Consider the following 65,282-nt stretch of genomic DNA (forward strand, 5'->3'; position numbering starts at 1 on the left):
TTATCAAAAAAGAATGAGGCCCTTTAATATTCCTCCGCTTTTACTGAGTGACACAGAGGGTTTTCATTACCTCGCTCACTGCTTGCAAATCTTAGACATCAACTTTGATTATGTTACATAGAACTTGGCAAGGCAACAATCAGAAGGTGCTGTGGGCGGGTGTGATAGTCTGTGTGCCAGTCAAAATTACTGGTCTGATTCAAATGGCAGAATGCACTTTGTTCTTCCTGCCATTGACAAAACAAGCGGGGATAACTTCTAACCAATCCCTCCAGTGAGCAGTAAAACAAAAAAAAAGGCTGAGCAAACCCCTGCTATTACTGACATGTGGCACTCAAAACGGGAGATCCTTGTTACAGCTCCTCAGCTGTGTGGAAGGAGGAACTTGTCACTGAGCGTAAACAGCTCTCTCGGCTTAGTTCTGCGAGCTAAAATCCCCCCATCCCACCCCATCTACCCCCCGACACCCCATCTCCTTGTGCTGTGTGGCGTCAACTGCAATGAGCTCCAGATGTGGCCTGGCATCCCTCCAGTCACGGCACTGGATGTGGTTTGAAGGTAGTTTGGAAACACCACCCACCAGCGGACCCAATGAAAGTTCCTCAGACTGCAGCGTGAGGTTTCCGTCGCGGGGTTGTATATGTGCGGACTGCAGGAGCGCAGAAGAAGTGCAGTACGACCTGAGCATATCTGTGGAGGGCTGAGGGGGGAAAAGGTATCTGCCTCTTGTATGTGCATGTGTTACTTATTGAACATGCTTTGAATAAGTAAGTATATGAGACAATAGTTGAAAGTATTTCCATCTGTTTCAGTAGTTATGGAAATATCAACATCCTTTATTCACCCCCAGGCTTCCATCCTTTGTTCCCTTTGCATATAAATACTGGTGTTAAAAAAAGCTCTCGGTAATGTGTTCTGCCTGTAAAGAAAGGGCGAGTTACCTCAGTGAGAGTGGCAAAACAAAAGCTAATACCCACTAATCCTTTAAAAAAAAATCCAAACCAGCAGTTCTCTAAACAAAGACATACTATAAACAATGTGTAATAGTAAAGCTATTATGTAATTGTGCTTAATCTTCCATTACAGGTCACAGCGATACACAAGGAGGTATCAATAACCGTGGAAATAACAAATCGGGTGCCAGAGTTTTCATGCTGGTGGACAGTTGTGTGGTTATAGGTCATTACTATCAACCACCAACATCTGCTCTCAGTGGAGAAAACCTTGAATGATTTACACCAGAAGCAGTACGTCCCAAATATTTTCTAAAATACTCAGAGACATGAAAATAGTACAGTAGTACAGCAAGAAGTTGCTATATATGTAGGCTGACCATGAGTGTTCCCAAAGACTATATCAAACTTTATAGCATGTCATGTTTAATGATACCAATGGGTCAACACTATCTGGAATTATCAGCATTTTGGAAACACTACTCTGTTGTTGTGTATACTTGGCAACATAATTAATACACAGCAAATAACCAAGCATGGTGGCACTAATATAACTCAGCTGAACAGTGGTGTGTCCTCCTATCAGCTGCAACCGTTACACTCTGATGCGTCTCTCTCTTTCTAACAGTTACCCCGTTTAGTTTTCCAACTGTGTGCTGGGAGGATCGAATGAGGTCACTGTGTGTGAGCTGCCAGCTACTTCACATGGTGTACTGGGAAAAACACCTCCAGCTTATACGGCAATAGCTCCCCCTGCTGCTAGATGTGTTCAAAAACCCAGAAAGGATCACATGGTGGATTTGCTAGACAAAGTTTAACAAATAACCCAACATGGGCGAAGATGTTGGCCTCCAGTTTTAATACAAACTGCTTTGTCAAACATGACACATGTTCAATATAAACAGTGACAAGTGCTGCAGTGATAGCAAATGCTGGTGTTTGCAGATCACTGCACAAATTCATTTCAAGTTCTACATACAGTGGGTTTAAGTGCAGTCATTTCAAAGAGAAACTATGTCTGTTGGTAGCTAGCATGTAAGCCTGCTCTGCTCTTGTACTTCATGTCAGGCTAATTCAACAATGAAACCTTCAATGCCAAGGTTTCAGCCACATCAGATGGTGAGGTAGGGTTTTCACGTAATTCTTCCCACTGAACAATAACATCTGTTTCCCTTATCACTACTCAGCCGTAAAACCCAAACTAAATACCTCAGCTGTAACTAGCTGTAACACAACACAAAGACAAATGTCTGTTTTGTTTTTTCTCTAAATGGTCAATGAGAAGAAGAAACAGGTCATTGCTGCCATCATTGACTAATTAAAGCTGGGGTAGACAATCTAATTTTGGCATCATTTGGCAAAAATATCATAATGAACTGAGCATATTTTAATTCAAGTGGTCTGAGAGAAAACTACACTTCTGCACCTCCCCTTGGCTCTGTTTTCCAGCTTTTGAAAATTTTGCTCATGATGGGAGACTTTGGCGAATCGTGGTGTTCCTATTGGCTGTTCTACAAATGCAGATGCGTGTGAACGTCCCTTCAGCTGATGAAAGTTTGATTCAGTGGCGGAGAATCTTGCAGATAAAGTTGCCAATCCTGCATATCCAACAACCTACACTGGAAAAGCAACTCAAAAAAGGGACTCATGTCATTTGTCTGTTCTTAGCAACTCCAGATTTCCCAGATGCAGTGTGTCTGTTTTCACCGGGGTGGTTTTAGGAGCTCCTGCAGATCTCCCTGTGGTGCCAGCTGGAAGGGTAGCTGGAGCCTCTTATTCACCTGGCTGCACAGTGCAGGACAGTGCTCCAGAAGCAGCCGACACACCTCTTCATGACCCCGTTCTGAAGCCTGCTCAAACATTTAACAGAGCAATAAATACAGGCACCGGATAAATTATTACCAAACTGTCTCTGTGGAATGCTTTTATTATGTTGTTACTGGCAGTGCTGCACCTTATGTAAAGGGGATGCGCCATCGTCATCACAGAGCGTTGGATCTGCTCTGTGGTGCAGCAGGAGTCGGGCCACATCCAGATGACCGCAGTAGGCTGATCGATGGAGTGGTGTAGCACCGCCTGGTGTCTGGGGAGATGCACAGGCACCGTTCTCAAGAAGAAACTTGCATACAGTGTGATGACCACTGCGGCTCGCATAGTGCTGAGACAAAACATACAATGACGCAGGAATTTAGATACATGAGAACAGTGGATGATAGTGCACTTACAGCCAAATATCTTTAACATCTATAAACTCACCAGAGCTGTGTATCCAGCTGAGTCTCTCAGGTTGGGGTCTGTGTCCTTCTGGACAAAAGACTTGACCCTTTCCAAGTCCCCATCCATTGCAGCAGACCAGATACCTGCATAGAAGAATGACACACAATACAGCACTGTACTTCACTGTCAGATCAGCCAAGGTAAAAACAGCCTATATGATATATTTTGTACACTGTGTAAACTCTATTAGAGCCATGGTTAAACTCAGCCACCACAGGCCTGACACATGTATGCAAACCTCGTTCAAAATCCATTTCACTCAGCGTCTGGTAAACACTGGGAGAGGAGATTGGATGGGAGCAACACGAACAGTGATGTCTGTCAGACGCCATCGTGTTAACTGGCACAAACGGGATAAAAAATAATTCCAACTTGGTTCAAACCTGAAGCTGAACAGTAGTTTTTGAGTTACAGGCATGTATTGTCATTATGCTGTTTGACAGTTCCGCGTTTCTTCTTCTATCTTTGGTGGTCGACAACTTTGTGGTGCTTTACCACCACCAACAGGACTGGCTTCAAAACACACGAGCCCAGAAATACAGTCAATGAATGTTTAACCGAATGACGAAAAAAATGTATATGTTATAGGCATGTTAGGATTCAGATACGGATTGAAACAACGCGAAAAGATGTAATTATTATACTACAAAAGGAAGAACTTCAGAGTAGTTTGTACCAGACCACCCCGATGTTTAAAACAAACGTGCTTACGTGTAAACGTTCCGACCAATCGCAGAGCTGCAGTCAGAAGGACCCCTTCATGTGCTCTCTGATTCGGTCGGTTTTTAGTCTTGAAAGAACAACCAGCGCAGCTGCAACTCTTTGGGGGGAATTCTCAAACGTAAATCATTTTATGATGAACATCACAATTGGCGAATAATTTAGCAAACACACATAACTACTCAAAATATTTAAAAATTGATAATTTCTCCAAAGGTCAGAGAAGTACAGTTTAAAATTATTATAAAATACCATCATTAAATGTGTTTATATTGTTGAGAGAATGCAAGATTGTATTTTCCTATGAAAAACTGTACTGTTGAGAAGTTCAAAATAAAGATTCAACAAAAACCTACTCATTACTTTTGTTATTTATTGTTTTTATTTTTATTTTTGCCTTTAATGTCCTACACTGGCATTAGTAAAATTATGTATGTAATAGGCTGATAGTAAATATAGTAACTGACACTGTAATTGTAAATGTGGCCAAGAGGGTGAGATAATTAAACTTCTTTTCTTTAAAGTTTTATACTAGACCTGAGATTTGGAGTATTGTCTGTATGTGGAACGTCACACTCTCTGTTTTCCCGATAGCTCCTGAAGGTATCTTTTTGTCTCGTGTTGTTGTCTGATGCAGCTAGCTAGCTTGAACCACAGAGTGTTAGCTGGCACACGCCACATTATTGTTGTATTTGTAACGAAGCACTTATAACCAAAGCGCCTAAAGAATGAGAAGAGTCACCTTATTTGTTAACGGGACATCTAAAAATGGCAAGGTTGGTACTAACCCTGTGGGAGTGTTTAGTTCAGGACCTGGGCCGCAGAATGACTGGCTTTTTCCACTGAACATATTTGTTGTTTTATTAAAGCTATTGTAACCGACGCTAATGTTACACTGTATCCACTAACTGCGTATTATCAATTATATTCATATAAAGTCAAAGTAAATGTTAGTCTTTGTGACATTTTTACCACATTTAAGATAAATGTTACTGTTAGCTTAACCTAACTGTGACTCATTAATCTTGTATTAGGCAGCAGTGACCCATTTCTCTCCAGACTTTAATCCCTACACTGTTTTTTTTTTTTTTTTTTACATATTTCTCTTTAGGTTGTAGCAGTTTACGGGACCTTGTCCGACTTACTATCCGTAGCAAGCAATAAGTTAGGAATCAAAGCTGCCTCTTTGTACAATGGAAAGGGTGGTCTCATAGATGACATTGCCCTTATAAGGTAAGCTCACACCATAACAATAAATATGTAGCTGAGCGTTTTAGCATGCCAGCTTAATCTGTGACTTGTATGTGTTTGTCAACAGAGATGACGACGTGTTGTACGTGTCAGAAGGCGATCCGTTTATTGGTGAGTGCTTTGATGTCTGCTGCAGGGGTGTCATCCGCTGTCACTGAAAGTGTGAACATGCTCTCAGAGACTTCCTGTTTTTACTTCACAGATCCCCAACATGAAGCCAAGGTTGCATCTGATAAGCTTGGAGCACACACTGATTGGCTGACCCTTAATATCGGTGGTCGCCCCTTTACCACCACCAGGTATCTGAGATCTTAAAGGGTAACTTAGGCATTTCTCAACCAGAACTATTTTCCGTGTTTTCATGTCTTAGTTACTGATCTGAACAACAGTTATTTAAATTGGCCCAGTATTGAGAGAGTGAGGGCTGCAACTGCATAACGCCTGCAAAGTAACCAGATGGGGCAATTGTACAGTGTCACTGTGCTTCCATTAAAAGTAGTTATTTTTGACTTAGACCAGCTCAGATCGTTATTATAAATGTCTGAAGTGTTTCTTTACCTTTTGCTTGATCCCGTCTGTTTGTTATTGTAACTTGTTGAAGGAGATGTCTCATTTTGAAATCTCACAAGACAAGAATTGTTGCATGACGACAACACTGAAAACTGGACATTGGAAGTCTTTTGAATAAAACTAGCTACGTTTTCTGTTCTCCACACAACACATTGTTCCCTCTTGCTTGCATTTTCAGCATTGTGCTCCTGAAACAAGTCATGATAGTCACAAGAGAGTCACAGAGATAACGAGTTTTAATGGATATACAGCGACAACTGTGCAGCTCCCGGCTGTAGCCAGAAACTGGACCAGTTTCAAAAATGGTTGGTCACATAAGTTACTTAGAAATGAAAACATGGGAACAAGGTTCAGGTTGAAAAATGCCAGAGTTACCCACGTTTTCATCAATAATAAACACATTACAAATCAGTTAAGATGCTACATCACAGTGTATGTTTGTTTTACTCTGTTACAGTTAGACTTGCACCGATTACAATTTTTCGGGCTGATACCAATTTCCAATTTGCAGAGTTTTTGGATGGCCGATTCCGATTTAATTTTTTTCCAACCAGTTTACAGCACACAAGATATTGCAATATTTTCTATCTTTTTTTATATCAGAAAATTTTAACCAAGATACAACCAGCTTTTCAATAATCATCTCAAATAACCAAACAAAAACAGTGACACAGGTTAAGAAACATTTTCCTTTTTGCTCAAATATAACTTCAGGTACAGTATTAAAATAAATAAGTAAAAAAGGCATACATAAATAAAAACATAGATAAATGAAATAATTCTTGGTGTATAGCATTTGTGGGTTATTTCTTGAACAGACAAAAAAGTAAAAATATCTTCTGTGGAAAATTCACACAGGTCTTCACCAGTGGTGTAGTGGTAATTGATGAGGTGGGTGTAGGCTACTACTAGGTAGATAGGTAGGTTACTGATGAGGAAGTGGGCATACTCTCCTATATATTACTATGGCTTTTTAGGTGATAGGTGAGTATACTGTAACTGGATAGAAAAAGAAGTGGATATACCCTGTATACCTGAGTATACCCTCCACTACACCACTGTTCTTCAGGATGTGCTTGCCAGTAAGCACGCGGACACGCGCCTCGTCAGTCGGCCGATCACGTGAAAACCGGCCTGATTCCGAGTACTGCTGATAAATCGGTGCAAGTCTAGTTACAGTTTCATTGTCATTCATTGTCTTGTTTACTGAATGTGTTTTGTGTTCAGGAGCACCTTGGTCAGCAAGGAGCCAGAGAGTATGCTTGCTCACATGTTTCGAGGGAATGGTAAGTTGTCGCTACTCGCTACAGATTGTCAGTAAGAATTTTGTTTTTGTTACTTATTTATTTTGTAACTTATTTAATGTGTTTTGTCAACCTCTGTGTTTGCTCCAGATGTGTGGGGGAACAAGCGGGACGAGCATGGGGCTTACCTAATTGACCGTAGCCCTGAATACTTTGAGCCTATTCTAAACTACCTGAGACATGGTCAACTCATAATCAATGAAGGCATAAATATACGAGGTAAACTTTCTGACAACCCCCTAAATGATGGAGTCTACCTGGATCACCCTGAAGAGGGTCGTTAAATCAAATTTTCTGATATAATTTGCGCTAAATGTCTTCCAGGTGTCCTCGAGGAGGCCCGGTTCTTTGGAATTGAGCAGCTTGCTGAACAGCTGGAAGCAGCAATCAAGGTAATATGAAGTGTGGCAGGTAAATAATTTTAATTTACAATAGCGATTACTCCCTTGAATGCAGCGTGACTCACCACATGCTTACTTTCAAAACAGAACTCACAGCCACCTGAGGACCACTCTCCCATCTCTCGCAAGGAGTTTGTTCGTTTTCTTTTGGCGACACCCACCAAGTCAGAGCTCCGTTGTCAGGTATAGCTAAATAAAAACGTTGTCATCCACCTCATAATTTCACCATATTAAGTTAGTATGTGACACCATTACTCTCACTGTCTCTAGGGTCTTAATTTCAGTGGTGCGGATCTGTCTCGACTTGATTTGCGCTACATCAATTTTAAGATGGCTAATCTAAGCCGCTGCAATCTGACACATGCCAACCTGTGCTGTTCCAATCTGGAGCGGGCTGATCTTTCTGGAGCCAACCTGGATGTAAGTTCTTAAAAACTCTTATCTTGTGGGCACTAAATGATCCATGCGTACAGACAGTATCAGCTGACTCACAGTAAGTGCAGAATGTTCTAAATAAATCTCACTGTGGGGAAGCAAAGATTTCCTACTTCTGTCTAAGCTGTGTGTCATTGCTGTGTTTTCTGAATTGTCGTCCCTCCTGCCAGTCCAACAGTGGACTTGGCTTTAAGTTTTTGTCCACTTCACACTTGCTGCCCCCTCAGCTGTGTGGAGGAAGGTCCCTTCTGTTCTTAAACATGTTTGCCAGTGTCACACACTTTCTCCCACATTCACCTCATTAAGAGAACAATTAGCAGACTGTTTTTCCGCAGCCTGGTCACTTCTTACATACATTTATTGTACAGTGTAACTCAGTATGAACTTACAAGATCATTGTGAATGCTTTTGATCTTTGTGTTGTCTTTTGAAGGGTGCTAACTTACAAGGGGTGAAGATGCTTTGTTCCAATGCTGAGGGAGCTTCTCTCAAAGGATGCGATTTTGAAGATCCATCTGGACTGAAGGCCAACCTGGAAGGTAATCCATCACAACTTTTAGTCAAAGCAGAGACAGTTTCACATTCAGAGTCACGTTTTAATCTAGACTGTATAAAATAATGGACGCAGCCACCGTGCGTCACCTATTGTTGTGTGGACTTCAGTTTGGACTCTGGAGTTTGGCATTTTGGATGGCACATCTTGAATTTTTTGAACCAGAAGTGACCGTATTTGAACGAGAGGGCTGAGATAACGTCAATGCTAGCTGCTATCTTGGTTAGCACAGTGCATTTATATCTGTGGTTAACTGTGATAATGCTAATACTTATCCCACTAGCAAAATGAAACATACTTACAACCATTTAAAAAAAATGAACTAACTGGAAAAACGTCTTAGAGGGTCTTTTTGTACAACCAGACACTGAACAGGAGTTTTTAGACGACCAAAAAGTTACAAGAGCTTCTTTGTTCATGACATACATTGGTGTGCTGATGAAGAGCAGGCAACTGGAGGCAAAGACTACCAACACTGCACAAAAGCCTATAATTCGGAGTTAACGTCTTTTATAAGCAATCAAATTGAGGAAAAATAAAGGTCAACTCAAGTCCGGAAAATAGTAGGACATAAAGGGGAGAAGTAGAAACAAAGTCACTGAGGAACAGGTGCAGATTTGGGCAAATCAATCAAGTTGTTGGGAAAAAAAAATCACTTTTCTTCATCTACAATGTATCAAATCCAACATGTGTTTCAGTTTTTTTGGTAATTCCTGCTGCCTGCAGGTTCATCCAACCAAGTCACACACGAACTGATTTTATCACTTCCTGCCCTCCATCTGAATTTTGCGTGTCATATTAGTCATGTGATTGCAAACAAGCTATTAACTTATATGAAGCCATGCTACATTAGCTAACCAATATTGTTGCTGTGGTAGCGGCTTGTCAGCGGACAGCACCCACTTCAGGTGTCCCTTAATTATGCAGAACTTTAAGCCTTGATGACATTTAAACAGGTTAGTTATTTAAACGTATTTCTGTTGGATAGTTGTCACAAATGGGGAAATCAGCTGTAGAGACCAAAACTGTTTTTGCACAAGGCTTTAAAGATGTTAATCTCTGCTGTAAAGTCTGGCATGTTAACATGGGTGTCTATTGGGAATAACTGGCTATTGAAGCCAGCCTCAGGTGGCCATCAGAGAAACTGCAGGGTTTTTTTATGCACTTCTGCTTCGGCTTCATTTTTCAAGCCCCGGAGGTTGCTGCTTGGTTTTAACCAAATGTTTTTATAATCAGGTGCTAACCTCAAAGGAGTTGACATGGAAGGAAGCCAAATGACCGGCATCAACCTGCGTGTGGCCACTCTGAAAAACGCTAAGCTGAAGAACTGTAACCTGCGGGGAGCCACTTTAGCAGGGACTGATCTTGAGGTGAGCGAGGGCCATCAGGAGGGATTATCTCTAAAAACACTCATGCTGACTCAGCCTCTCTGCGGGCCGAAAAGGATGAAACATAACCTTTCTGTAAATAAAAAAGCAGTTAATACAACAGGCACAATGATTTCAATCTTTTATCTTTCTTGAAATTGAATGTTTTTTCTGCCTCAGGTTGTCTGAGTCTGATTTTGCAAGTAAATAAAAGTGTTCCAAACTGGGATTTATTTGTCAGAATTTAAGATAAGAAAGTTTTTGGGTGGATTTGCCTTGTGCTCAAAGGAGAGGACTAGCTTTTTGAACCTATAAAGTGCATGTGATAATTAATTTAAGTATCAAATGAGGATTTATTTACCTAAACAAACCTTTAGAATCTTACAAAAAGTAACAGGATTGAGCCAGAGCACTAGAGCTGAAATGATTAGTGATAAACAAGTAATCAGCAGTGACTTTGATAATTGATTTTAAGTCATGTTGTTAAGCAAAAGTGCCAAAAAGTCATTGGTTCCAGTTTTCCAAATGTGCATATTTGCTGTTTTCTCACTCTTAAATGACTGCAAAGTGAGCACTTTACAGTTCTCCAGTTTCACCTGACCCATTTAATCCTCTAGTCTCACTATTTTGTCTCTGCCACCTTTTTGCAGAATTGCGACCTGTCCGGCTGCGATCTTCAAGAAGCTAACCTGAGAGGGTCCAATGTGAAAGGAGCCATTTTTGAAGAGATGCTGACCCCTCTGCACATGTCACAGAGTGTCAGATAACTCGGCCCACGCAGCTGGCTTCTATATTGCTCTTTCCCTCCAGCCTCTCTTACAGTATACTCTCTCTTTACCTGGCTGCAGCACAGGTAATTGTATGCACATCCCTGGCATTCCACCTATATTATGTTAGCTTTAAATATCTTGCACTAGAATTTATTCAGGGTTGTCTCTGTATGTTTGTACGGTAGGAAGTTTTTAAATGTTCCGCTGCATATATCACCAAAACAAAAATAATGTTCCTTGTGTATGTAGATGTGTCTGGATGCAATCCCATGACTATACTCATGTAATGTAACTACATAATTTATATTCACTTCATATTACTTGACATGCTAATGGGAGTCAAAGTCAGATGATGTGTGTGCAGTCAAGTTCAGAGCGCTGAGCTTCACTGAATGCTGCTGTAGCAGAAATAGGTGTCACTTACCAATAACTGTCGTTATATATTCCTCTTTAAGTATGTAACTTAATTTTGCTGGATTCAACATTTTCTAAAGGAAGCAATGCAAGCCAAAGCCATAATGATAGCACAGTCTTAAAGGCTAAAAGTGCTGTTAGTGCACCATTGAACTATGCGCCAGGCTAGTTTGAAACACAGCTTGGGTATGCAATACATGATTTACAGCTGTGAGGTTCCTCCTTTCCTACTCTTAACTATTGTGTTCTTAAAAAGCTTTCCCTTGTTTTGCGCTCCTTGAATCTACCTCTTTTTATTTAATCCTGTGTGCGAGTGATCCACAACTGCATGCATTTGACTGTGGCACTTCTTATTGTAATGTTTATGTATGACATTCGTTATTCTTCAGTTTCCCATTATGAGAAAAGATGGCGTGCTTTAACAGAAGGCCGTTTACACACGTTCATGTTGTCAAAGTGGGTCTGCCTGGAAATGTGCGCCATGCATTGATGTATATCACGTAATCATGCTTTGAACTTATTTGCACAAGTATATGTTAACCTGTAACATGTTATACCGTTTCACCAAAAAAATGTTTGGTGCTTGTAATCATATGTAAAGCAAATCCAGTGTTACAAAAACGTAAAAAAAAAAAGCGTTATTAGAGTAGACAGGTGTTGTCAGCTGTTTTGTCAAGGATCACACGTCAGTTCACTACAGGATGGTGTTTGTTTGCATGTTTGAAGACCTATACTCGTCTTTGACTGGTGAAGTTTCTCTAGCTGTAGCTCAAAGCTGCTCCGATGCAATACTATTCACTCAGTTCAATAGTAGGTACCCAGCCTGTGAGAATGAATGATGAAGGCAATCATGTTGTGTAATCAATGGAAGAGCTATGGTTATTTATTTTAATACATCTCACTGAATGCAATATGGGGCAATGGTTGGTTTGTGTTTGAGACAGGGAGCGGTGTAGGTCTCCCTATCTATGATTATTGCACTCGACCGTGGAAATATATTTCCACGAATGACTGTTATAAATAAACTGCAATGAAGAAGAACAAAATCTTGTGTCGTGTGATTTTTAATCATTTGTTGTGTCAGTTTTGAATGAACAAGGTTTTTGTACATTAAAAATATGTCATAAAAGTCCCAGACAGGAAACAGCTGAAAATGGTTGCTCTATGTAACTTGTTCTTTTTGTGGAGGGGCAAAAATCACACGCCAAGTGTAATCTTGTGAACAGCTCCGGAGGTTGCCAGTAAGTGTTGCTTAATCCCACTTTGTGACCCCCTGTAGTGAAGTGTTGGGCTAGGAAGGGAAGAGGTTTATATAAACCCTGGAAAATAGTGCAGCAGCAGGATTTACAAAGGACAGCAGACAAGAACAAATCAGAGACGCTTGCCTGCCTCCTGCACAGAAGGTAAGAAATTCAGTGATGGGCTTATTACTGTAAATCTGAAAGGTGAGTCTCAGGGCTAAGAGCTATGACAGCAACATGCTTATATTTTCTCTCAGAATGGCTGCAAAATTGTTGGCACTGTGTCTGCTGCTTGTGGGAGCAGTGTTGCCACAGGGCTGCTGTCAGCACTGGTCATATGGACTGAGCCCAGGAGGGAAGAGGGATCTGGACAGCCTCTCAGACACACCAGGCAATGTAAGGGATTGTTCTTTACTTATCAGAGGAGGGGAGTGTTTGGATGTGATGTTTTTTTGTTTGTTTTTTTAAACCTTGACCTTACCCAAAGCCTCTCGAAATGGGGGGAAATGCATGACCCTGCCTGTTTGCATCAGCACTACAGCAGCAACGCTGTCTATGTGAACACCCCAAGTGTGTGAGCCACAGCAGTTCAGGGAGGTAGCAGTGATGCGCTGCTCCCACAGGCAGTGTGGCCTGGGTGTTCTGTGTGCGACACACAGCTGGAAAATTAAAAAAGCAGCTAGCAGCAGTTAGCAGCTAACTCAAAGAAAAAGGAAAGTGTTTGACAATGTCCTCATATTGGGAAAACAATCAGGTCCAGGAGCTCCTTACCCTCCGAGTAGAGGAAGAGATCAGTTGCCATTAAATAGGGATGGTAAATGAATATTATTGCCATGTTATGCCATTGTTATTGTTTATAAACACAGCTGGTGCATATGTAATATGAAAAAGAAGAAGGACAAGAAGATAGACATTATTAAAAAAAAACATAAGTCACTTCCTAGTACCTCACCGCATTTGGCAATGTTTTTTTTTGTTTGTTTTGTTTTGTCTTGAACAGATTCTTGAGGGGTTTCCACACGTGGACACACCCTGCGGTGTTTTTGGTTGTGTGGAGGAATCACCTTTTGCCAAGATTTACAGAACCAAAGGATTTCTTGTAAGTTTAATGTATTTGTAATACTGTGCTGTGTTTAGCTTTTTTTCTGTTGATGAATCATCATAATCATCATTTGCCAATTCGTGGCTCCCATAAATCTTTAATTTATTCTCACCGGTTTCATGTTTTGCTCTCTTTTAGGACAGTGTCACCGACCGGGGAAATGGACACAGACCATATAAAAAATAAGGATTATTTGAGACTACAATAAATATTATATTAGCATGTCACAGTTGTTGTTGTTATTGCTTGCGTGATTTACACTGAAATTAAAAATACAATTTACAGGCTCTTTTACTTTGCTAAATATCTCTGTGCTATTTTGAAAGATAGTTTTGGTAAACCGCTCAAAGGTGCTGAGTGTTCTTATGCTATTACCATTGATGTTGTGTGGTATATTTCATGTATTTAATGCTAAAAACTCAGTCCTGTTACCTTCAGTCCTGTAACTTACATGAACCATCTTCAATTCAGAAACTTATTGAATAAATAAAAAAGATGGCCTGAATTGACCAGTACACATTTTAAGTAGTTAAACTTGTGTGTTATTTGATACAGTTCTGAAAAAAATATATAAAAGTAAGTTTATTTTGACAAGTTACAAAATGCAATTGCTGCACCAATTTGGCGGAACATTTTTCCTTTAGTAAAAGTTTAAACCAGGTCATTTTTGCCCAGAAACACCATATAGAGGTGAACTGATCAGAGGCTCAGAGCTCAGCCACCAGATGGCACTAGAAACCAACATGAAACTGCATCCTTGAAGTTTCTGCTCCCTCCTTGCCATAGAATTTAGAGCCCGTCTGACTGATAAAATAATGTGCCATAAAATCCATATGTAGACAATCTATCCGACTGCTGCTGAGATTTTATTTACAGTGTTGTCCATAAGGCTGGATCAGATCCTGTCGATACTTTTTTGTAATTTAATGCACTTTATTGTGTTTGTTCACCATGAGGACATGTGTCTGAAGCCAATTTATTGTATTGTAATAGCTCATTGCTTGCTTGGCTTGTTTTACGCACACTCCACAATCTCCTTTGGATTATAAAAGGGCTTGTTCACAGTTGGATGAGCAACATGAAAATGATTCGACCAGGCGACACTTGTGTGTGCGTGTGTGTTTGCCGATAGGGTAAGGAATTTAAACAAACTGAATAACAAATCAAAGTTCATTCATCATTGAGATTTGACAGTGATACAACAGCCTGTAATATCCTGCTGACCAGTGTATGGAGAGGTCATGCTCTTATCTCCAGTGGAAAGTGTTTTTTTTTTTCAAAGTAGTTTAATCTGTCGGTCACTCCGCTGTCACTCAGCAAACACACATGACAGAAAATCACTTCCGCTGGTTTGATAATATTGATGAGATCGCTGCTACTTTGATTGAGCATACAACCGACACCATATGGGTCAAGTATTGTCCTTTATTGAAAGTGATTTGATAAGGGATTAATACTATATATGAAAGACAACAGCAGAGCAGGACAAAAAATATTTACTTATGATCAGTGCCATTGTGGACAATGACTCATGTTTGCCCTCCATTTTGATATCACAGACATCATTTCAGAAACATTACTTGCAGCAAGGAACCTTATTTACATTTTTATAAAGTGTAAACATCGAATCAGCCTTTACTTGGGTGTATGTTTGAATGACTAAATAGGCCTACCAGGCACAGGCCCAGGGGCCCAAAGTGTCAGCCCCCCCCCCCCCCCCCCCCCCCCCCCCCCTCCCCCCCCCTCCGGCCCTCATCTGCAAAATGTCACTCAAATTACTGGAACATATACCAGGAAAAGACTCAAAATGTATACAAAGAGACGCAAAGGAACTAAAAAGAGACACAAAACAACCAAACAAAGACACACAATGACCTCAAAGACACACAAAACCACAAAAGATGCACAATGACTACAAAGAGATGCAAAACAACAACAAAAAAGAGGCAAAGCCACAGTTTGTGTCTTGGTCCTATGTAGGAGAGGTGGGGGTGGGGACTTTTTGCATATGTGTGCCCAGGGACCCATTGTCTTATAATCCGCCCATGCTTGGGTCATTATAGAGTGGATTTAGTAAACAGCAGTGGGCCATCTACATCTGATGTTTTCAAACAGCACTATAATCAAGAAAATACCTGTTGGAGACACACACCCTGCTGATCTTGTACTCACTCAGCTGAGAGGTCCACCATGTTACTTCTAATTAGTCTCACTGAGACCAGGCTGAAACAGATTGAACTAATAAAAGAGAACATTGGGACATGCTGAGACAGTCCAGCAGTGCAGTCTACATATAAATGTTGTGTGTTTAATGCTTGCAGACCCTGGACCCTAAACTTCCGAGGATGAACCAACAGTCTTTAGAGCAAACATTTTGACATGTCATGGCAGGAAAGGCACAGGTGGAGCAAATTACATCAACAGAATAATTGTACATTAGAGTTAAACAGGTAGATTGATACCTTATGTCTGTACAGTAAGTAATAAGCTGCCACCAGCAGATGGTTAGCTCAGCATAAAGACATGGGAGGGGGGAAACAGCTAGCCAAAGGTTAAAAGGTATCTTTGAACATAGCAAGGCTAGAACTATCCCCTAGTGTCTGGTCTTTATGTTAAGCTAAAATAACTGGCTTCAGGCTGTTGCTTTGTAATTGCAGATGTGAGAGTGGTATTGATCTTCTCATCTAACTCTCAGCATGGAAGGGAATCAAAAATATCAAGCTCTTCCTTTTGATATTGCTCTCTTGTCTGTATGATGAATATGAGGCTACCACCAGCAGCTGGTAGCATAACTTAGCATACAGAATGGGTGTAAACTGTCAACCTGGCTGTCTAAAGTTTACAGTATCCACCGCCTAGCACTTGTAAAGCTTACTGATCAACAGGCTATGTGTCATTTGTTAAATCCATACAGAAACCTTAGTGTAGGAATAATAATTCATAGGTGGTTATGTGTGACTATTTCTTAGCAGGGACCAGAGTCTCCACTGGTTGCTAAGCAGATGCTCCCAGCTAAGATATCATGCAGCATATAACTTAAGTAAAATTGTGAGTTGTAACTTTTACACCTGAGTTTTTGTATGGCTTAAACAAATGAGTTACACAGTAGCCTATTATATTACAGTTAGTTATGAAGTAATATGATTGATCAAGAAGCGTACCATGAAGGCCGAGACAGAGGATAATATCACTGGGACATTTAACTATGTGCAAATCAATTTGTTTTACAGGTGCTCTAAACCAGTGGTTCTCAGTCAGGGGTTCAGAGACTCCCAGGCTCCTTGAAAGAGTGCCAGGGGGATCCCCAGAAAAATGAGAATGGTTTATTTTCATTATTTAATTTACTATAGAAGTGACTCCACTGTGAATAAGGGTTATAATAGTGACTATTCTGATTGTAGGTTTCAATTCCTCGCCAGTTATCTCCTCAACCGTAGTCGGCATCTATAGAATTCTGGTCTAAATCATCCTTTACAGGTCCCTGACGTGATATCTTATCACATGGGGGTCTGTAACCTAATGTGTATCAATTTAGGGGTCCTTGACACAAAAAGCTTGAGAACAGCTCTTCTAATGTGTTAATTACATTTATTAGGCTCCACTAACAGTTGACGTGACAAACTTTGCACCACAAAGAGGAACATATTTCCACTTATATAATTTAAGTTAAATTATAAATGGTCATCAGAAGAGGATGAAATGAGGGGAAGAAACCAGAAATACTTCACTGCAAATCTCCAGGTGTGCTTATGTGACATCAGCTGCTGTCGCAACGTACTCCCTGATCAAACTGTTAACTCATCACACGTCTCCAAAGCAACCGCCACTTTTATTTTGCTTGCTGCGCAATAAATGGAAACATACAGATAAATGTACATGATACAAAGTAGCTGACCTGTGCTAATGTGTAGACCCACACAAAGCAGCAAGCTAGTGTGCAGGAAATGTTACCATGTTGTCTGGCAACAGTCTAGTCCATGTTGCAGAACAATTTGTGTTGGCGAGACAAACAAATGATTAGATAAACAAACAAATCATAATGCGCTGACACTTATTACTGTTCACTAATAAACGGTGCTCATAGAACTGATGTATAAAAGAAATATCACACTCGAGGTCGTGATTATCTTATCTTGCGGCCTCATGCCTACAACCGAATCACAGCCTATTTATATCCAGTACAGCAGCACTCCCTCTCGTGTGATATTTCTAAAATGTGTTGATTAGTGAGGCTTAGCAATACTGGTGGGCAAAGGTTTTTAACCTTCAAACAGCTGTCACCTACTGTCTCCAGTGTTTATGCTGAGATAGCCATTTCCTGGCTCCAGTTACATATTTTCTAACAAGAAAAGAAAGCAAATAAGCACTATTTCTCTACCAGTGCCTTTCTTCCAAGTGTCCTAGTAAGCCATGCCAATGAATCAGCATCCACGGTAAAAATGGCCCTGGCACACTTCACAACCTGAACTCATCATTCAGGTTGTGAATTACACCTGTGCTTTTCCTGCAGTGACACATCAAATATGTCTGCTTTTATTTAAAAAAAAAAAAAAATCCTTTTTACTTTAAGGTGACTGCTTACAATTCTACCACCCTGATGAACCAGTTCAGAAGAAATAGAAAAAGGTACTGTATGTGCCATCCCCAGCAATAAATGCTATGTCTCACTTTCTTTGTCGTCCTTCTTTTCAAGCCAGAGAACCATCTGACTGAGCTGGTTCCACTAGAACTGCTTTAGCGTAGCACCTCTGTCAGCGTTTAATAAAGTGCCTTTAATAGCTTGGTGCTCTGTGTCAGTTTGAAGGAAACCCATTGAAACCCCTGAGGAAACTGTAACCAGGCAACTAAAGCAGGCTGTGGTCTACCTATTTTCTTCTGATCAGAGAAAATGGAAGGTCAGATGCAGAGGCCAGGTCCTAAATTGTCAGGGCAAGATTATAGAAATGAAAGAATTTCTTGTTCTATCTATCTATCTATCTATCTATCTATCTTAGCATCTTAGCATCTTATCATCTTAGCTTATTTTCCCATCTTGTTTTCTTTTTGTGAGGACTCCACATGTATGCAACCACTAAAAACAATCCTGAGGAAAAACTGGCCAACCCCAATTAGGGGGTTTCTATTCCTGGCTGTAAAGTCTGCTTGTGTTACGCAAGACAAAACAGTGTGAGTGTGTGTGTATGTGTGTGTGTGTGTTATTAAGACTCCACAAGACAGACAAAAGTGAGGCCCATAAATATGCTCCAGTGTACGATGGATATTTCTAGATTCATTTATGTAAAAAGCAGAGAGACGCAAGGCTGTTTTGCCCTGAGCTCATCTTGGAGGATTTTATGTGTATAACCCAGGTGTGGCTCATGTGTGCTGTTATAATATCTAAACCAATAAACAGGTAAAACCAGGAAATGCTTGGTGAAATAAACCCTCCCTCATAGATCTGATAAATCAGGAAGTGCCTGATTCATGAGCCGTTCAGCAATTCAACAGAAAGAGAACAAGGAAATATCGACCGGGCTGATCTATGTGTTTGACCCCTAGATGAGATACCTGTCACTTTCAATGCGCCCTACAGATGTTAGCATGTATAATGCCATGATTAAGATTCCAGAGGCAGTAGTCCAACTCCTCCTGACCTTTTCATCTGCCAGAATGAAAAGATTAGTTCCTTCTCAGAGGGGGATCAAAGGTGCACAAGGCCAATGGCTTTGTCTGACATTATCGCATACAACATTTTGAACTAAAAATCCTTTTGTTGCATATTGTGACACCTTATAACTTAAACCACAATGCCTTATGTTCATTATGGAACCTGCAGATTCACATTATACCTAAAGTTGGAAAATGAGGTGTGTTGTGAATGGTTATTGAGCCACATTTAATAAGATATGGAGACCTTTTTTGCACATTTTGAGAGGTTGGTGTTGGCTGCTATTTCAAATAACTTCTTTAATCAGTGGGTTTGAATTGTGATTTTTCTTTTCTTTTCTTCATCATGTGAATTTGTCTTCGACTATTATTGGGTGACCAGCAGTCATGTTCTGTCTATTTTTTTTGTTATTATTATTTGCTCTGTTATTTTTTATATCCTTTTTTCCACTGCATTATTTAAAGGAACAGTGTGTAAAGTTAAGGGGGAATTTAGCACCACCTAGTGGTGAGGATTGAAGAATGCAAACAGTTGGAATTTCTCCCGGGTAGAATCCCCTCAATGTTCACTGTTCAGTTTTTTTTTTTGTTTTTTTACCAGGAGCCATATTGTCCATAGATGTGTCTTACTCTCCAGATGATTAAAACCAGTAAATCCATTGAATAAAACAGTTTCATGTTGCAAAGCAATGTTTCTCCTATGCTTTTGGGCACATCGCAAATAGCCTGCTTGCCCAGCGTTAACTGCATGCGCACCTATTTTCTCTGATAATGTGCGCTCAACCTATATCTGAAACAGATGTTCAGGAGGATTTTCAAGGGAGCCTAATTGTAACATAGGTCCCTTCTGCTTGAAAACAAATGGACCCAGTGATTTAAACCGGTAAAAACACTGAATAAAGCACTTTCATGATAAAAAAAAAAAAAAAAAAAAAAAGATCAATCATTTTCCAACTTGTTGTGGAGGGGCTGCTAACTATGGTGGCTGACACAAAAATACAGACAGCCCTTTCCAGAACCAGTGTTTGGTCTATCCATTCTGGGCTACTGTAGAAACATGGCAGTGCAACATAGCAATTCCCGTAGATGAGGACCCGCTCCCTTTGAAAATATAAACAGCTCATTCTAAGGTAACAAAAACACAACTCTTATTTTCAGGTGATTATACATGTAAGAAAACATACTTATTATATTAAATATCAGTTATCCCCTAAAATACTGCACACTGAACCTTTAAATATTTGGTCTGCGTTCTATGTACATGTTCATTTTCTCTCAGTGTATGTTATTCTTGACTCAATATTGAAATTTGAAAAGTAAGTCTTGACATTTTTGTGTTGGTAAAAAAACAATCAACAAATTGGAGAAAAAATGATTCACAGTCTAAATCCTGTGATTACGGTATATGTCTTTTAACATTTTGATCTTTACAAGCGCTGGCTGGAGAGAATTGGCACATCCAGTAAAGTCTTTCTTCTATAAAGCAACACAAAGCTTTGAAAGCGCTGATTATAACTATTAATATGGGAACAAGGCGAAACAGGGTGAATTATGCCCTCTTCCTACAGAAGCAAAGCAAGCAAAAAAATGTGACAGTAGAGAATTTAAATGCTCAAAACAACAGCTTGAGGGAATCTCTTGCCAGCGATGTAGTTCACGTTGTTCCTGTGATCGGGAGAGGTTGCTTATATGAGAATCTCTCTAAATGAAAATGAAGAGAGCCAAGATGCTAATCTTTCTGGAACTGCTCCACTGACAAGGAGAGTCTGGCCCTGTGGACTCATTAAGTGTTTGTCTTCAGCCAAGCTTCATTTTCATAGCACAGTAATGTGCCCCTCAGCAGTTACTTGGGCAACAATATAAAACGGCATCATTTAAGTCGCACTCATTGTCAAGTGTTGCTGGAGTACGTCAGCACCTCCGGCATCTTGAGTCTTTTCTTCCTAACAAAATGAACCGTGTTACCTTCATTCAGTGGTGTTTTCAAAGGAGAGACAGGTGAGAGGAAGGAATTGTAGGAGAAGAGAGGCGATTGACAGTCTGGAAAGGTCAGCTCAGGCAAAAGCGGCGGAAGCATGCTGTCAATTATGCCGACGAGGACCTCTGAAAGCTCTCTTATGGGTACCACTGCCCTTGGAAAACAGTTTGGTGGATTGTTTGAGGGGCTGTCAGAGTCAAAAACAGGTTTGGCTTTCTGCAAGGTGTAAAAGCATGCTACACTTAACTCCTGACATTATCATCAAAACTAAAAGGCCCCTGACAGCAATAATCTTACCCTCTCATTTCCTCGTAGTTTATATATTTCCTCTAGTACAACTGTTAACATGCGCTAACAGCAGCATGAATATTCCCATTGATCTCTCATGCTGTTTTTTTCTGCCCTCCCCATGCTGTTTAACATCTAAGGCACCAAACACAACACTGATTTATTCAACACTACAAGCACATCTAAAATTTGTTGTGATCTCAGACTTCCCCCTGAATAATGCACAGAGAGGCAGCACACTGAATTTGACCTCGGAAAGACACAAAGATTTTGAAATATTGACTTTAAAGAAGATAGTTTTTCCTGTAAGTGCTGATTGACTCATGTAAGCATGTAAGCACATAAGCACTGTAATCTTTGGGGAGTTAGGATCCCTAAAGTGGAAACGGCTGGTCTCAGTGTACCCTTTTTTTAACCTTTAATGGAAGACTTAGGACCAATCAATTATCTGCTAAAAGCTGATACTGATGTGGATGAACCGACCTGCAAGGAAACAGCGATAAATCTATTCTGAGGTCAACACACACTGAGAAATTAAGATTTGCAAACAAAACAACGCAGCATACGAAGTGAAGATCAGTCAAAGTTGTGACTCATGGAAACCAAATATTGCAACATAGACGTTACCATTAAAGATGATAGTAAATGTTTTTAATTCAGTTCAATACCACAAACAGAAGTGACTTACGACAGGTTTCCTAGGAGATATCTGCTTTGCTACACAGTGCTCTTTTCCCCCACCACACCATAAACTATAATAACTGTGTCACATCTTGTACAGACCATACACGTATTTAGTAATGTTATATACAGCAGGAGAACCTCGCTCTGACAAAGTCCTTTACTGCCTCTTTTATTTTGTTTTATGGCACTTGATATATGGTTGTTGAATGGCACATTTTATAAGGAAAAAAAATCCCACACGCACAATTTACTGGAGCACAGACCTTGGCCGACAGCATGGAATGTATACAGCTCTTGCCAAGGCTCTCTGTAAAAGATCATTACATCGTTTGTGGTGATTTTAGGTAATGAGAAATGCATTAAGGTGATGCTAGTAAATTGTCTCAGTGAACGCCTTGAGCCACATTTAATGCACCAATGTTCTCTCCTTCAGTTATGTCATAAACAACTCTGTCGATAATCATTAACACATCACGGTTTACAATCTGTTAATAAATTCATCAATACTATTAATATAAAACAGCAAAACTGAAAAGAAGAAAAGAATATTTGCCCCAGTCCCTTTGTCCTTTGAATTCTCTCTGGTGCTTCAACAGCTCACATTTAAAGCAGGTAAAAGTGTGATAAGCAAACCTTTAACAGCTGATATTCATTGGAACGTGAATCCTGAGTAGATCTCAGAGCTTTAGAAAGAGAATATGACAGATGTATAGATGGATAAATGCTGTCTCTTCATTCGTATGTGTCCACAACTTACGGGGAATGGACTATACAGACTACAGTTGCAAAAGAGCTCATGTAAAGTGCCTTCAGTCGCTCTACAATACTTAAACTTGTCCAACCTTTGCACCATCAATTTGTTATCTACTTCCTCTTACAAGTGAACTCATACTGAATCGAGGGCAATGCACCATGCTGGTTAAGTGTCTTCAGTCGGCTCCCTCTGGACTGCTGTTGTGAGGTTTATAACTTTGTAAATGTCAACCTAGCTTTTGGATGCAACGAAGCAAGAAAAGCTCCAAAGGATGACACAATGAGGGCTGAGGAAGCCCGAGTAGTCTCTTTGTCTTTTACTGAAAAGGCTTAAGTCTAAGTATTGATGCTGATAGATCCATTGCTCAAGATTGACCCCTTGGTGACTTCTGTGCTGACAGTAGAGAGCGGGACGCTCTCATACCTCTCTGTAACCCCCCAGCAGCGGCAACGCAATAGGGTGGACTTGAGCTGCTTCTGGAAGTTGCTGTTGAGGAAACCATAGATGATGGGGTTGACGCAGGTGGAGGCCATGGCAGTGAGGTGGCAGAATGAGAAGATGATGTCATGACCACAAGTTGGGATGGCCTCGTGGTTCCAGTCAAACACAGTGTTGAAGACAGTGAGAGGGAGCCAGGAGAGTGCGAATGCCACCACTATGGCAACTAACATGGCGTTGATCCTCGTGGTGCCTTTGTTTTTCTTTTGGGTGGTGTTCCTGCCGCGCTCCACCATGTCCTTCCTCCTCCGAAGGCGCAGGTAGATGTGTAGGTAGCAGACCATGATGAGGGCAAGAGGAAGGAAGTATTGGAAGACGAGCAGGGAGGTGGTGTAAGCTCGCCGTTCTTGAACTGATGGCCACCGCTCCATACAAACCAGGTGGTCATTGACTGGGAAAGGAATGGTTAGGTTCTGGAAAGGCAAGGTGAGTACGCTGTATGAGAGGAAAGGCACCGAGATTAGGCAGGCTACAATCCAGGTGACAGCAACGGCCAAGTAGGACTGGCCCACCATTGGCTTCCATCCGGTCGGGTGGACAATGAGCTGGTAGCGCTCCATGGCGATGAGGACGAGGGAGAAGATGGAAACAGTGACTGATATACACTGGATGAAGGGTGTGAGCTTACACAGGGCGTCTCCTAGGATCCAGCGGTCCGTCAGTGTGTAGATAATAGTGACTGGCAGGCATACAATGCACATGAGGATATCAGAAAAGGACAGGTTGGCGATAAAGATGTTAGTGACGTTGTGCATCTCCTTGTGCCGTGTGATGACAAACAAAAGGCAGGAGTTCCCAATGAGACCCACTGCCATGACTGTACTGTAAGCAACAATAAGGAATGTGGTGCCACTCACTGAGAGTGAGCAGTCCTCGGTGAAATCCCACGGTATCTCTTTCCACAAGGCTTGGTTGTGATTAGTGTTGTGCTGCAGCTCCATGGTGGTTTTCCTGGGCTCACTTCAAACGCCGGGGACTAATTGAACTAATTTGTTTTGTCACACCTGCTGTAATTACTTCATGAATAATATTTGCATTTTCGTAAAGCTTTCCCTCATCCTTAATCTTTGGGAGTCTTTACAACGTCCTTCATTTGGGGCCTGAAAAAAGAGAGAAAATGAAATGAGTAACCTTAAACAAATTTTCAGTCAAGAAAAGTTTATTTTTGAAGTTATGAACTCTTTAGATATGAAGAGGTTGTTTAATCAAGCAAACTGAAATGTCACTCCCATAAATTGCAGCATGAAATGAAATTGCTGAATTCATCATTGTGCTTCTTTTAAGTGAGAATATGTGGCAGAAATTGATTCTCTTGCTGCAGGATGGGTTTTTAAATCACGGTGCTCCTGGATGTAATTCCACAAGTATCTTTTTAAAGTGTTTAGTGGTCCAGCTTCACCTTTCCACACATTGGCCGTGGATTCAGTACGACAAAAACAGATACTCATGAAGAGAATAATTAACGTTGGTACGCAGATATCAAGAGGCTGATTTTCTATCTTCTTAAGGACAGGCTATAAGAGGAAATGATGCGCTGATGGCATACCATCAAGAAAACAGCACAGATCCAGACTTCGTGGCATCGCTATAATGGCATGCTGATTTAAATTTCCATCACAATAACGTGATAATGACTGCTCCTTCAGAGACAATCATTCCCTCTCACTGTTTTCTCCCCTTTTGACAGCGGGAATTTATTCTGTTTCTGTCCATAAAGGAACAGACACCTCTCATTGTCACTGAGCATTCACAATAGCTTCCCGAAATCTAAAGCACATGTGGCCCTCACAATTTCCTACAAATTAATGTACTGGAAAACAGAACAGAAGTACAATTTCCTTACACCATGACCACTGACATCTGACTGGTGTGTGTGGGCGTGTGTGTGTACACGCAGATCTATGTATGTGTGCGCACATAGCAGTGAAAAACAGTACTGATTAACCAAGATGTTTTGCTCCTGGCCCAATTCCACAGAAATTAGTTTTGCGACATGTTAACAGAATGAAATCTACAGAATTCAAATGATATAACATTTTTAATTGAGGATTCCTAACAATGACAGATGCTGACTGGAAGACCATTAATTACTTGTGGGTGTCTCCACGATGAGCAGAAATGCCCAACTATAATAAGCTGTTTCATTTGTGGTGATTACAAAGTGCTCATAACAAAAGTAAACACTTGCACCTGGAGCTAAGAACAGTAACACCATTTGAATTCCTCTGTGGGTACAGTCTTCTTTGTTTAGGCGTCTGGAAAATGAATCCCCTCCTGGATGTCACCCTGACTAAACCTGGCTGAATTTCTGGATATGTGGGCCGCGTATCATGCTGCAGCCTTGATGCTGAATAATTATGGCAGAATCTGGACACTTAAAGTGATGCATTGCTTATGTTGTGTCTGGCAGCGGGAATGTAACAAGGAAATTTACTAAGAACATTATTAATATTTGACATGAGATTTACTATTAATTACACACAATATGAAATAGCCTGTAGAAAATTAATGTGAAGGGAACTGTGAAGACCCTGCAGGAAAAGCCAGACAGTGAATTACAGCTTATGGGAGATTTGTCTCAAAATGGGCATGTGTGTAAATAAGATTTTTAATCCGTCTTCCAACATCATTCGGCCATCTCACTAAACCACTTTGACATGACACAAGTCTGGATTTGCTCATGCAAAAGAAATAATGATTACAGGAATCACGCACCGACGGATGAAAAACGCACAAAGGGATGGAAAGTGTGAGTTACAGTGTGTGCACCCTACCCTCGCTCTCTGCAGCTGTCCTGGATCCGCTGTGTGTCTGCTCTCTGCTCGCACTGACTCTCTCGGCTCCGGACAGGTGGAGGAGACCCCTCCGTCCTCCGGTGTGCCACCGTGTGTGTTCAATGCGCTCCTGTCCGGGGTAGAGCCATCACTCATTTCCACATGAACGTCCACTAAACAGCGCTACTTTCACTTTTAGCATATCCTAAGGAGAGTAGGCTGACTGATATGAAAAGAAAACTATAAGAATAACTGCAGCACAGGAAATTCAAAATATCAGCGCGTGACTTAAGGTTGCTGAAACTCACTATACAAACACCTGTAAAGAAATAGGCTGTACTGAAATACTGGAACTGGAATATTACAGTTACTAGAGCTTTGTCGTTGCATGCCAAGACTAAAAATAAAACACCGACCCTATGGGAAAATGTTATTTCTTACTTTCAGGTAACCCCCCACCCTGAGAATACTTCTATAGTAGAAATGCGTATTTTAATTAGCCATCAAATTATTTCTTACCGAGATGTTGCTTCCTGGACTTGCAGCGCTGTTTGGCATCAGGTGAGACACAACAAGAGTTTTTGGTGGAGGAGAGGGTAGGAGGTGTACTGCCAGGATCACTGATAGGAACTGAGATATCTCTTAAAGCGACCTTATGCCTCAGACTCAGGCAGGGATATGATTGAGAGCATGTTACATAATAAATTCGCCGTGGCTCTGCCTCGCACGCACGTACAAACGCTCGCATGTCCACGCGCGCTCAGGCACGCGCTCTCACAGGGGCCAATGGGGAAATTGAGTTATTTGAAATTTGTACTCACGGTCTGTTTCACCCAAATGTATTAGCGAGGGACATTATATGATTCATTTAATCTGTTGTAAGGGGCCATGCTGAGCCTTCTCATATTGAAGTTTCATATATCCCCAAATGAGAAATCACTGTAATATGACTGTAATGTAATATTGATGTATCTCAGTGCAATGTTTAACATTCCTATAGGGCCTACTGTAATTGCTGTACAGTGTCTATCAGCAGTATAATGCCTGTGAAATATATTATCTTTGTTCTTCTGTCTATGGGGGGGTGTTATAAAATGAAGAGTATAGTGTGGATGTAGTTAGTTGTGAAGCAACAGAACAATGCTGTGCAGAGAAATTCAGGCACAGATTTTAAGTTTTCACACCCTGCAAGGGTCTGTGGGTGCACAGCTCTAATGAATACTGTGCTTGTTGAAGAAGACAAACACAGAGTGTCAGTTACAGAGGACATCCATCATCTTGTGTTCCTATCAGTGGTGCACCCAGACATTTTTCATAGTGGGGGCCAGATGGGGCCACTGAAAATCTTGGGGTGGCACACCAAAACCAAAAGCCATAACTGAATGTCAGGAATTCACCGATGCTGTTGTAGTATTTAGGCTGGTTGAAAACGATATCAGTATGACGAGTTAAGGAATTGCCTGCTGATGTTTCTTATTTTACAGTTAATATTAATAATTATCTCATGAGCACAGACTAATGCTGGTACAGTTAACACCCAGTCCCACAACAATCCTGTTTTAATGTGCTAAGTGCAAGTTAGATAGAATACGCTGTTTGTCAATTTCCTTAAAAAGACAAATCAACATACATTGATTATAAAGACCATAACATATATTGGGAACAATCCTTCTCAAGTTTAGGGGAGACAAAACCCATTTGCATTTAGATATCTTTAGCTGAGAGCTCAAGGGATCCCTTTTAATTTGGCCATGCCAGCTGTTCCCTCACCAAAATTTAGACTAACTTTGAAGCATCATTTTGCCCCCTTCCCAAAAAACTATGCTGACATGGTTGGTACCATTGGTTGCCTTCCGTTGTCTAGTTTTACAAGAAACCACTACCATGCTACTTTAAAAAAAAAAAAAAAAAAAAAAAAAAAAAAAAAAAAAAAGCACACGGGCATCAGTGGCTTAGTGGCTAGAGCAGGCGCCCCATGTACAAGGCTGTTGCTGCAGCGGCCCGGGTTCGACTCCAGCCTGTGGCCCTTTGCTGCATGTCACTCCCTCTGTCTCTCCCCCTTTCATGCTTGTCTGTCCTATCAGCTAAAATGCCCCCCAAAATATCTTTAAAAAAAAGTGCACTTCAGCCACCCAAGGCCTTGACACACCAAGCCAACAGGTCACCTGCAGTGATTTTGGGCCATTGGTGAGCATTTCTCACCCTAGTCTTTGCAGTGTGTCCTGCACAGTTGGCCCTTGTCGGTCATTGTTGCCTTTTTTTCAACGAATTCAGCATGTTAAATTGGCGATGGAGACAGTGGAGCCTGTCGTTGAATGAAATCACTCTGATAGGCAGTTCAGCTCAGTGCACGAGAGGAGACACATAAGTGAGGTAAGTAAACAAATGAGCTAAAGTCAAGAGGGAGTGAGACTGAAATACATTTGCTCTATAAGGTAATATTATTATACTTTAGGCATTGAGTTCTTTAGCAGAAATGTTTTGAGATGGTTCATGTTATTGTCCACTGGCACATGGCAAATATGCTTTGTTCCTTCAGCATTGGATTGTGTTGTGAATTTGCGAACTGGCTAACCAGTGTCAAGACGGTCTTCTGGTTTCCCTTTTTGGATGATGATCACGGACTACTGCCATCTGCTAGTATGAAGAGTCATTTCCCTTCATACAGTTGCAGAATTTATGTACATGTTGGCCATTGGCTGTAGTCTTTGTTGTGTGTTCAAGTGCAACTTTTTGGCTGAGACACAAGCAGTGTGAGGCGACAGAACAGTCGGCTTTCGTTGCCACTGTTTCTTGAATGTCGGTTTGGTATGTCTTAGTATTGTTGGCCTCCAATTATTTTCACCTGTTGTGTGTGTGTGTGTGCATGCGTGTGTGTGTGTGTGTGTGTGTGTGTGTGTGTGTGTGTGTGTGTGTGTGTGTACCCAAAACACTATGATGCATACATATTATTTTCTGCTGCCATAATTTAAAGGATATTGATGGATACTGATTAATAATGATTGATATGTGCATGTATTCTAGCAAGGCCATGACCTGACTTCTATTATAAAGATCATTAACCTTGTCAGTGTGTGATCGACTGCAGTTCATACCCTACACTAACCACACAGGTTCTCTGCATCTGCAGCATGCACCTTTGCATCATTTTTGACGTCCATACAAACTAAACCATCATGACGATTAGAATGCCTGTACTGATCCCTCCGCAGATAACACCTAAAACTATTTTAAACCCGTTCTTTGCACCTCTATTGCTTGTGCAACAGATTGTTAACTGCTTCTTCACACTGTCCCCACACACTCCTGTTTCAAGTGGAGGCTGTATGAGAGAACAGTAATAGCTGTTTGTCTGAGAGGCAGAGCGGCAAAATGACTTGCCACCAACAACAACAGCTCTGTGGGTGTTTACTTGACACAGAGACATGGGTGTCAAGTCGCTCAAGACGATTAATGCACATATTTTTGATAGAATTGAGGGAATACTGCAGGACTGGATGTTTTTCCTGGAATGAGCAACTACTCAATATATTGAGAAATTGAATGGCTGTTGTACCTCTCCCGTTGTGCAATCTCCACAACTGTCACTCACATTCTGATTTTTATTCCAGCTGGCATTGTTTTGACGGAAGAGAGGAAAACATTTCTTCTCGAGTGAGTCTCAGGTGTCTAGACAACTGAGCATTACAGGGACATTACATTTTTATTTTTTTGACAGTGTGTTATGTGTTATCTGTGATTGATAAGTGGAAAGTTGATGGGCTTGAGGACATTCAGCAAAATGACGTGTGGCCAGAGAAGCTTGTAGAATCCGGAAAGGAGGAATACCTCTGGTGGATATCACGGTTTCTAAGACCAACATTTCTGTCACATGTGCATAAACAAACAGAAAGCAGAAGACTTTTGTTCTGTCTTTGTTGATAAAGCAGAACAAGAACAGATAGCATGTTCCAAACATTTTAGAAATATTATCTCGCTGTAGCACAAAATATTGGATCGCTCCTTGATCTCATCTTTTATTCGGCACACTCTATCAACTGTTTAGACTCCCATCCTCTGTCCATTTACACAATACATAATGTAACCTGATTCAAATATATTTCCATATTTGGGTTCAGAAACTCATCTTACATAAGACATTTGTGAGTGGTTCTTGTGGGAAAATTGTTAATAGTTTTATGTGTCACTGCCAGTGTAAATCAATATAATACCATGCCCTATTAAGAAGGAATTGTTCCCCTGCTGTAGCTCCACATATCCATGTTTAATAGTATTCAGGGACTCGTTGTTTTTCTGTATTTTTAAGCCCACAGACATTTTTTGGGTGATTTATTTGTGTTGACAAAAAACTTTCACTTCAACAGACCTTTAATATCCTCTGCTGTGCAGTGGGGCTTCAAAATAGATTTCAACACCAGCCAGCCAAAACAATGAAATAAATGGCATCTCTCTGTAACTTCACTCTTTGTTCAGTGTGTGTTTTCAAGAAAGAAAGAAAGAAAGAGAGCAAGAGGACCCTTCATAATGTAAAAATATTTATCAAACCTGGCTGAAACCATTACTTCATGCTGCTGTAAGAGGGACCTTCATTTTGTGCATCCAGGCTAGGAAAGTTAGTCATAGGCCCTGGTTAGAGTAAAGGAAGTGCCAGGAATTTATTGCTATAATGAGTTATGGAAAAGAGTCAGAAGTATAAATAAAACCTATCTAACATCTAACACTGATTGCAAGTAGCACAGATTAAAATAAATCATGGTTGAAGAAGTAGGATTTGTTTAATTTTGTCTATAGCAAAGGATTCATTGGTTATTAATGGGGGCATATCGTGAGTTGGATAATGACTCAATAGGCACCTGGGCCGGGATGCATAAGGCCCCCCTTGCCCCCCCTTGGGCAGGTATTTAGTGCATCTAAAGTTCTATAAATAAACCGAGGGGACAGAAACACTCTTTGAAATGAATCATGATGGTTTCTTTCTTGTGACTTCTTCAGAGTGAATGTTTAGGCTATTCCTTCCGTCTGTCTTTTGTTAGGACATTTGGGGTCTGTTCTTGACATGATGACTTAGCCCTTTGACAAGAAATACAAGATTAATAATGGCGACATCATACAGAGGCCCTGGCTTAGGCCCCCCGAGCCCTTGGGCCCCCAACTTGTTTTCATCCCAGCTCGTCAAATACAGTTTGTCATCACACCCACATGACAAAATATGATGCACTAGATACCCTCCTGCATCTATTTTGGACATTCACAGATGGCGATCCAAATGACGCTTATTACATACATTGCATCTTTTCAAAATACTTCTCTGTTGTCACAGGAAATATACAGTTTCTGCTCCTCACATGCAAACAGTTAATTTTAAACAAACTCACTACATAGGTGTCACTCTTCATTTTAGGTTTATTGTCTTAAGTTTAGGCAACAAAACACGTGGTTAGATTTAGAAAACACATCATGGTTTTTCTTAAATTAAGTATGGTTCATACCAACATGTCATGTCATGTCATGTGACATATGTGACTACTGTAGCATACACACTACTCTGTTTATAAAACAACTCCATTGACTTTTCGTTTTAGACAGGAAATTAACAGTTGGCTCCCAGATGAAAGGCCAGTGTTTGTTTAACCCATCCATGTTCCCTTCTGCCCGCACTCTTCGGACTCTCTTGCTGTTTGTACTGCGGTTGTTGCTGGTGGTGTCAGAAATAGCTGCTGCCTGGTGCATATCATACCGCCATGAAGAGCGTCTCTGTGCATCAGTGTCTAAAACTGACATTCATTGGCAAAGCAGTGGTATTTGATGAGTTTTGTTGAGTTTACCGTGCCCCTGGGCCTGGGCCCAGTAGGCCCATTTGGTAATACAGTGTCTGCTCTTACAAGAAAGCTGCATCAAAGTGAAATAAATATTAGAAAAATAAAATAAGAGGCAGGCCAAACTGATATCCATGCTGATTTATGCTCACAGAGATGCTCTTCTTGCCACTTCCTGTAGTTGGAACTAAATTCTACTTGATTATATGAGCTCAGTACTGATACCTCCTGTTATGAAAGGTAAAAGATTTCTTACAGTAACAGCACTAATATATAAAAAATAATAAATAAAACAGCACTACATGTAAGGCCCAAAAGCGTTGTAACGATAATTCATGTAAATAGGATTGAAAATTATGATTTACTGAGTTCTGAGTACAGTGAGCAGTAAGGTGAAATATATTCTAGATCATGTCATGGATTATAGATATACAGTATATATAGTTAATTCTGTGATACACAGGACATATTCAAAGTGACAGTATTGTAAATTCTAATACAGGCTACCAAATTTGTATGCAAATTTCACTTGTTATTGTAAAATTAGGTTAAGATCTGTCAGGGATTACTGTCTGCTCTTATTTATAACTTACCTATAGCGTAATAGAGATGAAAATGGAAAGATTTACAGTCTAACCCAAACCCTGATGCCCTGGAAATGTTATTCTGTGCCAACACTTTATATTGCCAGCCATATATTAGATTGTATAAATATACCCATATGTCAGGCATGCGATAAGGATCCTTATGCAAACATGTGCAGAATCTAGCAGGGTCAACAGAACTGATGCACTAATTAATCAAAAGCTACACACATTATACACCCGGTGTATGAAAAAGAAAGACAGAATACAAAACAGGAAAGAGAAATTAAAATACGTGTGAAACTGAATCACTCGGTTTAATTAAACCTCTGATCCGATCACACTCTACATGTAAGCAGCAACTGTATTCCAGTATTTGCATGGTGTAAAAAGCTAACACTACAAAATCGGAACATATCTGAGGTCTAATACATCATTCAAAATCAAACAACGAAACACAGAAACCATATTGATCATATCACTTGATTTTTTTCCTTCGCCTCCTCTCTCCGCAACCCTAAATCCATACGCCCTGAGCACAGGGAGCTACTCATTGAGCGAAGGACAACCTCCCCCGCAGTATTACAGCCCCTTAAATGAACCAAGTTGAAGTGATCCTTGACACCGTCACCGCAACACGGTCCTATAAATCCCCCAAGGCTTTAAGTAACCCCAGCCAAGAACAAATGCCACAGTGCCTCAGGTACTCATGGATGACAAACAACCCCCATCAGTTGCACAGATTTTATCTGACAAAGAAGCTCACCCTGATGCTCCTCCAGTTAAACGTGACTTTTGGGAGCAGCACATGCTGATGATTATTAAAGAAATACACCATTTATGCACCGTAAAATATGAAATGTCTCAGATTGTTGAATGTGCTGTGGTTTGTACCCAAAACTCACCGCACACTTATGACAAAATGTGTTAAAAACCACTCTGTTTTCATTCATTTCTAATCACCTGAAAATGAGAATCGCGTTAGCCTACGTTAAAATAAGTTATATCTAGGTGCAAGTCCTCCTCCATGGAATCTGCCATGATGTTTCTACCATAACCCAGAATGAACAAACCAAACTTTGGCTCTAGAGAGGGCCATTTGCATTGTCTCGTAGTTCTCCTACACAGGTGGCACACAGGAGAAGTTTCAGTAGGTTGCAACCTGTAACTTCACCACTAAATCCTAACGCTATACCTTTAATATAAGACTTACATTCGACAGGTGGTGAACACCACTCCAAATGAATGCCAATGCTGCTCAGTAAATCTACTACATCTACTGCAAGCTCACCTAGCACCTCTGAGCTGTCACAGCTCAACGGAGGAGGATGCCATTCATGTTTACATCTCACGCTGTCATGAGCATGAGCCTCTCATCCATGAGTACGCTTCCAGCTGTGTGGTGATACTATTGGTGGTTGTAGTTCAGTAGAAAGAAAATAGTCCCCAAATGAAACTGCTCTCAACAAGGTCTGTGGATTATCTTGAATAATTGCGTTATGATTTCTGGAAAGAGACTTTACTGTTGTGTTTTTAAAAAGTATTTTTTAGCTCTTTTAGCACCACAAACGGAATGCCGAATGCCAATGCAATCTATAATCTACAGCCGATATCTCCAACACTCAGCAACTCAAACCGAAATAATCTAAACTGATAGGTAGCACCACAGGTATGAGGAAAAATATGTATTTTTGATATAGGAGTGAACTCTCTCTTTAAGTCAACCACCTGCTAGCTTCATATTTACAATACAGGCATCCTAATATGTTTCCAAGACAAAATGGAAACTTAGTGCTCCAGTTTTTGCCCATAAAGTCTGCCAAGTATGAAATGAAGCCCAGCTAAAAATAAACTGATTTCAGTTTTGGTATTTGCTACTTCAAGAATTGCATCCAGTATTGTGGAATAAACTGATTTAAAGGGAGGGAAAGCGAAAAGACCAATATATATAGAGAGAGAGACAGAGAAGAGAGAGAAAAGGACTGGAGAGGAGCCTGATATTGGAGTTTATTAAAACACAATCGCATTAGCAGACCGAAAGGTAGAATCAATCCAGTGTGCATTAGACCTGCTGACCCTCCCCCTTTAATTCATATAAATGTTCCACATGTCCTTCTTGCTTTCTAAAGCCACATAAGTATTCTGCTCAGCGCCAGCCACATCTGTGTGCAGCACAGACAATTCTTTTTGCCGCCTCGCTTTTCCCTCAGTGTTCCTCTGGGTCGACATATGATTCAGAATTTACACTAACATTGTCACAGCGAATGAGACGGTGGATGTCACACCCCAGAATAGCCCTCATCCCAATAGCAAGAGGTGAAAACTGAATTCAGAGGCAGCATAACGTGATAGAGCAGCTCTGCGATAGAGAGGGGACAGCAAGTTGGTATTGATCCCCACAAGCCTTGTTCAATATGAGTCCAGATCCACTGACACATGGCAGACATGACCAGCCACCCACTCAGGTTCTTGGCCACATCATAGCTTTATCCCAATTAAAATTTGAACCACCATAATTCCCATTATACTTGGCATCCTTGCAAGTGTTGGAGAGGATGCCAGTCTGAAATCTCACAGAACATCCACACTGATCAGGCTGTGATGAGCATAATGTAAATTAATCATTCCATTTCAGTACAAGACCAGAGATGTAAAGCTTTTTTCCATCGCCTACGATATTATATTGGCAGTGTGCGCAAACTGAACATGAAGTGGACCAAGCCTTTCCTCAGAGAGCAGCTGTCAAAGCACTGCCCAGCCATGCTATCAAGCCTCTACTTGCTGTCTTGTGTAATATTTTCCACTGGGAAATGCCAGTTCCCTGCCATGTGGGGGTCATGAGAGAAAAAGAAGTGATAATCCACCCTCTGTCTTCCTCTAAGACGCCATGTAGTTCTTGTCCATCCTTTTACAGTCTTTAAATCTACAGCGATGGACAAGCATGTGGAACGACTGGACGAAACTTGTTGAAATTGGGGGATTTTAGGGGAGACAGGGGATGATTGTAACACGGGGTAGTTGTAACACTTTCAGTTTCTTTCACACAAGCTGTTCATGGTAATGTTTTAGCTGTTGGCTGTAAGGTTAGCTAGTTTATAGATGCAAGGGTCTGGGTTACAGCCAAAATACATGAGGCATGGATGCGACATGTCACGTAGGTGAAGCAGGACAGGGATTTTTACCTGATACAAAGACTCTTTGCAGTGTATGGTTGCCGCCTGCTTCACTGTGTGTGTATTGAGTTTTGCTGAGTGATAATGCAGCTGGTTATGGAGGGCTTAGAAACCTAGGCTAAATCAACAGGTACTGAATTAATCATCAGGATACAATGATTTGACTGATTTATTTTAATGTGAAATGTAAAAACACACACAAGATTGCTCTGCTATTTGCCTCTGGTACAATGAGGTATTCATTCTTTTATCATTTTTAAAAAGATTTTATTTCTATTTACATATATTACCTGCTTGAGGGCTGTGGAGCCATGTGTAGAGAAAAATTAACGTTGAACAGCACGGTGCCCGCACAGGCAAGAGCGACTTCCATGGTCAGTGTAACAGCTTCAATTGATTCTAATGGATGAGCTCTGCTGCAGCCTGCAGCAGAGGTGTCGCACTATAACTGACTCCCATGTATTTTAGTTGTAACAACATGTGAGAAAAATGTTGCATTGTCACACACACATGCACACACACCAAGTATGTTACAAAGTGATTAAATGTTAAATAAAAACCTTTTAATATCTTAGGTTTTTGTCATTATCCTTATTCATAATGTCACATTTGAAGTGTACCATTTCACTCCTTGTGTTTGAGACTAAACCATGCACTCTCTATTGGTGTTACAGAGATAACAGCTACACCATTTAATAGCCGACACATGGAATTAATTTGTACCACATTTTTAATGCACTGGCTTAAAAGTGCTCTGAGACACAGACAGAAATTTCAAAAATGTTACAACCATCCCCCGTCTCCCCTACCATGTTTTCTTCTTAATATTAATATGAACTGACAATGCTTGCATCCTGTAGTGCAGCAGATACTGTTGGGATGCTTAAATATTTCAGCAACATTGGTTTGTTTTCTCTAAGTCCCCAGTGTGGCAGAAAAGCCTCCCAGCCTGTTCCAAGACCAATGACTCTGACCTCGGAGAGAGATAACTCAAGGATGAAATAACACACCACTGTAGCTAACTTGGGAGTTGCCATTATGATCAAACTATAAATGTCAATATTTTCCCATGTAATTTTAATTATCAGGATTCCTTAATGAAAACAGACAAAAAATTACTTTTCCCCCCCAAACAATCCCACTGTGGCATGCCATTGCGATTTTTCACAAAATGATTCATAATCACAACGAAATATACTGAGACACAGCTGTCCAAATCCCGTGGCAGCGTAAATGACCCCCCACTGTTTATCATTTCAGGAGAATTATGTATCACCCAGTGGCTGCCGTACTAAGACGGTTGGCAGGCTTCATCAAACAGCAGTGCTGGAAGTTGTTGTGTTACAGGATTTTGGTGCAGAGGAAAATTGATTGCTCGCCTCACAATCACCGAGCAGCCCCGGCAAAATTGCACCTGCCAGGGCTGCACCTCAGTCACTTCACAGCCCTCCATTCAATGTATGAATCACAGAGCAGAGAGTGTGTGTAGACACAGTTCATTTCACACTGCCTCCATTCCTTTATGAACTGTCCCATTTTTAATTCTGACATGCACGCTTCACAGTGTCTGCCTTACTATTGACTCTGTAGTAAAACTTACGAATGAACTGAAGAACACATTCCATATGTAAAGGCTCTCCATTAAGATTTCCGCTGGCATATGCCAAGCACAGTCTAGATTCAGTTCAAGTCTGCATTTAACAATGATGGCACAGTTTTATGTGCCATATTTTGCCTCTTTAATCTCCTGTGCCACACTAAAAGTGGCAGGTAGTTGGCATGGAAACCATTTTAGGTGGGGTGCGGGCAGAATGAATGGCACCACTGGAGCTGTGTTGTCCCAGACTAATCAGTTGTATTGTCCTCTGGTCTGCCAGTTTGCTATCATATGGCGTAGGGGAGACGTGCTGTGAAGCGTGGCTAGGACATTCGTGTTTTTCCAGCAACCTGCTGCACTGCACTATTCTTATTAGAACCTGATGTGCCCTTACTACTCTTTAACTCTGCTCATCATAAAATGACCACTAATGGCACCGTGAAATGGCCTCCTTCATGAAGGTTAAACAATTTAACAATTGCAGGATTTGTTTAACAGAGATGCCCATAAAAGCTCAAGGTTATGGACTTTCTCATGTCTTAGTAACTGCTGTAGCCAACATGCCTATTTAAAGTCTGTTTGCGGAATAGACTGACAGTTAATTCTGTAAATGCAACCCACTTTGTTTTCATTCTTTTGTCATGTCTTCCTGCAGACTGTGGCTCGCCTTCTGCACAGCCTTTTCCTGATGAGAGGAGACGGTCCATTGCTAATCTACTGGAATGCTCTACTTTCAATAATGGCAAAACCAGGCTCTCCATGACCTTCAAGGAGATCCAACACAAACAAAATCCATGCTTGAAGTCTTTGACATTGACTGACATCAGCACTAACACAATCCTAAACTTTATCACTTGTAGTGTACCTATGATTATGTCATCCTAATCAGTGAGTAATGTGGGAACAATATTTTAAATTCATGTGGAGCAATCAAAAAGTGAAGTGTGCATCTGTGTGTGATATTCACTGCTTGGAAGGTTTGACACTTTATTGTAGAAAATAAAAGCATTCCTTTGTAGAATAATTTCAAGTTTTCACTATAAAAGTCAAGATAAATATCTTCCTGGAAAACAGTAATATTTATGGGCACAGTTAGCATGTTGAACAAAAGACAAATGAAAAGGTGGTATCACTTTCAGCATGGGCGGATTATGAGGCAATGGGCTGCTGGGCACAGATGTGCAATGGGCCCCACCACCTCTTATAGGAGCAAGATACACAGACTTTGTGGTGGTTTTGCATCTCTTTATAATTGTTATGCATATTTTGTGGGATTTGTGTCTCCTTTTGGTTGTTTTGGGTCTCTTGGTGGTCATTTTGAGTCTCATCCCAATGGGTAGTAATTTGAGTGACATTTTACAAGTGAAGTCCAGGAGGTCCCCTGACACTTTGGGCTCATGGTTCTGTGCCTGGTAGATCCATTCAGTAGTCCATCTATGGATTGAAAGCATATAAAGGTTTTTGGATGAGCACAGAAATCTCAGCATCAGGAGCTTAGAATTGCTTTCCTGACTGATTTCTGCTGGCCTTTTGTTTTTGTAATTTGTCTTAATTACTCAGTCCAAAGTAGAAAATGACAGGAAAACCAGTAAGAGAAAGACAGGTGGATATAGTGCAGCAATAATACCGCCAGAATTGAATCGGGGGTCACTGTGCCATTTAGAAGCCATTTTAGAATATATCACTGTTCTCCACTAGGGGAATGTTTGCTGGAGGCCTTCAGGGGACGCAGCAAAAGAAAATCCCAATTCACAAAATATCTTTGAGGTCATTTTTGTACTTTTCTTTTAGGGTCGTTTTGTGCCATTTTGTGTCTCTTTGTTGTTGTTTTGTGTCTTTTTGTAGTTCCTTTTCATCTCTTTGTGTTTTTGTGTTTTGTGGTCATTTTGCGAATGAAGGCCACGGGGCCCCCTGACACTTTGGGACCTTGGGCCTGTGTTCGGTAGGCCTGTTCTATAATCAGTCCTTGACCTGCAGCATTACCTTTATTGTCTGTGACTGATGACTAATACTTTTTTCTGGGTTAACACTGTTGACATTGTGACACTGTGGATACTTGCAAAGATTAAAGGGCCAGTGTGTAATATTTGGCATGGTTTATTGTCAAATCTGAATCTGAATCTGAATATTCTACCCATTAATATGTTTATGTAAGTGTATAATTGCTATAAAATAAAATTTGTTTGGTTTTTGTAGCCTTATAATTATGCTTTTATATATATTTAGAGAGGTCGCCATCTTGCGCCAGCCAGAGAATGCGTTTCGCGTGTATAAATAAACCAACGAAGACAGCGGAAGGAAGGAAGGAAGGAGGAGGAAACAGCAGAGTGTTAGTAGTTCGTCGATAGAGAGTAGTGAAAAGTTTTTTTAGTTATAAAGTTTGCAAATGGACCACACTTACCACGCAACAGGAGAGAATGAACCCGAACCATCATCTGTGAGGAAAAGAAGACGCAACTTCACTCCTTGTGATGCACTCTCTGCGGCGCTTTTCCTCCTGATGATATATCTCCCCAACGATGGCAGCAGTAGCACCGAATCCCATTCTGTGCAGCAAAATGGGAGCGGAGGATTCAGCCTCTCTTCTCCCCCGCTCAGCATCGAAGTTCCTCATCTGTATGCTCTGGCTCAAACAGGTATGGCTCTGGGTCTGTGTCCGCTACAAGAAACTCTTCAAAATCGCGTTCAAAGTCGTCCATTGCAGCTACTATAGTCCGGAGATATTGCTAGGCTAAATAAACAGCTGAGCACTGTTTACCAGCTACGCTGTCAGTCAGTGTGCGGGCTGGAGATTGGTGGAGCAGAGAGGGGAGGGGGTATGTGTGTATGAACTGTGTGTGTTACGCTAGAAGAGTCAGAGTTTGGGACGGAGTCTTTTACCCCCTGGAGTGTTACCAGAGTTTTTGGAGTGCTCAAATAAACTGGCCTTTTTTCTGAACGCTACTCTGGTCTCCTGCTCGTGAGGGATTCATTACAATATTGTAACATGGTTTAGATTTCTAAATAAACATTCACCTTGTCGCTAGATAGACCTACTCCTGAAAAACTCGTGTCTGCGCAAGGCTTTTTGTCCCTACGAGGCCACTGTCATTTACCCGACAGGAGGGGTGAGCGAGTGAGCCCTGCAATCTAGAATTTGACCACTGATGTCACTGTTTTCAACCAATTTTACACACTGGCCCTTTAAAGAAAAAGGTTGTGACTAGGGCTGCAGCCAAGTCATTTTCAATATCAGTTAATGTGCAACTGACTTTTTTTCCCATTAATCAATTAACAGTTCAGTCTAGAACATGTCAGAATTTTGTGGAAAATGCACAACACAATATCCTAAAACCAAAGGTGATGTTGTTAAATTGATTTTGTCCAAATTATTTTTTTCCAGAAATGGATAAAGAAGAGGAAACAGGACATGTCTGGAATTTTTGCTTTAAAAATTACTCAACTGTTAATTGATCATCAAAATTGTTATTTTCCTGATGACTGACTAATGGAGAAATAATTTTTGGTGGAGTCACAGTAGTATGCATTGTGTCAGCGGTGTGCATGTTTACTGTTAGGGGAGTGGCTATGGGCTCTGCTACTTGCAGATTTCATGATAGGGCATTTCCTCAGCCACATGACAGGTGTGTGAGGGGAAAAAAGAATGATTTTGTTATTTGAAAAGGGCATTTCTGCACCCAAGACAAAAAGCCAGGGGAGCTCTCCCCTTCATTTCCCCATGTGCACTCCACTGCAATGTATATTAGACTGGAAAATAAATCAAGTGATTGATTATTCCTACAGTGTTTTTGCGAGTGGAAAAATCTCCACTCTTCATGTCAGGAAATGATATATGCAAATTGAAACCTCGGCTGAAGATGAATGAGACTGTAAAACCTAAGCAATAAGGAAGCCTCAATTTTTTTATAAAAAAAAAAAAAAGAACATCTTGACTGGCTGCCTTAGAAAATCTATTTGGCAGCTCATGCAATTATCAAACCCTGGGAAATCAATCTGGAAAGCATTTGATCAGATGGAGACCAAATATTGGAGGGGCAAAAACGCTATATCCAACAAACAGTTGGCAAGAATGATAAGAATTACTTTAGACTTGGCAAATCAAAATTCTTTCCATTTTGATTTTTTTGTTTGTCACCTAAATTTATTATTTACAGACAAAGATATATTTTTCTTGTTTAAATAAACTTTTGATAGAACTGCTTTCACTGCAATTTTGTGATTCAAAGTAGGTAAATTGTGCCAGTAAGTGGAGGAAAAAAGTAAGCAATACCATACTGTAATCCATTACAGACAAGTTAATGTCTAATATTAAGAGAGGAAGTACATAAATATTACCTATTACCTTTTAATTATTTATGCAATAATTATTATATATTATTGTAATGTAACTGGTACAGGCACGATTGTATGAATGGGCTTACCTGACAAAGCCCCAGGGCCCCCCCGGCCTTCATCTGCAAAATTCCAACCAGGAAGAGATGCAAAGACACAAAATGACTACAACTACTAGGCCTACTGTGTCTACTACTACTTTGTCTGTCAGTCTCTGTCCTACGGAGGAGAGGTGGTGGGGCCTTTTACATGTGTGTACCCAAGAGCGTGTTGTCACATAAACTGGTCATGGGTTCAGGCGGTCCTTATAGCCTAACTACTGCTGTGTAGTACATCAATCTTTGTAATAGCTGGTAACTGGAGCCACTGAAAAAAGCAATGACGCAAAAACGGTTCATACTGACCCCTGAGTGGTAGTGGAGTAGATGTGTAAAGTCACAGAAAATGCAAATAGCTTATTTAAGTGGGCTCAAAACTGACTACTTATGCACAGTAAAGAGCAAATGTACTTTGGACTGCTTTCAGCTTCAGGTGTATTTGTATGACACAGAGACCCAGAGGAACTGGCCTCAGAGACATTTCAGCAGGAAACAGCATCCTCTTGTGTTTAGAAAAAGAGTCGCACTATCTAAACCTATCTTGAACTAAATACTTCTTTTTATCAGTATTAAAAACATGAACTAAATTAGAGATTAAACATAATCTAATGGCTAATTCTGCACACTCTAACACTATTATGTTAAAGGACAAACTGAAACAACTATATTATTGTCTGCAGAGTGACAGTGGCCTCTGATTGGCTCTTTCTAGGAAACTGGGCGGGACAGTACGGCAGCAACGACCAATAGCGTGCGAGCTCACTGTCCGACACCAAAAAGTAAACAGACTTGTTTTGATCTGTCAAAAAATCAGGCGACTGTGCTAGTCGTTTCACGCAGGAGTTGATGTCACTGTGACCAAAGTGTAAACGCAAAACGGTTTGTTTTCGATGAACACGAAGATATTTTCGTGCAGTCGTGTTGCCTCAGTTTTCCAGTGTCTTTAAGAGTCTGGCTCGGTGTTTTTATAATGCGTTACATCAGCTAGCAGGCTAACCTGCTGATAGCATGCTAGATTACTGTATGTTTTAACTAACTTGACGTTAGCTGACAGCAGTGGCAGCTAGCTGCAGGGCGACGGCAGGGCGTATGTATGTAGTTGTATGCTTTCACGTTTTCTAATTGCACTGTAGGCTAGATACTGGCGTGAATCTTGTGCGTAACTTGCTATAGATCTGTGACGTTAATGTTACACTGACATTTCCAGCAACTACCCTTTAGCCGCTAGCTGCCCAGCCTGTTCCTTGTGTCCGTGTGTATTTCTCTACATGCCGACAGCAGTTGTGGCTTAAATTTATAACAACTATGTGAAGAAAACTTAGAATGGTGTTAGTACTGGACAGATAACAGTGATGAAGCCTGAACATCAGCACCCTGCCATGGCTGAGGATGGAAAGCTGAGCCCAATGGGAGGACGCGCTGGCTCATCAGGCCGCCTGGGCCGACAGACCTACAAAAGTTCAGCCCATTTCCGCAGCCTGCTGGACGGCCTGCTGGCTCTCAGACAAAGTGGCACTCTGTTTGATGTGGTGCTGCTGGTGGAGGGTCGACCCATCCAAGCCCACCGTATACTTCTGGCAGCCTCTTGCGATTATTTTAGGTAAAACTCACAGCAAGTCTCATTGTTGCTTTACTTCAGTTTTCTCAATTCAGTTCTATTTTTATTTATTTGTGTAGCTGCATCAGCAAGATGCACCCCATGCACTTGTGTTTCCACCCATGCAAATACCAATCAATTTAAAAACAAAGAAGCACATAGAGTAGCACTCTGTGTACAGGCAGCACTGACATGCAGACCATTGACTGTGACTGCAAGCCCATTTGCTTTATTTATTCCTGTCTAGTTACATAAACAACAGCACATTGTAATCAACAAGTGCAGGTGTCAGCAGTCAAGGCTTGGTACAGAGTCCAGTTTAAACAAAGTTTCTCCTCTTTCTCCATCCCCTGCAGCATATCTGTGTTGTCATCTGATCAGCAGTGGTGTGCACATTTTAAGTTTACTTAGTAGTTTCTGTTTACTTGTACTTTATTTATGTTTACTTGTCTGCGTCAATCATGACCTAAATATATTAACCTGCAGCTTTCAAGGACAACACTGAGTAGGTCACAGACACAATCACTAATGTCCAGTCAGCCAGCAGTGTATATATGACATAAGGGAGTGATACAGATAAGTGTATTGAATGTGAAGTCAAGTATTGTACTTTGTATTGGTGTGTAGCTTACTGTGCACAGGGAGAGGAAAATACTTCTCTGTGGTATTCATTGCTCCAATAAACCAGAGCCCTACTGTTGGTAGGTAGCCCTTTAATCCCATTATAATGCTAAAAGTAGGCAAAGATAAGGCTCTAATGTCCCTTTAAAGAGATGCTTTACTGTATCAGGTGTTCTTTGTACCAGCAGTTGAAAAGTAAAAAACACTGAGGAGCTGTACATTCAATGAAGATTTAGTTGATTCCTGGGTAGAATATGAAACAATGGAGCCCACCACCTTTCCTACATAAGAGCGAGACACATAGACTTTGTTACGGGTTTGCATCTCTTTATAATTGTTAAGCATCTTTTTAGGTTTTTGTGTCTCCTTTTGGTTGTTTTGTGTCTTTTTTTAGTCGTTTGGGTCTCTTTCAACTAATTTTGTGTCTCATTGAGGTAATTTTGTGTTTCTTTAAGGTAATTTTGTGTATTTTTGGGGGGCTTTTGTGTCGCTCTGCAGTCATTTTGTGTCATTTGTGATTATTTCGCGTCTCTCTGCAGTTCCTATGCATATCTTTGTGGTCTATGTCGTGTCTCTCTGTGGTCATTTTGGGTCTTTTCCTGGTTGGTACGTGTTAATTTGAGTGACATTTTGCAGGTTAAGGCCAGGGGCCCCCCCCTGAAACTTTGGTCCCCTGGGCCAATGCTCAGTAGGTCCGTTCAGTAATCCATCCGTGGGTTGAAGGCTTAAAAAGGTTTTCTGATAGTTACAGAAATCTCAGCATCAGGACTATTAGAATTGCTTTCCTGGTTTTTCAGGGTATTTCTCGGCTAAACAGAAACCTTGTTTTTTGGTATTTCATCTTAATCAGACAGTTCATAGTTGAAAATGACAGAGAAAACAATACGATATCAGGTGAATATCATGCAGCAAAAGTACCAGGCAGCATTGAAATTGGGATGATTGTGGCCACGTGAAATGCAACCAGGCCACCAGATTACCCACCATAAGCCATAATAATATGTCACTGTTCTTCACTAGGGGAATGTTTGCTGGGGGCCTTCGGGAGACACAGCAAAAGGAGATCCCAATTCATGGAGTATCCTACATGGCCATGAAGAAAATACTTGACTACATCTACACTTCAGAGATCGAGTTAGACCTGGAGTGTGTGCAGGAAGTCCTGATAGCTGCCACGCTAGTTCAGGTGAGCTCTTTGTTGTTCTTTTGCCAGATCACATTGTTCTTTGAAATGTTGTCCTCATCTAATCTGTGTACTTTTTGTGTTTTAAAGCTTGAGATTGTCATCGGCTTTTGCTGTGATTTCCTTTTCTCCTGGCTGGACGAGAGCAACGTTTTAGAGGTCCATAATCTAGCTGATCTGTACGGACTGCAACAGCTTAATGCCAGGATCCACTCCTACATCCTCAGGAACATCCAGACTTTGTCTCGCACCGACGTGTACCGACAGCTCCCCCAAGATGTAGTCTTCAGAGCACTGAACAGTGACGAACTTCAGGTGAACAGTGAGAATGAGGCGTATGAGGCGGCTCTTCACTACCACTACAGTCCTGTGCAGGTGGAAACTGACCAGGTCTACTTGCAGGTCAGTCCCAAGGTGTGTTGGCATTTTGTACTCATCTTTTCATCTCCACATTATATATATACCTGCTTAGTTTTACTGTGCCGTAGTTTTAACCAACTTTGTTGAAGCTCTATAAGCCTGAACTGGCAATCACCTAATTTTTTAATCTTTTTGACCCAAAGGACAATCTCAAGATGCTTGATGCTGTCCGTTTCTGCCTGATTGAGAAACACATGTTGCAGAGGCTGTTTGGCAGACTGAACCAGTGTCCACTGAAGGATTCTGTGTCTGCTGCCCTGCGGTACCATGAGCAGGAGATCTGGCAGCCTGTCCTGCAGAGCCCTCTCACCCAGCCACGTTCAACCCTCCACTGCATATTGGGCTTTGGGGGTATGTTCACCTCCAGCTCCCTCACAGACAACGAGCATTTGTTTCAGGTGTTCCATCCGAGCTGGGGGGAGTGGAGGACACTCACTGCAGCTCACGCTCCCCGAATGTCCAACCAGGGCATTGCTGTGCTCAACAATTTTGTTTATCTAATTGGAGGAGACAAGAACACCAGTGGGTTTCGTGCAGAGACCCGCTGCTGGAGGTGAGAGCCCATCCCATTTATTTAGTTTAAAAGAGTGTAGATCTGAGCTGCTGGTGGATTTAAATTGTGTTCTATTTAAGACTGCACCTTGCACTCATTTTCTTTATTGATTAATCTGTTGATTCTTTCTCTCAATTTATTGTTAATCTTTATTAGAGCTGAAATGATGATTCAAAAAATTGATCAGTTGATTGATTAATCAGCAGCTATTTTCTGCCACTGCACCAGCCTTGGATGGAGCACTTTGCTTTCGGGCTGCTTGGTCATCTCATTCTCATGGACGTGGTATCTTAAGAAGACCCTGAGGGAATTCCCTTAAATTTGGCACAAACCTCCACTTGGACTCAAGATTGAAATGATTAGGTCTGGTGCACAAAGGTCAAGGTCACTGTGACTTTGTAAAACATGTTTTTGGCCATAACTTTAGAATTCATTCACTAATTGTGACAAAATTTCACACAAATGTCTGTGTGGCTTTTTATATCCAAAAGGTCAAAGGTCAATGAAATGATTAGGTCTGGTGCGCAAAGGTCAAGGTCACTGTGATTTAAGTAATGCAAGCACAGTTTTCTGGCAGTTATTCAACATCATAACTCAGGAACAGAAGGGGAGACATTTAGTTAGACATTGAATGGGTGACTCTAATTTTGGGTACCCACCTTCAAACTGTGGTGATCGTTTTTGCTGCTTTTTTTTTTTTTTTTACAAATAACAAACATTTTAAGTTTAGTTTCTCTAAGGAAAGTATGTAGTGAGCAGAGTGTTTTAACAGTTCCTGGGGCATAAACTATTAAGTGGCATCACTGTTTAACTACGGCAAACATATCTTTGGCATTTCTGTGCTGCAGTCACTTGTTACCTATCATCGACGGGGTGACATATTTGCAGATAAAGGTGTATTTGCAATAAGCTAATATTGGCTAATATATAAGCCACATGATTTGTTGATCGTGCTCTATAGAATGTTAAACAATCATTTCAAATGTCAGTGTGTTCTCAGACTGCTTGCTTTGTCTGACAAACTGTTCAAAGTCCAGAGAAATGCAGTTAGACTGATATAAAAACAGAGAAGCGCCATAACCTGACATAGAAGGAGCTAGAACCAGTTTTTGTGAGGTATTTAGCTCGATATATATATTTAATCTATTTTCACTCGATCTGTAGAGTCCAATGGGTGTGCTCATACTCTTGTTAGTTTAATTTTAAAAGTCATATTTTTCCTTCACTGTTTTAATACTTGTTGGTTTTTCCCCAGATACGACCCTCGCCACAACAGCTGGTGCGCTATCCAGCCTCTGCAGCAGCAGCATGCCGACCACTGTGTTTGTGTGTTGGGCGGCCATATTTATGCTGTTGGAGGACGGGACTACAGCAATGAGCTGGACACAGTGGAGCGCTATGACCCACACACCAACGTGTGGGAGTTTGTATCACCCCTAAAGAGAGAGGTATGAGAATAGAGAAGATGAAACCAATGCATGTAATACTGCTGCCATCCACATGATGGTGCTACATACCCGCCTGTGTATTGGTAATGGGGCTTTCCTGTTATGTGCTAGGTATCCTCCTCTCCTTGAACTTCCTTTAATGCTAGTTTAACCTTCCTTCTAGGTGTACGCCCACGCAGGAGCAGTGTTAGATGGGAAAATGTATATAACATGCGGCCGTAGAGGGGTGGCGTACCTCAGAGAGACCTACAGTTTTGACCCTGTGGCCAATCATTGGACAGCATGTGCTGAAGGGCCGGTGGAGCGGGCGTGGCACGGCATGACTGCTGTCAACAGACGCATTTATGTTATTGGTGGAAGCAATGATGAGCATAGATATCGACGTGATGTCCTGAAGGTACTGTGTCACACGTCATCAGTGGTGTTTATTGTGACAGCAGTGCTAAGTCTCGCAGTCTGTCTCAGCCCTCTGTGTTCTTTTTCCTCACATTTCACACAGAGATGTTCTTGCATTATGACATTCTTGTTTTTTTTCTGTTTTCTATTTGTAGTGCATGCAAAAAGTTTTTTTTTAATGTCTCACGCCCTCGATTTCCTGATCTTCCCTCACTCCTCCCAGTCTCAAGGTTATTATAGTTCACTAAAACATAACAACAAACTAAAACTAGGTGTAGAAAAAAAGCATTTTAGTTAACTGAAATGAAGATTAAAAACTAGACTGTAGAATAAAACAAAAACTTACTGAAACAATATTGTTTACTCACAAAACTCACTAAAATAAAAATATACAGCAAATGTCTTTAGTTTAGGTCTTTGTCAATTTGGTCAAATTTGTCAACACAAGCATGAGGAGGCTTTGGTGCATACGTTTATAGAGACGGGATGTCTACATGACTGTGAGTCAACTGGCTTCAAAGAGTGCAGTGTTCGTATTGTAATACATATCCTTCATTTCCTTTATCTTGCCCCCGACAACCCCAGCCACTTTATTATAAAAAAAGAAAACTAAAAGTAATACTGAAATTAACAAAAAACTACTAACTGAAACGTAACTAAATTGAAATCATAATTAAAATCCAAATAAGAATAAAAACTAGTGAAAAATACAAAACTATAGCTCTGTTAAATCTTTCAAATTTGAATTAAAAAAATAGTCAATCATCTTTTGAGTCCATTCTTATTTCACCTTCTGATGAAGGCCTTTGTGAGCTAAAAAGCTAGCAGTTAACTAATTGAATTAGGTAGGAGCCAGAGCTGTGCTTTTTGACACACTAACAGGTTTGGGCAACATTTTAGAGTCATTTTTTTTTTCCCTTTTTTATGCTTCTGTGCCAGCATTAGCCCCGGCCAGAGTCATTATGTTTTTTGGGTTTGTCTGTCCATCCATCCCATCCTTGTGAACGAAGTATCTCCGGTCACCGTGTCCTTACAAAATGTTTTTGGCCACAACTCAAGAATTCATTTGCTAATTATAACAAAACTTCACACAAATGTCAAACAGGATAAAATTATAATAAAGAAACATTAGGTCAGACACTGAATGGGTGACTCTTATCGTGGGTGCCCACCTTCAAACTGTGCTGATTGTGTAGATCTTCTGTGAGTGAAGCATCCATGTTTTCACAGACACACATGTAAACTGTAAGAGAAAATTGACTGGTGCGTGAATGCACACAATTGCAGGGCAGTAATTCTCCTTTTTTTTGTCCTTAGGTGGCATGCTTTGACCCTGAAGCCAACTCTTGGTCTTTACTGACCCCCCTCCCTGCAGGACATGGAGAACCCGGCATAGCCGTGCTGGACAGTCGCATCTATGTGCTGGGAGGACGCTCTCATGACAAAGGCAACAGGATGAAATACGTTCACGTGTACAACACCGACACAGACGAGTGGGAGAATGAGACGGAGTTTAAGGAGCGAGTCTCTGGGCTGGCAGCCTGCGTGGTGCTCATGCCACCTGCTGTGATCAACCAGGCCAGGGGCTGGGAGCAGCGTACCAAGGCCTCATGGGAAGACGTGGACATGGACAACTCAGAGGACTCTAGTGAGGACTGAAGCAGCTGTTTTGAACTCAATGTCTGAGCACTGGAGACTGTCATGCACTTTTCTGACAAAGCATGTTGAAGAACATGGAGGATTTTTTTTTTTTTTTTTTTGGCAATGGTTATGAGAGCATCGTGTCCTTCTTGCACTTTGAGTGCCTCTGAACCAAAGTGTCAGTCAGGTTCAGGACATTTGCACACCTTTTTGTTACTTTTGAAATATCTTCTTAGATAATCACACTCTGTCCGTGAATACCTTCTAATATGCTACTGTCTGTCACTGATCCCTCATGATTACCTGTCACTGTAGCTGCCTCTACATTGTTTATCATAGAGAGAACCTCTGTATCCTCAAGGGACAGGAAGCAGCGAGACTTCTGGCTATGCAATAACATGGTAATAGGAATGATTCTCAGCAGCCTGGGTTTTTTCTTTCAGGATTTTTTGAAATAGGATCTTCTGAAATGTTGTTTAGACTTCAGAGATTTACAGCCAGTGCTTACATTTTAGCTAAATTGTTGAAGCTGAGAATTAAAGGTCAGGTGTGTAGGATCTAGTGCAGGGGTCTGCAACCTTTGCCATTAAAAGAGCCATTTTTGACCAAAAATAATTTTAAAAAATCTGTGTGGAGCTGCAAAACATGTTTGAGCCTTATAATCAAGGTAAATAGCCTATTAAGTCTAAATTAGCATATGCTTATGGTCTAAATAAGCATTTGTTAATATGTTTTACCACAAGGTGGACACTACAGGGCACTATTAATAATTATCTGGTACTTAAATTTTGCAGAGCTAGCAGTGAGAGCAAACAAATCTGTCCACGTACTACTGCATTTTCTATTTTATTCAATTTACTTTTTTGGATTTGGCATCCATAGCTAACCAGCCACTGCTATCGAGGTTCAGCAACATTTGGATTCATAGAATGAATTTCCATTGACTTCTTTTCTCAAAGGCTCCAGGAGCCACTGGACAGGGGCTAAAGAGCCACATGTGGCTCCGGAGCCACAGGTTGCCTACCCCTGATCTAGTGGCATCAAGCGGTGAGGTTGCAGAACCAGAACTTCTTCTGTGTGCCAAGCATGTAGGATAACTATGGAGGCAAATGTGAAAACTGAACCGCCCTGTCTAGTGTCAGTATTTGGTTTTTCCAATCTAGGCTACTGTAGAACAACATGGCGGACTCCATTAAAGAAGACCTGCTCTGTATGTGGACATAAATGACTCAGTCTAAGGTATCAGGAACACAACTATTCTCATTTTCAGGTGATTATAAACTAATAAAAACATAGTTATGAATATTATTTACCATTTCTGCCAATAGATGCCCCTAAATCCTACACACTGGGCCTTTAAATTTAGTTCACATCTCCACCTTTGTGGTTACTGGTTAATGCCAGTTACTGTAATTAAGTTCTCTTCCCATCCAAACTACTGAGTGATTGTTAACTTGTTACATTTTAACATTGTGCCTTGTTTTGTGGTTACATCCTGAACTTGTGTTGTGAAGTGTTTTTTATGTTTCCATGTATTCTGTTGGTGAGGATGAGCCTTAGGTATTGTGCCTCTGACATCACAATTTGTTTTGATTTGTGTTTGTACCTGAATGACGAGGTGCCGCTGCTACAGGCTGAAGACCCCAGCTCATGATACGTTGCCATGTCTGTGAATCACTAACGAATGTTGAGTCTTGATATTTCTGTGATGAAAACCAAACCACTGTTGTAATTATTTTTGTGTCCTTTGTTGAACTTTCATTCTCAATAAGTTATTGCATTACTGAATCCAAAGAGCACAATGAGGGGTAGTTCTAGAATATTTCCATTAGCTGAGTCGAGCTTTGCTTCATGCTTCTGCTTGTTGCCTCAGTTAATTGTTATGCTGTTTAATATAAGCATTTAGGAAGTTTAATGACACCCGCTCCACTGTGTATCACTTATTACACTGTCATAGGAAAAACTCCAGGAACAATTCTGTTTTAAAGTGAACTTTTGTTTGTCATTTAATGAGAGTTAAGTGTTTAGGAAAAAATGCAATGTATTAGAAGACACTGTTACACAAGATATGCAAACTTAGTATCCTGTTCATGACATGAGTTTTGGAATTTAATAAAGACAGTAATATATGACTTTTGTCACGCATGCACAAGTCAGTTGGGGTATTTTAGTTTAGTTTTAGTTAGATTTCTGTTGTGGAAATGTATGCAAAAAGGGCTTAGTTAATGAGATAATGCCTCATTGGCATATTTAAACATGAACTATTGCAAAACCCGTAAACAAAAAAATAATCGTCTTAATGTTAGTAATCAGTTGAGGGGATTTCTATGGTGATATTTACATACACCAACCTTTCTGCTGTTATTCCTCTCTATTGTCAAGGTTATTACTAAGGGGTTTGTTCATACATCATTCATAGCCTGATTTATAGAGCATTTTATTCCTAAAACATGCCAATTTTTTTTTTTCTTTTTTTTTTCTGATTTATGGAGTGACAAAAAGAGATATCCACAATCCCCACAGTAAAAGCCTTTGGCTATCATGTCAACAAAATGAAACAATTATATTGAACCTGGCTTCATCCAGGGTTAGGTTCTTTGTTGTGGAAATGAATGCAAATCAGCATACATGTATTTAAACAATGCCTCATGCCTCTGTTAAGACAATTTATTGTCATTTTTCCTATTTGGTGACTTCTGCATTAAGAGTCTTCCTCTACTGGATTAGATGGAAAAAGAATAAAAAACACACATAATTAAGTTTCCTAATCAAAAAATAATAATTTTGCTAATGATGTATGAGTGCATTTAGTGTCGAAATCCACCTTTACAATACTTTTTTGTAATTGGAACATGATTGGGTTCTGAACGGGTGAAACAGTTAACCAAATAAATAACATAAGTTAAAAAAAAAAAAAAAGAGCAATTGGGGTCTGATGAACACAATGTTCCTAAAACCATTGTTACATCCCCGTTTGGGATTTAGAACTTGTGTTGTTGCTCTTTATGTAATTTCATGTTGCTGTGTAATTCAGCAGTCTCATAAACATAATAGAAAATCTGATGAAAAAAACCCCACTGATGATTGCCGTCCTTGTATGAACTCCCCTCAGTGGTGCTTGCTGCCTCATGCACTTTTATTCTGCCCAGTCTCTACTAGTTCCTCTCCATTTGGCCCTCCACTCCATCAGCTTTATGAAGGCTGACTGCTGCTTTCCTCTCCAAGGCTGTTTCATCTGCATCTGTTACCCCCCGCCAGCCCTAAGTGAGTGTCCCCCTCCTCCCTCCCTGTTTCACACTGTTGTGCCAGCCCCAACTAAGTTGTCTGGTAGGATGTGCTGACACCAGCACTGGACATCCAGGATCAACAATCTGTTGCATTTATGCGTCTTTTCATTCTAAAGCCGTAGTACCACCTGGGGGATACTCAAGACATATGTCATGCACTTAACCGCGTCAGTGGCCTTTACAGGCATCTGAGTGCAGGTCGATCTGGTGCTCTTTGCTGGACCCATTATCAGAGCAATTAAAAGGCCCAAATTACCCATTGATGTAGAGCTATGCAGATTAAACCCAGAGGAGCCGTGGATGTGCCTGTTGAGGGAATTTTACTAAGTGCTCACTTTCATTCTTGTTTCTTCTTTGTGTGTGGCAGAGCAGGAGGTCCTCAGCCAGCTTATCTGGCAACACGTCAATAGAGGACAAAGAAAGTCACCTGTGGATGGAGATCTGGACTTTAAAAGGCTCCTTTTCACTGAAAGTCAACGTTCCTCCTTTAAATCACAAATCTACCTCAGGCAACCTTCACACACAGTAGACAGGAACAATATAATTATATCAAAATACAGAGCAGAGGAGCACAATACATTAACATTTATGGAGCTATATGTGACATTTTGAGCACATCTATGAGTCTGAGGGTGCTCTCACACCTGCCCTGTTTGGTTTGGTTCAATCGAACTCACGTTTGATTGCCCCCTTAATGCGATTCATTTGGCCAGGTGTCAACACAGCAATCACACTCAGGTGCTCACCAAAACAATGAGACCTTCTTGAAGAGGTGGTCTCAGTCTGGGTACAGACAAACTCTAGTGCAGTTTGTTTGTGGTGGGAACGTGTTCCGACATTGATCTGAACCAACTACAGTCACATTACACATTGTTTGGGTTAAACATGAGTATGTTACAGTCCTGGAGGATTATTAATGTGTGCCTCCTCCTGTACTGCCTTGATATGCACATCCAATGGACCTAAGCATTGTTTTCCAGTTGGAGCCGCACCTCATTTTCAAACTGTATGGTTTGACTTAAATGAACAATGAACAACAATATAGTCCACGATGACCAGCACTAAAATCAACCTGCGTAGCTGTCCCTCCATTGTGACATTAGAAAGTGTCGCATTTAACTTGCAAGTGTACTCTTCTTCAATGTTTGGTTTACTTCCTGTCTGACCAATCAAGAGCAGCTTTCTCTTCTGGTGTACTTGTAAATGCTGCCATGAGAGCATGAACCAACTCCAGGCAATTATGCAACTTTGTAACAAAATTAGTCCCTGATTCAGACCACAGCTGGGTCTGAGAGCACCCTAAGTCAGGATTGCATGCACATGTTCTCAACATGGAGGTAGGTGAACCACCAGCTAGCAGCTAGTAAAGCTAATACCACAAACAGTGCTAACAACTGCAATTGTGCTGGCAGGGGTAACGGTGTTAACCTTGGGGGGAACCAGCGTTTTCAGCAGTGGCCGCTGTATGAGCTCAGTACAGAATAGCGGTAATTAGCTAGCCGGCGGTACACATATACAGTGATTCAAATGCACATAAGGCCAGACCATGTACCACAATGAAGAACAGAGAAATTCGAAAAACAAGACATACAGAGGGTGCGTGATTTCATTTCCTTCTCAGGATGCCATCACTCCACTATATCTTAAATAGTTGTTTGCTGCTATATTAATGTTCTGAATGTCTATCAGAACCTTTAAGGTTGTAAATAGTTGCTTAGTTTTAATGTATTTGGAATGAATCATATCAAAATATGAAAGATCCTTTATTTTTATATGAGAGAGGACTACTGACACTACATTTCAATTCATGTTTGGAAGTTAAGAGTAATTCATTATAAGGTATTGCTCCATGTTACAATGAAATATATCAAAGGGAAAACAAAAATTAAGAAGCAGGCCTACACAGAGTTAAGTCATTAGAGAAAAGCTGGTATCCCTTTTTTATTTAAGAAAGTTACAGTACAGTATAGCTGCTTAGTATTTAAGAAGTAATCGAAGTGGACTTTGTTATGTCTGAAGACGTTCAGTATTGTGTTCCTGTGCCTTTAAGTTTTCACTGCACTATGTACAGAGTGTCGAAAAGTGTAAGGTGTTGTCAGTTCAGTAAAGGCTCCTAGACGAAGCTACACGGAGTGGTTTTTGTCTCCATCCAAACACAATAGACTTTTCTTACCTTATTTGTTAACACGTATTTTAAGGGAAAGGACCAAACTTTTCCCAAAGTATATTTCCAGCTACCCCACCAGGACATTACATCAGGTACTGTGAATATTTTGTGTTGTGCACTGACAAATATCATATCTCATTTTGTCTGTAATTACAGATTATATGCGTAAATGATGTGGGCACAAATCCCACCTTCTGAATCATCATGTATGATGCCAAACAGCATCCTGTGGCAGACTCTTTTTAATGTTCTGTCTTTGATGATTTTATTTGCCCTGTTCCTCACAATTTGATTTCATCTTTATTGGGTTTAATGAAAAAGATGTCTTCTGGGAGATATAACCTCATCATATCTCAGAAATTGAAGTTCATCACAGTGACCTTTTCACCCAGCAGTGTAGATTCCTGTTCAGATCTCAATTTACTTTCCCTCATTAAAGTGGGTAAATGAAGTGTGTGTGCAACATACAACTGGGTAAGTCTGAGGTTTGACGTAGTGATTCAAGAAGCCTCCAAGATAATGAATCACACTGAGTAAAATCCACACCACAGCAGAACTGTGGATGACCTCCCCCACCTCCTCCTCCTCCTCCTTCCCCCTGGACTTTACAACAGTCATTAGCAGCTCATATCCACCCAGGGTGGAGGCGATGGGCCCGGCCTGTGTTTTTCAGTTGTGAAAGGGAGCCAACAGCCCCCCATTTTCATGCTTTGTAAGGCTCATTGAGATGGAGAATGAGAGTCGTGCAATGCTTTATGATGCTGGTGGGTAAACCTCAGCAGGTGAGCCGGAGTCACAGTAATGCAATGTCTTTAATGCATGCTGGGCCTGTCGAAACTACAGAGTGGCCCTTGTTAGATCAACAAAGAGGAAATACAAACAAACGCTACCAAAGGATGTGATGCCTATCAGAGCTGGCCAGGTACAAAGCATACAGATGTGCACCCACAAACAAAGACACTTCCACAATACACTCATTCGTTTTAAAAACTTGCTGTATGCAGAACACAGATTGGATGAAAGCCTAAATTACAGATAGGAAATTTGCAACACCATTGCTCATACAACTATATGAAGGCCCAGATAGGAATCAGAAGGTTGATAATGATAAAGTAGTAATGAGGAAAAGTATTACTTACAACCTCCATATGTTTTAATTTATTGTGTTATTACATTAGTAAATTAGGGATCTTCTTGAAGAGCACTCTACCTTTGTTTGAGTAATAGAAAAGATAAAATGTAGATATTTTTTGTACAGACACAAGACATGTTACTTTCAGGTTTTTATTTTCAGTTCACATCACAATTTAAAGACGCACATAAATTGCACACTTATGTTTTATTCTTTCTTATGTTTTTTTTTTTTTTTTTTACAAAAATAATATTTAAACTTGAAGATGAGATGAAATACAAAATAAATAGACAATTCAACAACAAAACAATCAAACAGCATGGCGTAGCACACTTGAGTTTAAGTCAGCATAACCGGAGTCTAAATCCTTCCAGTCTGAACAGAAGGCGGCTCCTTAAACTTCTTCTCATCTTTCAGTTTTTCTATTGTTGTCGCAGGCCTCTGGCCCTCAGCCTGGACTGGGCATGCATTCTCTTAGCTGTGAGCACTGGATCAGCATTCTGTCAGGATGGCAGCAGCAGTAGTGGTAGCATCAGTAAAGTCACTCTCAGTCATTGAAGATCTCTTCACCAGCAGGAGTAAGAGAACAGTGGGTACTGGCTCCACTCAGCCACGTTGCCATGGTGATAACCATGGTGCACAGCTTGCGTGGTGTAGTCAGCGGTCAGGTGGTGAGGAGGGGGATACTGAGCAGAGCCGGGGCTGCTCCACTGGCCGAGGGGCTGCTCGGCACTGTATGGACTATAGATGTGGTGGCTGATCACACCTGGCTTGCTGGCCTGAGCCATGGTCATGTTGAGGACACCGGTGTAGTCCTGGTGGGCAGGGAGGTGCTGGGGGCCACAAGGGGAAGGGCCAACCTCATGTGTACGGGGCTTTGAAGAGTCATGGTCAGGGACAGTAGCGATGTCAGGGACTCTGGACTCAAAGCTGCTGCGTCCTGATCCACTGTTGCTGCTGCCGACACTGGAGGAGGGAGAGGGGGACTTTCCATACTCATGGAACCTGAAGGGTAAAAGGAAGGTGGTGAGTGTTTTGTTTATCATGACAATGTGTTGTACCTATTTGTTGTCTAACTTTACCAATATTCACCTGTATGGCTGGTAGGAAGCCGGAGCGGGAACAAGCTGCTCTGTGTTGTACATGTCCCTGTGGTCTGCCCCAGCGGGAGATTCAGTCCTCACATTGTGCTCCCTCTCAGCAGTCCACGGAGAGTAACGCTCCTCTTTGACGCCATCATCCTCCTTCCTTTTAGGCAGGTCTCCTTCCTCTGCGTCATAACCCTCATACGATGAGCGGCAGAAATCTGAGAAGATGCAATTTATCACATCAGTTTGGGATTACAGGAAAACAAAGTACAAACATCGACAGGAGATAGAGTCTTAAAGGTGTACCTGGTGGACTGTCCTCCTCTGAGTCTCTGTTCAAAATGTCTGACATCTTGGCTCGCTTCTCAAGGCAGGCAGGATTCTTGTTTGAACGCCTGTGGAGGAACATCAGGATCATTAAAACAATGCAATAACGTCCAATTCACTGCAAAGGAAATCCGTAGATCAAACCAAACTGGAATTGTTGTATGGCCCCTCCAGCTGTGCAGCCGTTATCATCAGGTGCTGCATGTGAGTAGTGTGACACCTACCTTTTTTTGTTGGTGCCTTCGTCCCGGAAACCTTTTGCAAATGGGTTGTGATCGATCTTCAGCTTTGTGATCTGAGGGGGAAATCAAATCAGTTAAAATCTCAATAATGTGTGTCCGGCCATCGGTTTTCATTGGTTTGCAGTGACAGAAAACTGACCTTGGTGTTCTGATATGCTGTGACCGCTGTGAAGGAAGTCTCGGGGAAGGTGAAGGTCTGGAAAACACTCCAGCGAACACTGAACAGGTCATCTGCCTGGACGATGTGGAAGCGTGGGTGGTAGCGATGCATGGAGTGCAAAATGATCTACAGATATAAAGAGGCTGATTAATTCAGAGCACTTTTTTGTACATTTTAAGCACTTTTACAAGTATGCACTTTGCCGCTTCCAAAGCATCAAGTCTGTAAGAGTCCACCAAGGACTTCAATTATCTGAGCAGTGTGGATATCATTTGGAAAGTTGTTGTTAAGCACCCAATTTCAAGTGCTCTTACTTACATGGCCATGCTGGTCGAGCGTATTGTTGGTGAGTTTGAGCTTGAGGAAGGAGACAGACTGCTTCATCCAGTGGCTCCCCGGGGCTGGAGAGTCGGGGTGGAGGTATGTCCTGCAGGGAGGCTGGGGCTCCGCTTTCCCTGCCACCTCCCATTTCTCTTTATTCCACTGTAGGAAGGAGACAGATAGTCAGTCAGTCTGTCACAGAGAAAGGTGTTATACAGAAGGAGCTGCATCTTCTTTCCTTCTCAGAGTGTGAGAGGAGAGTGGAGAGCCGACTGCTTGGCCAGTACCACCCATGGAGATAGGGGGTAGTACAGTGGGCTCCCAGCAGGGGATAGAAAAACAGGAAGAGATAGCACCCTTTGATGTACAATGTCAGGGGAGAGGGGGGGTGATAAACAGGGGATGTCTTGTCTGGGGATACTGGTAACCACCTACAGCCTATGGTAATTGAAGGCTATTTTTTAATTGTCATGGGATGAAATTTTATTTTTCTCAACTGATGGTGAAAGTTACCATGAGACTCATCGATAAGTGATAAAAAATAATCTTACCTTATACCTGAAGCCATCCTCAGGGACCATGTCAACCAGTAAGATGTACTTGGCACATGGAATAAGGCCGGATAGATTAATTTTACAGTGTGGAAACATCCTCCTGGAAAAAGCAAAAGGGGAACACGTGAGAAAGACGAGCAAAAGCAACAACACAGGGCACAACCTTCAAAACATTTTGCATTTAAAGGTTACATTGTGTCACCTTACCTGCCCGGTTTAGTGATAATCATCTCAGTTCCAATTTCATGGAAGGTCTTCCAGAGTTCAGGGTCCTCCAGAGTCATCCTGATGTTGCCTTGGAGATAGGCATCGGGGCCAGCGGCCATGGAGGAGGGAGGAGGGCCGCTGAAGTTGGGCTTCAAGTCTATAAATAAATAAAAAAATCATCATAACCACATGCTTCCTTCAAAGAGATAGAAGTCAGGATCAAGAAAGGTATGCTCATGATCAGACAAAACAGCTTAAGTGGTTGCGGATTTAGAGTCACTGATAGAAAGCCCAGCGTAAATCCAATGAAACACTCACCTCTGATGGACTGCATTGCTCAGGTTCAGTTGTATCACAGGAAAAGCTCAATACAGGTTCATGCACTGAGGGCCAATAAACAATCCAAGTATTTGTGATATCCAAGTGCTCTCCCTTCTCGATCCCCTGCCTCATGCGAAAAAAAAGATATCCAGCAGCTCAGGGAGTCAGGGGGTCAGTCAGTCTTGTTGCTGCGGGTAATTCAGAGATCAGGAGTCCTGCCAGAAGAGGTGACCATGACTTTTTAAGGGGAGCCCTGGTGTGGGTGGGGTCAGGAGAGCCATTCCCTGGCTTTGAAGTGGCACAATGATGAGTCCGAGCCCCGCTGTGATTGGAGGGTGCTGGAAATCAAAGAGACTTAACAGAGCCTTGATACCGTCCCCACAGGAAGGGGGATGGAGGAAATGCATCTTTATTAACTGCTAAGAGACTTTAAAACAAATATGGACGCACTTCCCTGCCGCAGAGTGGGGCTCACAGCGGCACCAGAATCTGTGTAAATATCATTCACACAGACATAACTATACGGTAAAATGGCATTTAGTGTGTTTGTGCAATGTGGTTAACACCCAGTGTAACACATCTACCAGAACTAATAGAAATGCAGTGGAGGATATTTTTAAATGGGAGAATTTTGTGTGTTTTGTGTGTGCACTGGAGGAGTTGTTATTCTCTTAAAAATAGCAGCATTTTCAAGAGTTTTCTCAAAGTACATAAATTATTCTAACACTTATTATCGCATATGCTCTTCATATTTACTGAAATTAGGTAAAAATAAAGGACTATTTTTTTCCACATCAAATATACGATTGCCTTTACACTCTTCTACATTCTCAGCTTTCTCCATAATAGAAATTACACAGTGGGTGTAAACCCATAATGGTGTAATGATACCATGCACTGTTTCTGCAGGTAACTTTTACCTGAGGGCATCCTCTGAGGCCTCTGCATGCAGTAGTGGATGTGCTGAGGTGGGGGGGGTTGTGTATTGGGGTGTCTAGACAGGCCCATGCTCTGATAGATAATCTCATTAGGCTAGTTTCCCTTGAAGCAGCTAGTTTCTGCATGTGGAGAAAGCCTTGTGTATAGGCAGGCAATTAACAGCCAGTTAGCACCACAAGCCCAAGTCAGCCTTGAATGGGACAGGAGGGGTCTGACAATAAAGACCTGCCACAACAACCCCAACGTCCTCCCACCATCCACATCCAGGGCAAAATCCACGGGTGTCATTCATAGGGCCTGTCTCCGCCTGTATCGTGCCGCGTTACCGCAGGCAAAACAAATGCTAAACGCTGCAGGCGTTAGCATAGAGGAACAAAATTAGACCACAGTCCCCCTCTTGTTTCCACTGACATGAACATTTGAATTGAGGTGGCTTTTCACATCTCATTCAACCTCTTTTCTAGCATCAACGCACCACTTCCACTTCTCATTGTATTCTCATGTCTGCATGCTGCATACAATACCTTCTGTGAGCTCTCTGACACTCACACACAAAGGATCTGTGTAACTGTATGGATATGTTTCCGTACTAAAACCATATGCAATACATGATGTAGGATTTCACAATCAATGTGTGCAGTGTAGAAAGAGTCTCAGAGTCTTAAAGGTGGCACAGCACTCTGTAAAATCAGCAGTTAAGTGAGCACAAAGAGATGTTCAGTGCTAGAGAGTCTTTGCTGTGAAAATATTGACCAGCCTCTTTAAGGCTCCTGTGTGCGGTCAATGCAGAATAAAAAGGATAATAACACTCAGCTTGTAATGATGCACTTAAAGATGCAGAGATCTTTGTATGGTCATTTGCTCATTTTAAATGTCCTGATGCTGCATCCCCCTTCTCTCTGTGGAGCTTAGTGACACAACATTGGCCTTGAGGAAGCGCGATGTGTTTTTATCCCCCTTATGTGAAACCAACTGTTGCCAAGGAGTTATTAATCACAGGTTCAGTGTTGCTGTCCTCGCTTAGCACTTAAGCCAGCTCTTTGGGACCCTGCATGGGAACAGGGGTCACACAGCTCTGCAAGAGTTTAGGAGGAAGACACCGTGAGAAATAAAGAGATTAAAGTGAATATAGAGAGATTTTGATGATCAACTACTCTCCGAGTCACTTCAGCTTCCAGCAGTGGAGTGTGTCGGTGTCTGAGCTGAGGTGTACATTTCAGCAGCGGCAGTGTCAATCCCATTACGCGCTGGGTTTGGAGGTGACAGGTGTGACTGGTAAAGGGCCTCTCTGTATGGCCTCGGGACACAAGTGGGACAGAGAGGCATGACAGGGAGCTCTGGCTTATGTAACAGCCAGCCTGGGGTTGATTTGGACTGGATGAGACACCAGGGAGGTCATCTGGAGGAGACTTATAAGGACTGCCAACCAAAAATGGTGGATTTTGTAAAAGGCCTGAAATATACTACATGCATTTAGCTACCTGATAACATTTTAGAATGAATAACGAGGGATGACAGGAATCCTTTGGGACTGATCATCTTCAGATAAACAGCTGATTCCTCCTGTTTAAACTGAACCCCCATATCTTATGCCTGATTCCACTGTGGCTTTCCTTCCTGTGTCTACTCCTGGAGCACCTTTAGCAGTAATGTTCCACCTCCCAGGTGTCAGTCTTTGGCCATTTGCTTTAACTGCACAGATCCTCCTTGTGCTCCACAGTTAACAGCTGCCAATATACAGCCAGGGCCCGGGGATCAGACGGCTCTCTAGCAGCCCAATAAAGAGCCCCCGGAGTGGACTGACGAGAAATCTCACACCTTTCGCTCACATTAGCCATGCAGCATGCCCTTTTGATGCTTAATTGGCCACTTTGAGGGGTTTGCAGAGATAGCAGCCCCATGGCTGGAGACAACATGATGTCACAGGAGACTGAACAATCTCGCATGGCAGGAGGAATGCCTTTACCTGACACAGGTCGATTGGGATTTTACTTCAATCGCTTTGAGATGCTGTGCTGTGATTAGAGAGGATTCATAATGTCATATCAGGTTTAAGGCACAGCAGAGAAGTTTGATCTAAAGGTCTGCACACAAATAATACTCCCATATAAATTTAGGTTAAAGGCCAATTTTCTTCATGGTTTGCATTGATTATAATATAAGAAGAAAAAATACACTTAACTGTCAATAAATGAATAAACAAATACAGGGATAAATATGGAAATAAATAAATGTATAAATAAATACAGGAATAAATAAACATAAATAGAAAAAAAAAGAAAAAAGTAAAAATAAATAAAGATACATATGAAAGAATAAATAAATGCTGAAATAAATGTTGAAATGAATAAAGAAATAAATATATGCTTAAATACATGTTGAAATAAAAATGGAAACGGATAGATAAATGCATGCATAAATAACTAAATACATTTTCACAATCAAACAGGAAACAAATAAATATCTTAAATTTATTTCTACATGTTTGTACAACTACAGTTATTTATTTCTGTTTATTTAAGCATTTATTTATTTATTTCCAAATTAATTTTAGCATGTATTATTCTTTTATTTATGTCTCTATTCCTATATTTATCTATACATTTATTTATTTATCGTTACTTGTCATTTTACATCTTCCACAATAAAAAACAAGCTGCTTTTTTTCAGTTACAGTGTCCTCTCTGCATTCCTGACCACAGTGATCGAGATCCTACATGCAGCGACTGGGGGCCGGGGGAGCTCACATTTGGTCGACCACATAAGAAAACAAACCTCAAATCTAGCTTGCCTGGCAAAGGGGGCAAATGACAACTTCACAGCACTTCATAAGAAACTCCTGGAAGTTGCTAATGAAGACTAATGACTTCCCTCGTGTCAGAGACTTCACGCCAGAGTGTACAAGCCCTTTGACCACAAAGTCAATGTGGTCAGCGGGGTGGTCCACCGGCTATAGGAGTCATAGAGCCCACAGCTCCACTGGAAGAGGATGCTTTTTTTAATATAAATATTAGATTTTAAAATGATTAAGAGCAAGATTACAAAAATGTCTATCCATTATTATATATGTTTCCTGTTTAAGTTTCTTTTGGGGATTTTTTCCTCCTAAGGATAGAGAGTATTGTATGCTGTACAGATTATAAAGACTTTGAGGCAACTATTTAAAATTGACTTATCTGTCCTGCAATAAAACATTTATCAGGTGGTTTTAGAGTTTTATTATATTAGCCTGTGGGATTTTATAATTGTCAGTTTCAAAAGTTAATTATGGCACAAAATTAACTTTTTTACTATCAGCCATCAGGAAATCAGGATCAAACACTGAGTGAGTTACTAATGTAATTTAAATAGTTTGTTTTCAGTCTCACAGGCCACAAACACACTATAACAATATAACCATGACTCTGCAGGAGTTAGCTGTCACTGCCACTGTTAAAATGTTGTGTGCCCATGTGTGGCCCCAACTGGTGACAGAAATAACTGCTGTGTGTTTTAGTGAGAGAGCATCACCTTCTTCCTCACAGAATACGTTAACATCTTCTGACTGGCATTAGTCCTGGAAGCACACGGATGTCCCAGCACGTCCAAGATTCACCTGGTGATTTCTTATGAGCAAAGATGAAGCAAACAAAATGAATGTTAAAATCAAATGTCATTAGGTGGGTTTAGAACTTTAAAAACGATGTTGCTCAGTTTAAAATTCTGACGTTCATACATCTTAACTTGATATTTTATACTCTGTGTGTGAGTTGTCCCAGCCTGTCTATGTATTGTAATGCTGCCCCCTCAGCCAGGTCCCCTCTTATAACACTTTTGGTTAAAATAAAGGAAATAAAATTAAGTAAATGTAGAACGCATCTCTCTTGATATCAGAGTATTGTCACACCGAAGCACGGGTCAGCAACCTTCATTATCAAAAGAGACATTTTTGACCAAAAATAGTAAAAAAGAAAAAAAAATCTGTCTGGGACCACAAAACATATTTGAGCCTTATGATTAATAATAGGTCTAAATGAGCATTCATCAATATGTTTTACCACAAGGTGGCTACTTTGCAGTAGGCTCTTTATGATTTTTGGTACTTTAACTATACAGCATTGGTGGTGAAAGTAAACATACCTGTCCTGCCCCAAATAAATTCTCTATTTTCCTAAAAGACTTATACATTTTTTGGATTTGGAATCCATCGGTAGCCTCGCTGGGAGACTAAAGACTAGCCAACAATTTTGATGGTCAGCAAAATATAGAGGAAAAGGTGCCAGGCCGTACACGAATGACGCACATTTTAGTTGATGTAATGTTTTTGTAAGAATGTATGAATTTCTTTAGGCCTACAACAAAGATAAATAAGAATTTAAATGTTAACAAAAAATGAAAAAAGTTTCCATATCTTTTTTTTTGTTAAAATCACCAGGAGCCACTTGAGAGGGGCCAAAGAGCTGCGTGTGGCTCGAGAGCTGCAGGTTTCCTACCTCTGCACTGAAGCACTAAAGGAATACTTAATGTCCCAAATGATCATTTGTACTTTGTCAGTTACTCCCCCCATGTTACATGAATTTGTGAAAACCTTACTATTTAAAACACACAAACAGTCTCACACACAGACCAGTGGTGCGACTACGCTATGCAAAAATGTTATGAATTGTAAGGTTTAAGCAAAAACACGTTTTTGGGAAGTACTGGGCATATGACTGGAGAAATGAGATTATACTGCAGGAGTTGTGTGAGAGCTTGTAAACAGATGTTTCGATATACTTTTTCTTTCATAAACGTGGACCCCAATGAGTTCAATTCATCAGGAATCCTAGCCTTTTTGGATTCTTTGTTCACTGAGGAAGCATGTAAGAAAAGCAAACGTTTCTTTACAATTTCAGCGTAACATGGGGCGAGTAACTGATATACAAATGATCATGTAGTCGGGTGAAGTATTCCTTTAAAACGTGAACCAATTAACTTGCCTTTTATCTTGCTGGTTCATAAACCTAGACTTTATTAATCTAAATCAGCTTGTGTGGATAAAGCTCTCATTTCCTTAGTACTACTCTATTTTTTGAGTCAATGAATTTCCCCTCAGGGGGATTAATAAAGTATATAAAAA

The 65,282-nt window shown here is 41.0% G+C and overlaps 6 protein-coding genes across 7 annotated transcripts; 3 read left to right on the forward strand and 3 right to left on the reverse strand.

Moving 5' to 3' along the window:
* Positions 1-1,789: 1,789 nt before the first annotated feature.
* Positions 1,790-3,942, reverse strand: ankrd39 (ankyrin repeat domain 39). Its single transcript, XM_033619125.2, has 4 exons — positions 3,469-3,942; positions 3,210-3,313; positions 2,908-3,111; positions 1,790-2,803 (listed from the first exon to the last, which is right to left on the reverse strand). Exons 1-4 carry the CDS (start codon positions 3,560-3,562, stop codon positions 2,657-2,659), a joined length of 549 nt encoding a protein of 182 aa, XP_033475016.1. The 5' UTR covers positions 3,563-3,942; the 3' UTR covers positions 1,790-2,656.
* Positions 3,943-4,554: 612 nt separating this feature from the next.
* kctd9a (potassium channel tetramerization domain containing 9a) lies at positions 4,555-12,061 on the forward strand. Its single transcript, XM_033620629.2, has 12 exons — positions 4,555-4,726; positions 5,062-5,183; positions 5,269-5,312; positions 5,404-5,500; positions 6,999-7,057; positions 7,166-7,294; positions 7,400-7,467; positions 7,564-7,659; positions 7,747-7,896; positions 8,345-8,450; positions 9,701-9,834; positions 10,482-12,061. Exons 1-12 carry the CDS (start codon positions 4,679-4,681, stop codon positions 10,596-10,598), a joined length of 1,170 nt encoding a protein of 389 aa, XP_033476520.1. The 5' UTR covers positions 4,555-4,678; the 3' UTR covers positions 10,599-12,061.
* A 260-nt stretch (positions 12,062-12,321) lies between these two features.
* Positions 12,322-13,665, forward strand: LOC117253032 (progonadoliberin-1-like). Its single transcript, XM_033620361.2, has 4 exons — positions 12,322-12,418; positions 12,514-12,652; positions 13,257-13,355; positions 13,497-13,665. Exons 2-4 carry the CDS (start codon positions 12,515-12,517, stop codon positions 13,542-13,544), a joined length of 285 nt encoding a protein of 94 aa, XP_033476252.1. The 5' UTR covers positions 12,322-12,418; position 12,514; the 3' UTR covers positions 13,545-13,665.
* Positions 13,666-21,899: 8,234 nt separating this feature from the next.
* On the reverse strand, positions 21,900-26,664 carry npy8br (neuropeptide Y receptor Y8b). Its single transcript, XM_033618815.2, has 3 exons — positions 26,500-26,664; positions 25,981-26,110; positions 21,900-24,306 (listed from the first exon to the last, which is right to left on the reverse strand). Exon 3 carries the CDS (start codon positions 24,145-24,147, stop codon positions 23,044-23,046), a length of 1,104 nt encoding a protein of 367 aa, XP_033474706.1. The 5' UTR covers positions 24,148-24,306; positions 25,981-26,110; positions 26,500-26,664; the 3' UTR covers positions 21,900-23,043.
* Positions 26,665-42,342: 15,678 nt separating this feature from the next.
* On the forward strand, positions 42,343-51,571 carry klhl22 (kelch-like family member 22). Of its 2 annotated transcripts, none has more exons than XM_033618472.2 (7): positions 42,343-43,180; positions 44,819-44,984; positions 45,072-45,395; positions 45,545-45,954; positions 47,210-47,402; positions 47,566-47,799; positions 49,116-51,571. In XM_033618472.2, exons 1-7 carry the CDS (start codon positions 42,933-42,935, stop codon positions 49,455-49,457), a joined length of 1,917 nt encoding a protein of 638 aa, XP_033474363.1. In that variant the 5' UTR covers positions 42,343-42,932; the 3' UTR covers positions 49,458-51,571. The 2 variants fall into 2 exon arrangements, with proteins under 2 accessions (XP_033474363.1, XP_033474364.1); XM_033618473.2 differs by having other exon boundaries at positions 45,072-45,383.
* A 4,756-nt stretch (positions 51,572-56,327) lies between these two features.
* On the reverse strand, positions 56,328-60,045 carry tbx16 (T-box transcription factor 16). The gene is made up of 8 exons (XM_078170883.1): positions 58,925-60,045; positions 58,715-58,817; positions 58,161-58,325; positions 57,822-57,968; positions 57,665-57,735; positions 57,420-57,508; positions 57,118-57,331; positions 56,328-57,030 (listed from the first exon to the last, which is right to left on the reverse strand). Exons 1-8 carry the CDS (start codon positions 59,041-59,043, stop codon positions 56,592-56,594), a joined length of 1,347 nt encoding a protein of 448 aa, XP_078027009.1. The 5' UTR covers positions 59,044-60,045; the 3' UTR covers positions 56,328-56,591.
* Between the last annotated feature and the right edge of the window lie 5,237 nt (positions 60,046-65,282).

Source organism: Epinephelus lanceolatus, chromosome 9 (assembly GCF_041903045.1).
Source record: "Epinephelus lanceolatus isolate andai-2023 chromosome 9, ASM4190304v1, whole genome shotgun sequence".
Taxonomy (NCBI): domain Eukaryota; kingdom Metazoa; phylum Chordata; class Actinopteri; order Perciformes; family Serranidae; genus Epinephelus; species Epinephelus lanceolatus.

What these genes read in the sequence shown, in the direction of transcription:
- ankrd39 (XM_033619125.2), bottom strand. Translation starts at nt 3,562, where the DNA reads ATGGCGTCTGACAGACATCACTGTTCGTGTTGCTCCCATCCAATCTCC. An exon ending in TGAAATGGATTTTGAACGAG is followed by an intron (nt 3,314 to 3,468) that starts GTTTGCATACAT and finishes TCTTCTATGCAG; the next exon opens with GTATCTGGTCTGCTGCAATG. An exon ending in CAGCTGGATACACAGCTCTG is followed by an intron (nt 3,112 to 3,209) that starts GTGAGTTTATAG and finishes GTTTTGTCTCAG; the next exon opens with CACTATGCGAGCCGCAGTGG.
- kctd9a (XM_033620629.2), top strand. Translation starts at nt 4,679, where the DNA reads ATGAGAAGAGTCACCTTATTTGTTAACGGGACATCTAAAAATGGCAAG. An exon ending in TCACATGTTTCGAGGGAATG is followed by an intron (nt 7,058 to 7,165) that starts GTAAGTTGTCGC and finishes TGTTTGCTCCAG; the next exon opens with ATGTGTGGGGGAACAAGCGG. An exon ending in TAGCAGGGACTGATCTTGAG is followed by an intron (nt 9,835 to 10,481) that starts GTGAGCGAGGGC and finishes ACCTTTTTGCAG; the next exon opens with AATTGCGACCTGTCCGGCTG.
- LOC117253032 (XM_033620361.2), top strand. Translation starts at nt 12,515, where the DNA reads ATGGCTGCAAAATTGTTGGCACTGTGTCTGCTGCTTGTGGGAGCAGTG. An exon ending in TCTCAGACACACCAGGCAAT is followed by an intron (nt 12,653 to 13,256) that starts GTAAGGGATTGT and finishes TGTCTTGAACAG; the next exon opens with ATTCTTGAGGGGTTTCCACA. An exon ending in ACAGAACCAAAGGATTTCTT is followed by an intron (nt 13,356 to 13,496) that starts GTAAGTTTAATG and finishes GCTCTCTTTTAG; the next exon opens with GACAGTGTCACCGACCGGGG.
- npy8br (XM_033618815.2), bottom strand. Translation starts at nt 24,147, where the DNA reads ATGGAGCTGCAGCACAACACTAATCACAACCAAGCCTTGTGGAAAGAG.
- klhl22 (XM_033618472.2), top strand. Translation starts at nt 42,933, where the DNA reads ATGAAGCCTGAACATCAGCACCCTGCCATGGCTGAGGATGGAAAGCTG. An exon ending in TAGCTGCCACGCTAGTTCAG is followed by an intron (nt 44,985 to 45,071) that starts GTGAGCTCTTTG and finishes TGTGTTTTAAAG; the next exon opens with CTTGAGATTGTCATCGGCTT. An exon ending in ATCGACGTGATGTCCTGAAG is followed by an intron (nt 47,800 to 49,115) that starts GTACTGTGTCAC and finishes TTTTGTCCTTAG; the next exon opens with GTGGCATGCTTTGACCCTGA.
- tbx16 (XM_078170883.1), bottom strand. Translation starts at nt 59,043, where the DNA reads ATGGCCGCTGGCCCCGATGCCTATCTCCAAGGCAACATCAGGATGACT. An exon ending in ATTATCACTAAACCGGGCAG is followed by an intron (nt 58,818 to 58,924) that starts GTAAGGTGACAC and finishes TGCTTTTTCCAG; the next exon opens with GAGGATGTTTCCACACTGTA. An exon ending in CAGCATATCAGAACACCAAG is followed by an intron (nt 57,736 to 57,821) that starts GTCAGTTTTCTG and finishes TTTCCCCCTCAG; the next exon opens with ATCACAAAGCTGAAGATCGA.